This window comes from Prunus avium, chromosome 1 (genome assembly GCF_965620075.1).
Source record: "Prunus avium chromosome 1, drPruAviu1.hap1.1, whole genome shotgun sequence".
NCBI lineage: Eukaryota > Viridiplantae > Streptophyta > Magnoliopsida > Rosales > Rosaceae > Prunus > Prunus avium.
The window spans coordinates 15,659,263-15,711,897 of NC_142284.1; the positions used below are offsets into that span (position 1 = coordinate 15,659,263).

General features: G+C 37.7%; 5 protein-coding genes across 6 annotated transcripts; all 5 read left to right on the plus strand.

Moving 5' to 3' along the window:
• Nucleotides 1-4,397: 4,397 nt before the first annotated feature.
• On the plus strand, nt 4,398-11,853 carry LOC110749371 (Nucleic acid-binding proteins superfamily). The gene is made up of 10 exons (XM_021949469.2): nt 4,398-4,798; nt 6,920-7,079; nt 7,531-7,592; nt 8,978-9,137; nt 9,235-9,355; nt 9,511-9,592; nt 9,703-9,806; nt 11,230-11,308; nt 11,438-11,488; nt 11,585-11,853. Exons 1-10 carry the CDS (start codon nt 4,535-4,537, stop codon nt 11,666-11,668), a joined length of 1,167 nt encoding a protein of 388 aa, XP_021805161.2. The 5' UTR covers nt 4,398-4,534; the 3' UTR covers nt 11,669-11,853.
• Nucleotides 11,854-12,153: 300 nt separating this feature from the next.
• Nucleotides 12,154-12,900, plus strand: LOC148297410 (uncharacterized). The gene has a single exon (XM_088246916.1). It carries the CDS (start codon nt 12,154-12,156, stop codon nt 12,898-12,900), a length of 747 nt encoding a protein of 248 aa, XP_088103042.1.
• Nucleotides 12,901-15,595: 2,695 nt separating this feature from the next.
• LOC110749089 (uncharacterized) lies at nt 15,596-18,460 on the plus strand. Its single transcript, XM_088247090.1, has 3 exons — nt 15,596-17,858; nt 17,935-18,008; nt 18,082-18,460. The coding sequence occupies exons 1-3, from the start codon at nt 17,772-17,774 to the stop codon at nt 18,362-18,364; spliced, it is 444 nt and encodes a 147-aa protein (XP_088103216.1). The 5' UTR covers nt 15,596-17,771; the 3' UTR covers nt 18,365-18,460.
• Nucleotides 18,461-37,592: 19,132 nt separating this feature from the next.
• Nucleotides 37,593-42,119, plus strand: MEE12 (maternal effect embryo arrest 12). Of its 2 annotated transcripts, XM_021949510.2 has the most exons (5): nt 37,593-38,609; nt 38,926-39,482; nt 39,570-39,768; nt 39,941-40,074; nt 41,458-42,119. In XM_021949510.2, exons 1-5 carry the CDS (start codon nt 38,066-38,068, stop codon nt 42,094-42,096), a joined length of 2,073 nt encoding a protein of 690 aa, XP_021805202.2. In that variant the 5' UTR covers nt 37,593-38,065; the 3' UTR covers nt 42,097-42,119. The 2 variants fall into 2 exon arrangements, with proteins under 2 accessions (XP_021805202.2, XP_021805186.2); XM_021949494.2 differs by having other exon boundaries at nt 38,926-39,768.
• A 1,157-nt stretch (nt 42,120-43,276) lies between these two features.
• LOC110749283 (MACPF domain-containing protein At1g14780-like) lies at nt 43,277-50,032 on the plus strand. The gene is made up of 7 exons (XM_021949357.2): nt 43,277-43,867; nt 45,977-46,215; nt 46,864-47,062; nt 47,144-47,221; nt 47,311-47,494; nt 47,949-48,115; nt 49,182-50,032. The coding sequence occupies exons 1-7, from the start codon at nt 43,598-43,600 to the stop codon at nt 49,887-49,889; spliced, it is 1,845 nt and encodes a 614-aa protein (XP_021805049.2). The 5' UTR covers nt 43,277-43,597; the 3' UTR covers nt 49,890-50,032.
• The last annotated feature ends 2,603 nt before the right edge of the window (nt 50,033-52,635 follow it).

Here is a 52,635-nt window from a genome sequence, read left to right on the forward strand (position 1 = left end):
CAAAAATAGGGCTTTTCCGTATTTGGGCTTTAAATTAGTGAAATCTCCTTAGAAGCCCATACCTCAAAAAGCCTCAGCTTTACATTAAAATTAGGAAAGTAAGTAACTGTTACTAGTTGACCCACATGACTTTCTTAAGATGGGTTTTTGCCATTAAGAATGACATGACCGTGGTGTCTCTCTCAGAAAGAAAGTAGGCTGGCTAATAGATGCCAAAACCAAGAGGAACCGTTTTCCCAATGGTTTTCCAGCTGTGAAAGGATGACAAATCAAAGGAATATCCCTTGAAACCAGTGTTTTCATATGAGATATCCTTTCTCCTACTTATGGATCGACTCATGAGGACAATTTGGTAGCTAACTTTGGACAACACACAAGTGTTATCTTCCAGCCTTCACCGTCATCGTTAAAGATTCTCTGCCTATAAAGATAGTGGCTCAACATTAGCACTCGAGAACTCTTTCTCCAAAAATCAGATGCAACTTCTTGTAAAGACTTGAACAACCTTCAAGATTTTTCAAATAGCCAACTTGTTGCCCAGATAACCAGTTGACAACTCTTGCGATTATTTTTTATTGCTATATCATCTTCATCTTATAATTCTTGTTTAAGTAGTTAGTTTAGTTTCCTTCTAAATAACTGAAATTGTACAGATTGGATAATAGAAATCTCCAATCTTTTCAATATTGTAATTTCTTCTTTAAAAAACAGCTAAATGGAGAAATATTTGGCTTTTGTTTTAACTTATTATCATGTTAGAGATGGATAGAGAAATATTTAGCTTCTTGAACTTTATTATCTATGTAATTTACCTTAATCATACTTTACATTCCGGCCATTTATCTTCTTTTGTATCTTACTTTCCAATAATATACTTTCCCGCATTTTTATATTTGAATCTTTTGTTATAATTGTTTATTACTAGATAGGCTCAGAACAAGGGTTCTAGGCCCGAATAGGGCTTTATTAGCTTGACAACAAGGGTTTGTCCAGGCTTGAATCATACCATTGGACCCGAATTAACTAAACCCTAACCCAATCTGGGTTACTTGGGGTCCGAATTAGGTTTTTGAGCCCAATCAAGGGAGCATTGACCTCAACATTGGTTTTTTTGTTTGGCTAGGTACTATTCGCATTTGCCAAGCCATAGACGTACGATTGAAAGAATATTGAAGTCCTCTTGATTGACACATAGAAAAGAACTCATCCGAGCCGGTACCCCTCTTGGAGAACAATGGCTGGATTAGAGGTCTAGAACAAGCGCAAGTCCGTCAAACAAAACACTCTACATCACATATACCAGGTCTATTGGGCTAGTATCGTCCCCAACAGTGGCACACATACGCAACCTGCAATCGGGACAAAAAAAGCAAGCCATCAGGGCCCAACTCGTGCTCTCCTACTTTTCTCAACTTGATCCAACTTTCCATTTTGTTAGACATTGAACTAATCCTTTTGCAAGCCAGAGATCCAATCGGGGCATTGGTATTGACCCCACCTCTTCCTCTCTTCTGCTCATTTCCTAAAAAGAATCAACCCGGAAAATGAATGAAAAAAGGACCAACACTCATAATCTCAAAGAACCCACCAACATATCGACAACGAGCTCAGCTCTCTTTGCCTTTTCTCTATATGTCATTCTCAACGGCAGTGAAAAAAACTAAATCCCCCAACCCATCTCAATCAACCGTTAGCAAGCCTTCACAATGTGGAGAATGAGATTGAGATCCTTTCCAGAGTTCACTACACAGGATTATGAATCTAAACGGATTTTGTGCGAATTTGGTAATCGACGACCCACGGTGAGAAGAGAGAGAGAGAGAGAGAGAGAGAGAGAGAGAGAGAATTGAAATTGAAAAACCAACACTAGTTTCAAATTTGGGTAGGCTACTGTGGCTGGGTTCAATGTTTTGTGTGTGGAAGAGATGGGAGAGAGAAGAAGAGAGGGGGAAGAGAGGGGTAGAGGGAAATAAGTGGGTTGGGTTGGAAGGAGGGAGGGGTAGTTGTGGACAAAGACCAAAAGAATGGGGTTCTGTGGGTGATGGTCAGAAGAAATCGGGTTGCACGCAGTGGCGGATCCAGAATTCTTGGGGCAAGGAGTCTTAGTGTAAAAGTGTCGAATTTTTCTTACAAGAAAAATAACATTACAAAAATAAAAAGACAGCGGCAACTCAAGATGGTGGGGGTCGGTGCTGGTGGAAAGGTAGTGGCGGAGGTTGGGAAGTTGGGCTCCTAGGGTTGTGAGATATTAATTTGGGAATGAAAGTGTTTGGGGATGTGCTGTGGAGTCGGATGCATGAGAGGAGAGGAGATCTTTTTTTTTAAAATTGAAATAATGCCTCGCTCAAAATAACGTAGTTTTTAGGCTATGTCAATTTAAAAAGGAATGAGCCATATACCAAACGACGTTGTTTGGCCAGGTAGTGCTAGGCATCAAAATTGGAAAATCAATATCGAACCTAAATCGTGTCAATCTTGTACTATGTTGTTCGGTGCTGCATAATAAATAGTATGATACAATATAATACTGTTTTTATTTGACACCACATCAATTCTATATAGTATTAATTTTCTTTATTTTTTTATTATTGTTTTTGGAACAATGCCTGCTTTATTACACGTATAATGCAAGGTAGGATTCCTGTCCAAATATAAACTTGCAATAGAACTGAGATAGTCATGAAGTTAAAAGTTAACTGCCCAGCAAGTATTAGTTATCATTAAGTTATACTAGCCTCTCCGCAAGCGCTTCCGTGCCTGCAAGAGGTTTTTTTATATTTAAAATTAACATTTATTTTAGAATTAAAAAAGATAATGGGTAGTTGTGTTCCATAAAAATAGGCCATTATCTGATTTTCTTTTAATTTTAATTTTTTAAATATGAAAAAGTGTGAATTTACCATATTATCCTCATTTAATTAATAATTTCAATTCTTAATATTTGCATTAACCAAGGGCATTTTCTGGTATTTTGAATGTTTCACCATTCTCTGCCTTTTGCTTTATATATATAGATAAAGTTTCTCTTTTTCTTTCCTTTTGTTTAATATTTTTCCTTCTTTTTTTATTCTCTCTCTCTCTCTTCTTTCTTTCTTTATTATTTTCCTTCTTCTTTCTTTTTTGGTCCATTTTTATTTTCCTTCTTCTCCATCTTTTCCTCCTTCCTCTCCGGTTCTTTCTTCCCAGCCTCACCCAGTACTCCATCGCCATCTATCTTCACTCTTTTTTCTTTTCTTTTTTTCCATTTCTTTCTTCTTCTTCTCTCATTTTTTCTTCTCTTCTCTCCCTCCCCATCACTTTCTTCCTCTGCAAGAGGTCGCACCAGCAGCTCCAAGTGACCTCCAAGCCTATTTCCATGGCTTCCAAGAGGTCGTGCAACCCCACTAACCCCACTGTGGCTCCACCATTAGTTGCACGTGGGGGAGGAGGGGGGAAGGGTCTATGGGGTTGGGTTTTGGGTTCTGTGATGGGGTGGGAGGAAGGGAGATGGGTTTGTTTGATTTTTTATTTTTTTATTTTTGTTACTTTTTAAATGTAGTTTTTTATATTTTTATATTTTATTTTTAATTATTAGAATATTTAATTATATTTTTATCTATGTGGAAGTGGACTCCACTTGTCATGTCATCAAAGTTAGCAGACTTTTAAATAGAGTTGACGACATGGGTTAAAGTGAGTCACTAAATCTCAATAAAGAAATGAATGAAAATGGGCCATTTTGAATTTAGAGTGGCAAAATGAAATTTAACCAAAATTTGAAGAGGGCATTGGTGTAATTAAGCTTAATTTTATTATATTTTTTTATTGCTTATCATCATTTGTTATTATGTTTATCCCCTCTATTGATATGAATATTTTAATACTAAAAACTAAAATCCCTAAGCATTTGTAATCTCTCTCTCTCTGTTTCTCTCTCACTCTCTCTCGCTCTCTCTCAAAGTTTCTTGATCTGCAAAGCTAAAAAGGTGAAGTTATTCTCAAAAGGTTAAATTTATTTTTGATGTAGGTAAAATGCTATAGAACATTTATTTATTGCTTATAAAGGTTAATTATCAAACCAAACCAAATAGTAATAGATAGATTTGGTTCAATTTTGTTACTAATTTGAGGTCTATATCGTGGATCCGGATCCTCCTCTATGATTTTTTCTACTTGATTTTTGTTGTTCACATATCACCTCATTAAAATTTAATCTAATGGACTTAAATTGGACATGTCATTCTTAAAATAAAAACTCAATTTACTCCTAACTAAAAAAAAAGAAAAAAAAAAAAAGAAAACAAGAAAATGGTATTTGGCGTTTAGGCAGGAAAGGGTACAGAGATTTTATGTGGGCTACGAGAAGACACTTGGAACGTTCAAAGAGTCGAAAAGCTTTTCCCCACCAAAAAATGAAACGTTATCCAATCAATCATTCATACCTCATGCCTGGTTCGAAAAACCCAATCCAAATTGCAAAACCAACAATCCGAATCTCGCTTTTACCGTCACTAAATCACTGAGTTTGGTCTCCATTGTCGTCCAAAACAAAGAAATGCCACTATACAGTGCTACTCTGGCACTGGGTTCAGTCTCGCAGCTCTTTATTACCGGCGATGCCATTGCCTCCTCTAAGAACCATAATTCTTGTTCAGTATCTTGTCTCTTCAATCACATCAACTTCTCAAAGCTCTCTCACAAGTCTCTTTGCAAGAAACGATCGTCGGTTTTTGCTGCCAGCAGAGTGTCCAATACTGAAAATTCCGGCCTTCTGCATGACACGTCAAACCCTACAGACGAGGACCTTCAAGAGGCTCGGGTGTGTTCTGTTTTCCCTTTCTTATATTTTGGTTTTACTGGTAGTATCTGTTTTGGATTTGTATTCGGTGTCGCTTCTTTTTTTGCTGCACCTTTGGCCATGTTTTCATTTTGGGTTTTTGATTTTCCATAGCATGAATATATGTATTGGCTTTGAATTTGCAGAACCCCATTTGCCTCTTGGAAAGAAACCTATAAGAAATTATTTTTCTTTAAGAATCTGTTGCACCCATTTCTTGCTGATTTTATTAGAATATTTAATCATTTTAGTACAAGTAATGACATAAAAAATAATTCATTAATTTGAAAAAGAGACATATGATAATAAGGATGCTTGGAAGGAATAAGAGGTAAATCTGATGTTTTGTTTGACATCCTTACATTGGACCGAAAGTTGTAACTAGAGCATCCCTGTTTCGTTGGATGTTAGCAAACCCTTATCTTTTGGCTTTAAAATGGGAGCATCCAATGCATAATGAACTTAAGTACTTTAATAGGAAACGTACTGTATTCTAACCATTGGATGAACATAATGACAAAGGTTCGAAGTACAAGTGTTATGTTTCGTATTACCTTTTAGGTTTTCATCTGATGACGTAGAGCATGATATTTTCTTTTTTCATATTGAAGTACTTAACACTATTGCACCTAAATACTATCCTTTTCTTAAGAAAGGTTACTTAGTTTTAGCTTTAGAACTAATGCAGTTTCTAATTATTAAGGATATATCCTAATACATGAAGACCTTATTGTTGTTTGTTAAGTTTATTGGTTATCAAACATGTAAATTGAAAAAAGAAGATGATTCTATCATTTACTCTTCAAGCTTAATTACTAGTTATTTGAAAATGTACAATATAAATGATTATGTTTTATGTGTTAATATAATTGAAGACATTGCAAGTACCATAGACTTGATCTAGTAAGTGGTAATGCTCGCGTGAACGCATAGTGGTGACTATTCTCATCCACTTTTATTCGCTATCCTATCATACTTTTCTTAGTGAAGTGGGCGAACTATAGAACTTTGGGATGCAGTTATAATTGTTTAGAATCAAACAGAACATATTGAATTTGTGTGATAATAAGAGTCAGCTGAGATGGTAGTTGATACTTTTGGACACACAGAGGCATGCATTGGGTCAAATTTGAGGTATTTTCATAAAATTCTTCCCTATCATCTTGTAACTGACCTACAGTTCTAATAATCTACTACCCTTTTTGGCTCTTTGGAAGGTATTAGTGGTTGGTTTCCTACATGTTGGAAACATTGTACATGCTTTTACCAGAAGTTTTTGCTTTGTTCATATTTAAGATAGAAGAGAACGATAAAGAAAGAAATCTATCTCCCAAATATATACCAGTTCAAAAGTATATGTGCTTTTCTGGAAGAATTATGTAAAATTTAGGAGGAACACTTTTTCCAGACAGTTTGCATGGTTCTCGAGCAGAATGGTACTCCATCTCTGTAGGGTCGGGTGAGTAAATTAAGTAGTACAGGGGAAGGCAGAAAGACACATTGCACTGCATTGTGAATTTTGATACTAAAAACCTGGAACTAGTTTTACTCAGTATTTTTAGTGCCAAAGTGTTAAAGTTGCAGTATCTGGCCTAAAACCAAGGGGTCACTGGGATAGAGACCCAAGATTTTAGAACTTCCAATGTGACATGTCGCCTCACGTGTGGCCACTGGGCAGATTGTGTCTATCACATTAAGGGTATTTTTCTATGAGACCATGTTAAAGATTATCCAACTCAAATTGACAATGTGACACCTGAGATTTTACAAATAGGGATACAGGGCTTAGAATACACAATGTGGGACTTTATATTCTCAACACTAGGCATCATAGAACAACATGAAGCATTGATTCCTTAGATATTGTTCCACCATTGTTATTGTAAGTATGGCTAGTATATGAATTTGTTTGAATTACCAGAATTCTTAATGCTGTGTGGAAGTTTTCATACTAGAACTAAGCACAGAAGAAACTTCTGAAGCTAGCACATGATATAGAAAAAGTTTTCAACAGTTAGTTTGATTTCTCTTGTTATGTCTGTTTTTGGAGTTAAATTCTCCATACACTTTATGAGCTAATACTTAATTATTGCAAAGAAGTAGATATCTGCTGATTGGAAGGTAGCAAAGGCTTATAGTGACAGTGGATTAATCTTTGAGGGGATGATTGAAGGATATAATGGCGGAGGTTTGCTGGTTCGGTTTCATTCTCTAGTGGGTTTTCTTCCATTTCCACAGTTGAGCCCATCACATTTTTGCAAAGGTATTGATTTCCTTACTTTAGTTGCTCTTCATGTTCTGTTCTTGTTTTGAGACACGTCTTGATTAATTAATTTTTCTCGATATCTGTTGTTGATAATATATCCATCGAGACGCATGGTTTGAAATGTGGATGGGTTTGAGAATACTTTTTGCTTTCACTTTAGAGCAAGTTTGGCCATAGAAATTGTTAGGACGAGTAATGTTTCTCACTCAATGTAGTTGTTCTATGTGTCATAACATAGGAAGTCAACCTTTGTATATGTGTCCTTGACAGTGCCTTTCTTACTTTCAGTCGCTATTATTACGGGTACCATTCCTGCATCACTCATGCTAGTATGCTGATATCCATACATCTCTGTCCATCGAAATGAGTTTTGTGTTGCCAACTTTGTTTACTAAGAAGTGTACTTGCAATTTATATCCTGTTATATTTATGATTCCATTTCATGCAGAACGGGGAAAAAGCCTCCAAGACATTGCAAAAGGTTTACCTGGTTCACTTATATCTGTGAAGGTAATGAATTTAATTACAGAAATTTATTTATCATTAATTTGTTAAATAATCCCTTCACTCCAAATTGTTGGCTGCTTTTAGAAAAACCAACTTTTTAAAAGGGGGTCATTTGTTGTATTGTCTATTCTGTTTGATTTATTTCCTTTTCTTCTTCTAACTGATATTCTGTGTTTGAGGTTTTATTTATTTCCTTTTCACAAATAATCCCCTCAAAACTCCCTTCCATAGTCAAAAACACTTGAAGCAGCATTTTGAAGAAAGCCAAAAAAAAAAAAAAAAAAAACCCATGGACCCAACTGTTATTACACCTGACTATTATTGCACCCGGTATTAGTAGTTTATAGATGAGGGGTTTTTTTTTTGGATTCTTGAAGTGTTTCTCTCTAAATTGTCAAGGAGGCTACACTAATTAATTAATTTTTACAGTGGTTCAGTCACAACCATGCTGACAGTGGAGAGAAGGACAGGTGTGAGATCCATAGATTTAAGGTTTTTGACATTGCAAATTTGGTTGCAACGTCCTTCGAAAATGGAAAAGATAGAAAAGTGACAAGAAACAAGAAATATAATTTCCATGAAAATAGGCCCTTGAATTGCTTAATTGAAGATTTGAATGAAATAGAAAACTGGGTGAATGAGAGTGGTGACTAGGTTGAGGCACATATCATTTTACTTTACAACTAACATGCTGATTGGGCCATTATTGCTTTGATAGGTAAACCGAAAATGTTTGTCCAAAAATCATGTCATTTGGGTCAATCTATTTGTGACCTTATCGGCCAGGCCAAACAGAACGTGCCAACTTCATGTTTGGCTTACTCATTAAAAACTCTGCAGCATGTAATACCCCTAGGACCATCTGCTTGCAATATTGACCTTCTAGGTACTGTATAATATTTTGAAAGGAATTTGTATGCTGCACATAAACATTTTTTTTCTAAGTGCATAAAACATGGTGAAGAGATTAATGAAAAATATTAGAAGGCGGACTAGATAAAAGCCGTCGAGTCTTAGAAGAGGGAGATGAAACTGATACTATATGGATGCAAAACTGATGTTAGCATTGTTACTTACTGGCGTCAGCAGGTTCCACTTTTTTATGGTTAGAGAAATATTTGACATCTGTGTCGGATCTAGATACTCTAACACCAAGTTGAACACTGGGTTTTGTAGTTGGTTTTTTCCCTTTTTGAAAGACCAGAGGAGGAGGATATGAGATTTCATTTTTAAGTTTCATTCTATTTCATTGGCTGTAGATACAACTATATCGTTGTTACAAGTATTTGAGAGTGCATCTCAATATACAGATTTTCTATTTTCCTGGCTGGAATGCACTAAAGAGTTGTTTTTAATGTACAAACCATCTCAGTCTCTTGATATTTTAGGTAATCCAAGTAGATGAAGAGCACAAGAAACTGATATTCTCGGAAAAGGAAGCTGTCTGGTCGAAGTTTTCTGAGCAAATTAATGTTGGGGATATTTTTGAAGCTAGGGTGGGGTCATTGGAGGATTATGGTGCTTTTGTTCACCTACGATTTCCTGATGGTATTTTTCTTTCAGTTTTATAACCCACTCTACACTTTATTTTAAATAGGGAAGAAAAAAAAATGGAAATCCTAATTGGCATCAAACTCTGAAACAGGTCTTTATCATCTGACTGGACTAGTACATGTCTCAGAGGTTTCATGGGATTTAGTTCAGGATGTACGAGACATTTTAAATGAGGGTGATGATGTAAGGGTCAAAATTATTAATATCGATAGGTGAGTTCTATTGTATGATTGTACTTTTAGTTATTACTACACAAACACATGAAAAATTACCTTAAATAAAGCCATGTTTCTGAACTGTTGATCTGATATGGACAGTTGAGAATTAAGATGAATGTGATGAGTTTTCATATTAAAAATCCATGCAGAGTAAAGTCAAGAATTACACTTTCCATTAAGCAGTTGGAGGAAGATCCACTTCTAGAAACATTGGACAAAGTAATACCACAGGTTCGTAACATGCTAAACTCTCTGATATATCACTTGTAGTCATGTTCATAGTTCTCAACTGGTAATTTGAATTGCTTACTTATTTATTTGATGATTTTGACCATTCACAGGATGGCTCTGTAGGTCCTGATTCTTTGAGCACTGACAATAGCAGCAATATAGAACCTCTTCCAGGCCTTGAAGCGATATTTGAAGAGCTAGTACGGGAAGATGGGTAGGTTTTCACATTTCTTGGTTAATGAAGAACTATGTCTGAAAATTTTAATGACTTCAACTGAAAAACTAAAATCTGTATGAATATTTAGAATTTGGAAAATTTCCAAGATGGTCAAGTTTGGAGTGTGGGCCAATATGCTATAATAGTTGCTGCATGATATTTTATTTATTCTAGGAGACATTTAATCTGGTAGTTATATCTTTTAAACCTGGTTGCAATATCTAGACTTGTGTATATTGGGTTGTTTGTTATAGTATGTAAAATATATTTATACAGCTAGAGCATATGTCTTCTATTTAATGACACAAAAGAAACTTACTGCCTAGGAATTAGCTGAGATGACTTGGCAATAACATTTGTTTCCTGATGCTACCTTTCAATTCAAAATGAAGGAATGATTGTTTTATTTTTAAGTGGAAAATGTACCAGTAAAACTGTAAAATTCGTGTCAAGAAAACATTTATCTCATCAGCAAGTGCTGAAAATTTAAAACTTGAATTGGTTAAAACTCTTAAATATTTGTATTACTAACTGGTACTCTGCTGTTGCTCGCAGATAGATTAATGTTGTGTGCATGTTAACAATAATTAAGAAGTGTCAATAAAGAAATAAATGATTAAATACCAATCTCCATTCAAGATTCATGCATGCAATTCGGGTCAAAATCAACTCCTTTGGTGACAGCACTTGCGGTTATGGATGGAATTGAGGCCACAAGAATGACTATTTTGGCAACAAAGTAGTCCAGGCCCCTTTTGCTTCACATTAGATAAAAGTTAAATCATGAATCACATAATTGTCAAATATATTATTCAAAATTCGCCCTTTTAAACATGAAAATCTCTCTAGCATTTTTGTGTGACCATGTATGTTTTCATAGACTGATTGGTAAGCTGTTGCAGTTCAGACTATTAATCAGTTGGGAATAGTGTTAGTTTTTCACTTGATATACATTGTTGGCCCAACAACTTCCTGTGTGTTTCTCTGTCTCCATTTCTTCGGATCTCAACGTGTAGGATGGGGATGCATATGAGGGAGAGTGTAGCATGATATACATTATTTGCCCATTTCATAACTTATATTGTGATCCGTTCGTTGTATAACTAGTTGTAATATATGAGGTCATAATATTATTAGTTATAACAACAGTATTCCTAACATGGTCAATATTTACTTCCAGAATGGAAGAAGCATATCTAAATGAGGAAGGCCATGTGAGAGGTTACTAGGATTGTAAACAATGTACAATGTCCATGGGAGTCTGAATGGTTTTCTGCAGTCTCAGCTTATTCTTATCATTTGTTAATATTTTTTTAGGAGTGTATAAATATGATCTCTGGCTTCAAAGTCATAGGAAGTCTTTGGTTTTTAAGAAAACTGATGTCTGATGCTTGCTGCTTTGTATGATATCATGTTCCAGCATAGATGATGTAAGAATCAATCGCCAGGGGTTTGAGAAAAGAGTGGTTTCACAGGACCTGCAGCTTTGGCTTTCAAATGTGAGTGATTTTTTCTTTAATTTGGTCAAAGGCTTTCAGATGTGAGTTCCTGAAAGTACAGTGAATCAATCTAAGTGTAACTCCATTTTCTTAGTTTAAAATCTTCATATTTCTTTTCTTTTTAAACAGTCACCAGCCGTTAACCAGAAGTTTACTCTTCTTGCGCGAGCAGGAAGGCAGGTGCGTTCTCCTCTCTCTCTCTCTCTCAACACATGTAGAACATATACAAATGCTCATGCATATGTACAAACGTAGCTTATACGATCTGTGATTCAGGTGCAGGAAATACAACTGACAACAACACTTGATCAGGAAGGTATCAAAAAAGCACTACAGCGAGTATTGGAGCGCGTGCCATAGATGAATCATGTTACATTCCACAGTTACATTAAAGGAGTTTTTCTGTATAGACATTATTTTTGTCAAATTCCGATATCAGCTGTATAAAAAAAAATTATTAAAAAAGGTTAATAGGTCAACTAGATAACTTGTTAACACGTATTTTCTTCTTCTAGAAATGAATTGGTTTTCAGTTTTCAGTGCAATTGGAACTGAGTTTGTAGTTTAGGTTACCAAAGCAAATACACTACCAATTTACACTAGTAACAGGAAAAACTCGTGACTAAATAATGTTTATATTTTCTTTTGTTTCTTAATGAGACTAAATGATGGAAGCATCTGTGGAAGCTTAAAGTTCCACCAAAAATGCAACATTCCTCTGGCGTTTAGCCAACAATGCTCTCTTTGCCCATGAGGTGCTTTTTCGGCGGAAAATAGTCCAAGATACTACTTGCTTTTGTTGTATGGGTCAGATTGAAATTGTGATTCATGCTCTTCACGATTGCATGGTAAGTTCTTCTGTTTCGTGCTTGCTAGGTTGGGCTCTACATCTTGCTACATTACCCTGTCATGATGCTGCAATCTGGTTGTTGGCTGTATGGGATACCCTCCCTAACTCACAACACTCTTTGTTTACCATTACTCTTTGGTTTTTATCGAATGCCCGAAATGCAGCTTTGTTTGGTTCTCCTATCTTGCCCCATGAACAAATAGTTTTTAGTGCAAAGAACTATGATGCTAAGTATCAAAAGGTTTTAGTAATCCATCATAGGCGGTCTTCTTTGCCAATTTCTGATAAAAAGTGGCAATCTCCACCTCCTGGCCATTTTAAACTTAATGTTGATGGTGTGCTTAGCTTGAATTCTAGTTTACGTGGGGTTGGTGTAGTGGTCAGGAATTCTTACGGTCGTCTATGTGGGGCGGTAGCAATGCGTGCTCCTAGCTTGCTGTCAATCCTGGCTATTGAGTTGTATGCTCTCAAAATTAGTATTTCTTTTGAGTTGGATGCTTCTATTACGCCTCTCATTATTGAGTCTGACTCTTCAAATGCCATCCATCTGATCCTCCAGGAAGACCCCTGTTATGCGGCAGAAGGGGCTCTCGTCGAAGAGATTAGATGGGTCCTTGACTTGCTCCCCTCCTACTCGGCCCACTTTGTTCCCATTACAGCTAACAATGTGGCGGATCGTCTTGTGCGCTTCAGTCTTGGTCAAGAGGACTTAACTTTTTGGTTTTCTGACCCACCTCTTTAGTTACAGGATTGTCTAATTGAGGACTCTCCTGATTGTACTGATGTTTGATTCTCTTGTAGTCTTGGCGTGTGTGGTACTCTTTCCTCTTCTGGGGTTTTGTTCCATTGGATTAACGAGACCACTCAATACATGCTTTATCTCTGTAATGTTCTGATTATCTAATGAAATCCAACATCTTCTCAGAAAATGAGACTAATAATGATGTGTTTCCTATTATTACATTATAGAAAGAGGAAAAAAGCCTGGAAGGCGAGAGTTTTTCTGCTGGCATGAAGGCCGTCCAAGGAACCGGCAACAGCCAGTAGCTAGTCACAGTTGGTGTAAGCTATTATATAGACCGAAATGAAATGGAACCACAACATAAAAGAATCAAAATAAAAGGAAATGAGAATGGGGATGGATCAAAATGTAGTTAAATGTTTGAGGCAAACCAATTTCGATTCAAAATAATTGATCAAAAGGTCTTTTGTTAATAAAAAAGCCAAATGGACTCCAACATGCCTCAATTTTTTAGTGAGGTAAGTTTATCTTCGTGAATACGTGGAACCAACTTTTTACTAAAATAAGCAAGAAAGGCCCTTTGTATTATTGTTATTTGGCTGGATAGAAATTTGTTAACACTAGCCCTCATCAAGATGGACCATTTTAAGTATGATAGCTCTAGTGATGATTCAATTTGTTACTCATGTGCTACCTCTGAAAGTGAACAAATTGAATCATCACTGAGCTATCATATTTAAATTGATGGTTATACCCCATCTATGTATGTTTCAAGCTCTACCCATCATCAAGATCATGAGCATGCTGCATGAAATCTATGAACTTTATGGCTCATGATCATTCGGCCCCTGTAAATCTAGAGCCATCATCTCCCCGAAGATCTGCATCCTATTTTGACTGAAAGTTGTGTTTGAAGATGGCAAGAGAAGCTAGTGGTGACTTCATTTTCAAGTAGATATTTTCGTAAGGAAAAGCTCCTTGAAACTATAATTTTCCATCTAACCAAACAAGCTACAAAGTGTTGGAAAATGGCTCACATTTAGTATGCAAGTGAAGGAGTGAGCGACCGGTCGCAAGGTTTGGGCGACCGGTCGTTTTTACACAGATTCGAAGTCTGGAGCAAATGCATGGGGCGACCGGTCGCTAGTTCTTTGCGACCGGTCGCAGGAAACATGAGCGACCGGTCGCGTGCCATTTGCGACCGGTCGTAAAGAAGCAGAATCGAAACTGAAGCCTCAGTCCAAAAGCGACCGGTCGCCAGTTCCTGGCGACCGGTCGTCCCAGTTGTGCTGTGACGATTTCTTACGTGTTTTCAACTGTGTTTTCGGTGGCTATCGCTTTCCACACGATTGCAGGTGTTTAATGGGTCACTTCTGAGGTAAAAGAAGGTGGACTACCTGCTGTATAGTTGGGAGAGCACTCATTGCCAATTGGTTGTCTTGGTTTGGAGAATCCATTCTCCATTTTCTGGTTTTGTTGGAAGGTGGCTGAAGTGGGATTTGTTTACTTGCATGATCTGATCTTTAGTCTAAGTGGGAGACTAAAGGAAGGAACGTGGAAGACAAGATGGTGCCTTATCTTGTGTCCATTGGTTTGTGTAGGTAATGGAGATAAAGCAAGACATTATAAGATGAGAAAGCAAGTTGAAGTTAGGTGTGGTTAATCTCAAGGTGGTCAAGTAGCTGGGTGCTATTGTGTTCAAAAGAGGTTAACTCACCAAGGGAGAACGTGAGGGAGAGCAATCAGTTCAAGTTAGGAGCTGAGTTGGGGTCTTGAGAGTCTAGACACCAAGGAGGGAAACACCAAGGGTTGTGAGAGTGTTCACAAGTGCATCAAAGTGTTGAGCAAGGGGTGTGAGAGGAAAGAGAACTTGGGGAGAGAATAGAGTTCTAAAGGGGTTTTTCTGTGTAAAACCAAAGTTGTAACTTATTCTTTCATGAAGTGAATTTCTCAAGGGGATCACCAAGAGGATGTAGGCAATTGCTGAACCTCTATAAATTCTTGTGTCACTTTGTGCTTGGTTGTTGTCTCAAGTGTGTGTGTGTGATTCATCCATCATTGTGTGTGTCACAAAGTCCATCAACAACAAGATCATTAGGGGAGTGAGTGAAATTGTTTTTTGTCCTTTTTTCACAACACAAAGAAACCCTAACGAGTACCTTAATGGGCGAGGAGCTGCTTCATCTCTCTCTCTCTCTCTCTCTGAGCCTTACCAACGGAGGACACAACACAACCTAAAGAACCTGAAAGAAGCGAGCTAAAAAACCGATCAGGAACGCAAATGAAATTACACAGTTAAAGAAAGAGAAAAGAAGAAGAATTGAGGAAGAACCTCTGTAGAGCCCGTAGTCAATTCAGTTGGCTATAAGCCACCTGGAAGTATAATTGGCGGGAAACTATTGTTATAACTTATAACTTATAACTATATCTGGCAAAATATTTCACAATCTTACTAATACGAAAAATTCGGTATTTTTCCACCATTTCATAAAAAAACAAATTTGGTATTTGGATCTAGCCGACTCATAAGATGCTTGGGGCGTATGTGCGATGAGACGAGTTGAGTCGAATATCATGTGTTCTAGCTTGCATTGTTTAAAATTTGTAGAGTGATTTGAATTGTTCTTTTACTAGCTGAGCTTGATATGAGCTCAAATTGTATCGAGCTAATTTACATCAAAGAGATTGATTTTCTTAAAGTACTTATGTTTTGATTTTCTTAAAGTACTTTTAAACATAAGGTTCAAAAAATAAGAATACAAACATGATATATCGATATATAAAACTTCAAAAAGTAAAAATACAAACATGATATATAAAACTTCAAAAAGAAGAAAGCAAACACATATGCTTTGAGTTTTTTTCTTTTTTTTGGATATAGTTTCTTTGAAATTATTGTTCAATGCACAATTTCAAACAAACTTCTTATTATTATCGATATGTTCACAAGCCTACCAACAAAACACATATTTGTTTCTTAAACAAACCAAGCTCGATTTGTCTTGTTTCTATTATTAGGGTTTAGGATTTGTCTTGACCCAAATCTGATTCAAATTCAATACGAACTCGAGCTTTCTCAAGCCAGCTTACACCCATGTATGTTCATATTAACTTTTTTTTTGTTACATTGGAAGGAAAGAAATCCCTTGGGGTTTCTAACATGGGTGTCAAGCAGGGGTAAGGGGGAAATTGTCACTGTGGTACCTGCTTAAGAAACTCATCAGTGACTTGTTAAGAAGTAAATATATTATGCTTATTTTTTTTTTTATACATTTGATTATTTAATTTGGACAATTTAGAATAGATGTTTCTTATGTATAATGTTTAGACAATAAACTTGTTGTAACATGTGAATTTTTAAAATGATTTTTTTATTATAAAATTACAGGTGAACATTTCGTGTCATGTTTGTCTTTGCAATTCTTCACATGCTAGGTTAACGGGTGAGCAGTGGCGGATCCACCATGGGGTCAATGGGGTCAGACGACCCCATGGCAGATCTGGATTTAGTGGAAGGGATTGGTTTTTGCCCTTGGCAGCCATGGAAATGACCCCATGGAGAAGAAAAAGCTTCGGTGGGCAGCTGGGGTTCATTTGTTTTTTTTGTAAAAACTGCTTGGCAAAACGACGTCGTTTTGGCCAAGGCAATTTTTTTTAAATGACTTAGACAAAACGACGTCGTTTTGGGCTAGGACTTAAGAAAAATAAATAAATAAATAAAGGGGGCTGCAGCTTCTTAACAGAACATACCCTAAAATAGACCTCCAAAATCCCATTTCTCCTCAACAACAACCCTAACCCCAATCTCCCCAAGACCTCCACCACCATCTCAATATTTTTTTCATCTTAAAAAATTATTGGGTAGTTTACACTATGACTCCATGAGTGGCAATTCCTGCATCCGCCACTGCGGGTGAGCTAATTTTCACTCTATGAAACAAATCTGCAAAATGCAACATGTTGCCAAATATAGTTATAGAATGATGATGTAATATGAGCTAAAAGTTTTTCTGTTTTTTTCATGGAATGTCAAGTAACTGAATAAGGCTCTCACTGTTGACTAAAAAATTAAGAAAGCATATGAATTCCTAAAAAATTAATGTCTTTTTTTAATTCATAAAACTATAAATGCAATCTCTAAAAAAGTCTTGGCCTTTGTGACTAACGACCTTTAGGCCTTGGATATGGTCAAGAAGAGTTGAGATCTTCTATTCTATACAAAATTTCTCTTTCTCCTCTATGTCCCTTATGTATTTGAATGACACGTGTCCCAATTTATTATTAAAGAAACACTATATTTTTTAGTTCATGTTGTTGTATTAATTAAAAAACATATCTAGCTGAACGTTCCCCTCCCCATCCATCGTTACTCCCTCCCCCATCGTCCCCCCCTTACTAATGGCAAGGGTAAAAACGGAACTACAAAACATGGTGTTTCTTTAATAATAAATTGGGACATGTGTCACTCAAATACGTAGGGGATAGAGAGGAGACAAAGAAATTGGGTACAAAAGATCTCAACTCGGTCAAGATACGGCTTGAACACGGTAAACCCAAAGTGGGACCAATTAGTAATTATTTTAAAAAAAACTGGAGTCCAAACGTAATTGTTGAAACGTTTGTGGACATATTTGAATTGCATAAAATATTGGGGTTAAAATTGTAAAAAACAATATTTCTAAACCTAGAAATCTAAATTCAGCCGCAAGCACCATCTCCTTCACAGCTGCAGCAAATTCGGTTTTCCTCTTCTCTTCTCTCTCTCCCTCCCTCCCCACACAATCTTTTGCTTCTCGTCTAAATTTCCTGTTGTTGTTAATTTTCTCTGTTTTCTTAGTTTTGTAACAGTGGATTAATAAAGATTTGCTACTATGTCGGCAATGGGTTCTCACACCAACAAGACGTCGCAGAAAAAGGATCGTCCCCAAATAATTAAATTGAATAAAGCTTTGGAATTGGTATGATAATTTAATCCTCCACTACAATGTTTCTGCCTTGTTTGTGCTTCAAAATTGAAAATTTAGAAATATGCAGGCTAAAAAATGGGTTAACGACATGACTGAACCAGCAGAAGATGAGCATTTTGAAATACAGAGTCGACCTGCTAGGCAAGTTTATTTATTTATTTATGTATTTATTTTGGGGTGAAGGGAGTATAATTATCTTTATTGGCTTTCTCAGGCTTGGACTAGGTGCTAAAGTTCCCCGGCCATCCAAATTTGTACCTTCAGATGATCCCCTTGAAAGGAAATTACACTACAAATTGGATGCTGGAAGAAGAGCTGCTGCCAAAATTGCCGAGGAGTCCACCGCCGCATCGGCTGCTAGCGATGACGACGACGATGAAGATTTAGACAGCAGAACCAAAGCATTTGAGAAGAAAAGACCAGCGGCTCCGGTGACCCCATCGTTGGGGGGAAAGAAGAGGAAGAAAGTTAACCATAACACCCTTGTCAGAAGTTGATTTTAGAGATTTGGTTCTGTTGTTCTGGTAACTTAGTACAATTTCTTTATCTGTAATTATAGATGTTCAGTCAAGAAATCAAAGCTTGTGGAAAAACCTAGCATGAACTTCTTTTAATTTCTTTGTAATTACAACCAGTCAGTTACAAGACTCAAAGCTCACAAGGCAAAACTGTTGAGAATGAATGAAATCAAGAACACCCTCAACTAACACAACACTCCAACCCTCTAAAAGAATCTACATTTATAAGAAGATGAACAACTCTACATTACAGCCTCAGTGCTTGACATGGACAATGACAAAGAAATGGTACCTATCAGTTTTGAGTTCTTGCAAAGCGTATTTGCAAATACGCTTTGCAAGAACTGTTGCCCAGGATACCGAGGGAGCCATAGTTTTTCGATGTGGCAGATTCTATGCTATCTACATGATTTCAGTTGACAAAGTTGCAAAGCCAATTCATCTTGGATCCAGGATACTCCGGGACAGCTAAAGAAGATCTCCTCTCAATTGGTGAAATGTTGCTTCTCATCCTCTGAATCTGTATGCACATATATGACTTGCTTTCCAACTGCCTCAACCAGAAGGTGGGTTGGTTTTCGGCATGGACAAGTTCAAAATGCAATCTTTTTCATTTGACTCGGCCATAACTAAAGCATTTTCACTTTTGGGACTTCCATCTACATAGCTTAATATGGTATCTTCCATTCCATCAATTCTTGGAGAATGGCTTAACCCATGTCAGCACCAATGGTCTCAATATCAAATCGAAGGTCCATCCACGTTCCAGTTCTTGACATGTCTTTTGTGACAATCTGGTCCAAAGTACGAGGGAATGGAAGCGGAAGGAGATGCCAATAAACTCATGTCCACACCTCATGTATAGCAGTTTTCAGGTCTGGTACTGGCCTGTAGTGGTTGTATTGACACCTCTACTGCAAATCAGTCAATGAGTTAACATTAATGAAGAAGTGCTAAGAAAAAAACAGGGATTCCAAGTCAATTTGTATATATAATGAACCATACCTCGTCGAGAAATGGTTTTTGAAAGGCTGATGTCATCATCTATAAATAGTGGCTCAAGAACTGAAACAGGGCTTGGCCGCTCTGCTATATTAATAGCACTTTCTAAATCTTCAAAATGTTTGGCGTTGGACCCATGCTCCTTGCTTTCTCTTTCCTAGCCGATCCCAACAACAGTTGGGGTGTGCTTGGCTTTTGAGCTTTTGCCAATCCAATGAGCCCCATGCTTCTTGCTTTCTCTTTCCTATCCGATCCCAACAAAAGTTGGGGTGCACTTGGTTTTTGAGCTTTTGCCAATCCGGTGGGACCCATGCTCCTTGCTTTCATCCAATGGCCCATGCTCCTTGCTTTCTCTTTCCTAGCCGATCCCAACAACAGTTGGGGTGCGCTTGGTTTTTGAGCTTTTGCCAATCCAATGGCCCATGCTCCTTGCTTTCTCTTTCCTAGCCGATCCCAACAACAATTGGGGTGCGCTTGGTTTTTGAGCTTTTGCCAATCCGGTGGGTCACATATCTCTTGGTTGTCCTTCCAGACCCGTGCGCCTTCGGTCTCTCAACCGATCCAAGGTGTTCACACCGCCTTTTTTTTTTTTTTTTTGCTTCAGCTATCCATACAGGCCCCAATACCCCTTAGCTGTCCTTCCGGACCCATGCGCCTTCGGTCTCTCAACCGATCCAAGGTGTTCACGTCGTCTTTTTATTTTATTTTTTTTTTCCTTCAGCTATCCATATAGGCCCCAATACTCCTTAGCTGTCCTTCCGGACCCGTGCGCCTTCGGTCTCTCAACCGATCCAAGGTGTGTTAGAGAACAATAAGGTACCGGACAAACAGTAAGCAATACTTGATTGAATAAATTTCACTCAATGTAGACAACAATACAAAATCGTCTAGTAAATAATTACACAACTTGTAGAACAATTACAAAACTTACAATACAAGAATCAAAGGGGTAACAGAAATCAGGAAACTGACTTGATCGGAGATTGAGGCTAGCGTATCGCTATGTCCTATAGCAAAATTTCGCCCCTACTCGTTGCTGTAGTTCGTTGAGCGCCTGCCACCAGGATTCAACAATCTATAACCAAGAACCTAGCACTCGGTTTCTTGGTTCTGGCGAATGTACTCGATGGATTTTCTCTCAGAACGATTTTTCAGAATTTGAAGGAGGGGAGGAAGAATCTTCTATATCTTTTACTTTGGCGTTGGCATCTGATTTATAGGAGTGTAGACGCCTCTTCTGATAAGACGTAACAGTTTAGTAGAAGTTGTGTTGATCAGACACAACTTCTTACTAAACGACGTCACTTTTGCCAAAAACGTAAAATAAAAACTGGGCTAAAAGGAGACACTTTCGGATCAAATGAGACCCCAAGGCCCAAGGCCAATCTTTGACTTTATATATATAATATATATATATATATAGCCCAAGCCCATCACATATACTTTTGATATGTTTTCTTGTGCATAACCTTATAAACCCAACTTCTACTTCTCTTCCCTTCGATGTGGGATTCTTTCCACTCTTATTTCTATACAAACTCCATCAATACCCCACATTTGTATAGCAAATAGAGTTAGAACAGTGTTAGAGAAAAACTTAGGTTTAATATGCATCAGGGGAGGTGTCTTTTGGACTTGAACCTTCCTTAGTGAATACTCATCGGATTTACCAGTGAATCAGTGTGTATAGGAGACATTGAACTGTCCACTATATTCGGTAAACCGAGACAATGAGTAGCACACATATTGAACCTTGACACCTTTCAATTCATACGGTTGTGTTCATTTTGGTCTTGAACTATCCCGGATTCGTGGAAGCTTTAGAGAAATTAGCCATATCATTCTCACAAATGCGACCCCACATTACTTCCATATAGGTGACACTTATGAATATGGATAACCTGCGGTATTCCTTTATCTTTTGATAGTGTCATTAAGAATGATTAAACATTCACCCTTAACATCACAGGTAACATACTTTCCTTATCATAGGAATAAGCGTTTTTGTATGCTCTATTCTTTGAGTTTCACCCAACTAGTTTTCCTTATTGAACCTAGGCTTGGAATCCCAAGTCGCTAGGTTAGGTTTCTGCCAAGTTACTCCTCATTGTGTTGGCTTTAAGCCCATTCCCCTCGATAAATATAACACTTTATCTTTTGCTAAGCCCTTCGTAAATTGATCTGCAAGATTCTCCTTTGATTTCACATAATCAATGGAAATAATGCCAGTCGAGAGCATATGTTTTATAGTGTTATGTCTACGTCTTATGTGCCTTGACTTGCCATTGTACATAAAGTTTTTAGCTCTACCTATAGCTGCCATGCAGTCACAGTGCACACATATGGCTGTTACAGGTTGTGGCCATAGTGGAATATCTTCTAGGAAGTTCTTAAGCCATTCCGCTTCTTCGGCGGTCTTGTCTAAGGCTATGAATTCCGATTCCATAGTTGAACGTGCTGCGCACGTTTGCTTTTGTGATTTCCATGATACTGCAGCCCCTCCAAGTGTAAAAACATAACCACTTGTGGCCTTTTCCGTATCGTTTGAAATCCAATTGGCATCGCTATATCCTTCCAAAACTGGAGGGTATCTTGTATAATGTAATCCATGGTTCACTGTATGTTTTAAGTATCTTAATACTCTAACCAATGCTTCCCAATGAGCCTTTGACGGATTACTTGTATATCTTGCCAATCTATTCACAGAATAAGCAATATCCGGTCTGGTACAATTCGTAATGTATTGTAGTGACCCAATGACACGTGAGTATTCTAATTGAGACACACTATCTCCATTATTCTTCTTTAAGTCACAGTCAGGATAAAAAGGAGAATTAGCCGGATTGCTATTAAAGTGTCCAAACTTTTTTAACATTGTTTCCACATAGTGTGATTGGCTAAGTGCATAGCCATCACTACTTCTTTGAATTCGAATTCCTAAGATGACATCGGCTTTTCCCATGTCTTTCATATCAAGGGTTGAATTCAATATTTTCTTTGTGGAATTTATGACATCTAAGTTTGGTCCCATGATGAGCATATCATCAACATACAAGCATACAATGACACAAGAGCCATTGTCAAACTTTTTGAAATAAACACATTTATCACATTCGTTGATTTGAAATCCATGTGATAACATTGTGTAATCGAACTTTTCATGCCACTGCTTAGGTGCTTGTTTAAGTCCATAAAGGGACTTTACAAGTTTACACACCTTCTTCTCTTGTCCTTTTGCCACAAACCCTTCGGGTTGTTCCATATAAATTTCTTCATCTAACTCACCATTTAGAAATGCGGTTTTTACATCCATTTGATGTATTTCCAAATTGTATATAGCCGCAAGAGCAATTAACATCCTTATAGATGTAATTCTAGTGACAGGTGAGTATGTATCAAAGAAATCCAGCCCTTGTTTTTGACGATAACCTTTCGCTACTAGGCGAGCTTTGTACTTATCAATTGTACCGTCAGGTTTCAATTTCTTCTTGAAAATCCATTTGTAACCAATCGGTTTGCTCCCAGGTGGTAAGTCCACTAGTTCCCACGTATGGTTTTGTAAAATGGATTCAACTTCACTATTTATTGCTTCTTTCCAATACATAGATTCGGATGAAGTAATAGCCTCTTTATATGTTTGTGGCTCGGCTTCGGTAAGGAAGGTTAAGAAATCAGGTCCAAAATCTTTTGTAACCTTGAGTCTCTTTCCTCTCCTAGGTTGTATTTCTTTTTCTTGGACGGTTGGTGTAGCTTCACTTGGTTCCAAGTTCTTGTCTTGAACACCAGATGATGAAGCATCATCACTGTCTCTTACATGACTATCATCATGTGCCTTTCTCTTATTTCCATTGTGTCTATCCTTGTAAGGGAATATATGCTCGAACCATTCAGCATCATTAGACTCAATGATGGTATTCACTTGGATATCCGAAATTCCAGATTTGATAACTAGAAATCGGTATGCTGCACTATTATTGGCATATCCAATAAACACGCAATCAATAGTTTTCGGTCCAAGTTTAACTCTCTTTGGTAAAGGTACTTGAACCTTTGCTAGGCAACCCCACACTTTTAGGATTTTGTAGGCTGGTTGTCTCTTGTTCCATTTCTCAAATGGAGACTGATCACTCTTCTTTGGTGGAATTCTATTCAAGATAGTGTTGGCAGTAAGTAAGGCTTCACCCCACATGTTAGGCGGTAAACCGGAACTGTTAAGCATGGAATTCATCATGTTCTTTAACGTTCTATTCTTACGCTCAGCCACTCCATTTTGTTGAGGAGTGTAAGGTGCTGTCGTTTGATGTATAATTCCATGAGAAGCACAAAATTCTGCGAAGGCGTTTGACTCATATTCGCCTCCTCTATCAGAACGCAGAACTTTAATCTTCTTGTCTAACTGGTTTTCCACTTCGACTTTATATGTCTTAAACATATTCAAAGCTTCATTTTTGCTATGTAACAAATATACATAACAATATTTACTGCTGTCATCTATGAAAGTTATATAATAATTCTTTCCACCACGACTTGGATTTGATTTGAAATCACCCAAGTCTGTATGAATTAATCCCAACAATTCCTTTGATCTTTCAATCACAGAATTATAAGTCTTGCTAGCAAACTTTGATTCAACACACGTTTCACATTTATGTGCATTATCCAATGTACAACTAGGCAGCAAACCAAGATTAACCATTCTATGCAGAGATTTAAAGTTAACATGTCCTAATCTAGCATGCCATAAAGTAGAAGACTCAAGCAAGTAAACGGAAGCAGTCATATTATTAATAGCATCAACATAAAGTACATTGAGTTTAAAGAGCCCTTCAGCCAAGTAGCCCTTTCCTACGAATGTTCCCCCCTTAGTGAGAACAAATTTATCAGATTCAAATAGAAGTTTAAAGCCTTTCTTGTTAAGCATAGGACCAGAAACAAGGTTCTTAGTAATAGATGGAACATGCAGCACGTCCATAAGAGCAAGGTCTTTTCCAGAAGTGAATTTCAGCACCACTTTCCCTTTTCCAGCAACGTTGGCAGCAGATGCATTCCCCATGAAAAGCTTCTCATCTCCATTGGTCGGAGTGTAGGTGGTGAACATATTTCTGCTTCCGCAGATGTGCCTTGTTGCACCGGTATCCATCCACCAATCATTGCTATCAGTCGCCATATTTGCTTCATAAACAACACCAATGAAATCTTCTGCAACATTGGCTTGGTTGTTGTTGTTTGGAGTAGGGTTTGCCTTCTTGTGGCGGCAGTCTTGTGCCTTGTGTCCAAATTTTCCACACACCCAGCAAGCGCCCTTAATAGCCTTGAAATTCTTCCCTTTTGGAGCATGAACATTCGAACCTTTGCCTTTGGCTTTGTTCCCCTTGTTCTTCTGGGATTTTGGTTTAGGCTTGGACGTCTCTCCACCCTCAACAATGTTGGCCTTGGCATCGAATTCGGAAGCATTCAGTCCCTCACTCTTGCGGTGATCTTCCTGTACCCTCAGTTTAAGAACGAGATCCTCCATTGACATATCATTCTTCTTGTGCTTGAGATGTATCTTGAAATCATTCCAAGATGGAGGCAGCTTCTCTATCACAGATCCGACAGAGAATTCGGAGGGCAAGGCCATTCCTTCTGCAGCAAGTTCATGAATGATAATATGCAGTTCTTCAACTTGATTGACAACAGTTTTCGACTCCACCATTTGGTACTTCAGAAATTTCCCAATGATGAACTTCTTTGAACCAGCATCTTCGATCTTATACTTCTTCTCCAGCGATTCCCAGAGATCCTTTGCAGTTTTATAAGATCTATACACATCATAGAGCGTATCATCAAGGCTATTAAGAATGTAATTCCTACATAAAAACTCACTGTGTTTCCATGCGGATATAGCATTTAGTTTTTCTGCAGGAATGTCATCACCCTCAGCCACAGGGCATTCTTCCTTGATGACATGAGCAAGGTTCAGAGTTGTTAGATAGAACAACATCTTCTGTTGCCATCTCTTGAAGTCCAGACCCTTGAACTTGTCAGGCTTCTCAACGTGAGGCTTCACAGTATTCCCAGATTGTTCCATAAAAAAAAAAATTCTGCTATAGATGTTAGAGAACAATAAGGTACCGGACAAACAGTAAGCAATACTTGATTGAATAAATTTCACTCAATGTAGACAACAATACAAAATCGTCTAGTAAATAATTACACAACTTGTAGAACAATTACAAAACTTACAATACAAGAATCAAAGGGGTAACAGAAATCAGGAAACTGACTTGATCGGAGATTGAGGCTAGCGTATCGCTATGTCCTATAGCAGAATTTCGCCCCTACTCGTTGCTGTAGTTCGTTGAGCGCCTGCCACCAGGATTCAACAATCTATAACCAAGAACCTAGCACTCGGTTTCTTGGTTCTGGCGAATGTACTCGATGGATTTTCTCTCAGAACGATTTTTCAGAATTTGAAGGAGGGGAGGAAGAATCTTCTATATCTTTTACTTTGGCGTTGGCATCTGATTTATAGGAGTGTAGACGCCTCTTCTGATAAGACGTAACAGTTTAGTAGAAGTTGTGTTGATCAGACACAACTTCTTACCAAACGACGTCACTTTTGCCAAAAACGTAAAATAAAAACTGGGCTAAAAGGAGACACTTTCGGATCAAATGAGACCCCAAGGCCCAAGGCCAATCTTTGACTTTATATATATAATATATATATATATATATAGCCCAAGCCCATCACATATACTTTTGATATGTTTTCTTGTGCATAACCTTATAAACCCAACTTCTACTTCTCTTCCCTTCGATGTGGGATTCTTTCCACTCTTATTTCTATACAAACTCCATCAAGGTGTTCACGCCGCTTTTTTTTTTTTTTTTTTCCCATACAGGCCCCAATACCCCTTAGCTGTCCTTCCCAACCCATGTGTCGTCGGTCTCTCAACCGATCCAAGGTGTTCACGCCCTTTTTTTTTTTTTTTTTTTTTTTTTCTGGCGCTTCAGCTGTCCGTGCTCTAGTCTTTGTGTGAAGGGGTGAACAGGCTTAGCTCCGTAGGTTTATTTAGTACCTTGCACTACTTATTGCCTACATTTGCTGCTCTTCTTTGTCTTTTGTCGAAGTGCATGCAGCTTTCTACTAGGGGAGTGCATGCGTTGGGTAGAAATAATTTCGAGTGGTCATATCAGACCAGGCTTTGTTGTCAGAGCCTAAGGTAAATATCTGAGTCGGCCACATCCAACCTTATCTTTGCTTTTGACAAACTTTATCCCGTGACTTCCGTGAATTATTTTCCCAATCTTCGCCCCCGCTATAAAAGTTCGGTTGATGGGGGTACATTCGTTTGCAAAACCATTTGATATTGTTCCTCATATATAAAAGCTCCAGGCGCGAAAGGAGAGGAAAATGTTCTGTGCGTTTGAGAACTCCGCCGAAGGGTTCTTGCTCTTGCCACCACCCAGTAAGTACTATTTTCATCTTTGCTATTTTTCATGTCGAGCCACGAGATTTGGCCCAAGTCCAGTGGTGTTCCACCGAACTATGAGATACTTAAGGCTCACACCAAAGGATGTGTTCCCGACAACGTAGGGATCGGTCCTCTTCCTCTGGGGTCGAATATGTACACTGGTGCCGGCATCCCTCGAGGTTCCTTAATTCTCTCGCCGGCCCACTTAGAGCATGTTAGGTTTCCGCACCATCCCCTCTTTCATATGCTCCTGTTCTTCTTGGGCCTTCACCACATGCAGCTAAACTCGAATTCTTACCTTCTCATATCTGGATTTCTAGCCGTCGGTTTGAAGTGGGGTGTGTCCCTTAGTTTTACGGATTTCATTTACCTCTACGACTTGGCTTGTGTTAGAGGGGAAAGTCACTATTTCTTTTTTACGTCCGGGTCTGGTAAAAAGGTATTTACTTGTAAACCCACTTCCGCCAAGTACTAGAAAACCAACCTCTCTTAATCACTGGGGAGTGGGCGGTGCCTGAGATGTCTAACATGCCTATCCCGTCGGCGTTTGGCCCAAAACCTGGTATACATATTTACGTCTTTGAAATATAGCATGTTGTGTTTTTGCAGATCTAACTAACCTCTTCTTTTGGCAGTACTTCTGTCGGACAAAAGAAATCTCATTCCTGAGGACCGGATCGCTTGGTTGGAGGAGAACTTGACTGGTCAGGGGTAGGATATCGCACGCTTCGTCGATCCTGCGACTCTCGTTCGTCTCTCCATTGCTCGCCGTACGGCGACTTACCTTCCGTTCACTTTGGCTGATTCAAACCTGCGCGAAATAGACTTGTTCAAGGACATTTGTTCCATCGACATTGAGCTTTGTTGTACCAAGGATTCAACGTTTCTTATCCAGGCCAGCTTTCAAGAAAGGGAGGCTAAGTTAGCTTAGCACAGCAGCTCCGATGACTGCGCATCCGGCTCTGAGTTTGACCAGTCAGATATGTCAGTACCACGCTCATTGTCGGTCCCAGGTCGTAGGGAAAGGAGACCGGGAAAAGAGCCCGAGCCCTCTGGATAAGAGACGCTGAAAAGCTGGCCTGGATAAGAGATGCGGAATCCTCGGTACAACAAAGCTCAATGTCGACGGAACAAATGTCCTTGGACAAGTCTATTTCGCGCAGGTTTGAATCAGCCAAAGTGAACGGAAGGTAAGTCGCCGTACGGCAAGCAGTGGAGAGACGAACGAGAGTCGCAGGATCGACGAAGCGTGCGATATCCTACCCCTGACCAGTCAAGTTCTCCTCCAACCAAGCGATCCGGTCCTCAGGAATGAGATTTCTTTTGTCCGAAGGAAGTACTGCCAAAAGAAGAGGTTAGTTAGATCTGCAAAAACACAACACGCTATATTTCAAAGACGTAAATATGTATACCAGGTTTTGGGCCAAACGCCGACGGGATAGGCATGTTAGACATCTCAGGCACCGCCCACTCCCCAATGATTAAGAGAGATCGGTTTTTCCAGTACTTGGCGGAAGTGGGCTTACAAGTAAATACCTTTTTACCAGACCCGGACGTAAAAAAGAAATAGTGACTTTCCCCTCTAACACAAGCCAAGTCGTAGATGTAAATGAAATCCGTAAAGCTAAGGGACACACCCCACTTCAAACCGACAGCTAGAAATCCAGATATGAGAAGGTAAGAATTCGGGTTTAGCTGCATGGGGTGAAGGCCCAAGAAGAACAGGAGCATATGAAAGAGGGCATGGAGCGGAAACCTAACATGCTCTAAGTGGGCCGGCGAGAGAATTAAGGAACCCCGAGGGATGTCGGCACCAGTGTACATATTCGACCCCAGAGGAAGAGGACCGATCCCTACGTTGTCGGGAACACATCCTTTGGTGCGAGCCTTAAGTATCTCATAGTTCGGTGGAACACCACCGGACTTGGTTCAAATCTCGTGGCTTGACATGAAAAATAGCAAAGATGAAAATAGTACTTACTGGGTGGTGGCAAGAGCAAGAACCCTGCGGCGGAGTTCTCAAACGCATAGAACACTTTCCTCTCCTTTCGCGCATGGAGCTTTTATATATGAGGAACAAGAGCAAATGGTTTTGCAAACGAACCGAACTTTTATAGCGGGGGCGAAGATTGGGAAAATAATTCACGGAAGTCACGGGATAAAGTTTGTCAAAAGCAAAGATAAGGTTGGATGTGGCCGGCTCAGATATTTACCTTAGGCTCTGACAACAAAGCCTGGTCTGATATGACCACTCGAAATTATTTCTACCCAACGCATGCACTCCCCTAGTAGAAAGCTGCATGCACTTCGACAAAAGACAAAGAAGAGCAGCAAATGTAGGCAATAAGTAGTGCAAGGTACTAAATAAACCTACGAAGCTAAGCCTGTTCATCCCTTCACGCAAAGACTAGAGCACGGACAGCTGAAGCGCCAGAAAAAAAAAAAAAAAAAAAGGGTTTGAACATCTTGGATCGGTTGAGAGACCGATGGTGCATGGGTCCGGAAGGACAGCTAAGGGGTATTGGGGTCTGTATGGATAGCTAAAGCAACAACAACAAAAAAAAAAAAAAAAAAAAAAAAGCGACGTGAACACCTTGGATCGGTTGAGAGACCGAAGGCGCACGAGTCCGGAAGGACAGCTAAAGGATATTGGGGGGTATTGGGGCCTGTATGGATAGCTGAAGCAAAAAAAAAAAAAAAAAAAAAAAAAAGGCGGTGTGAACACCTTGGATCGGTTGAGAGACCGAAGGCGCACGGGTCCGGAAGGACAACCAAGAGATATGTGACCCACTGGATTAGCAAAAGCTCAAAAACCAAGCGCACCCCAACTGTTGTTGGGATCGGCTAGGAAAGAGAAAGCAAGGAGCATGGGCCATTGGATGAAAGCAAGGAGGATGGGTCCCACCGGATTGGCAAAAGCTCAAAAACCAAGTGCACCCAAACTATTGTTGGGATCGGATAGGAATGGGAAAGCAAGAAGCATGGGGCTCATTGGATTGGCAAAAGCTCAAAAACCAAGCAAGCGTGCAGACTTCAGTCAAGAACCTGTGGATGTATTTCTTCTTGAAAGAAATCCTGCTCCAACAGCGATTGAAGAGCTGGAAAGGGATGCTAATGAAGAAGATTGCACTGGGTTCTCTTCATTTTCTTTTTCAATCTCTAATCACCTACAGAAATTTTGTAAACGCTAAATAAATATCAAAGAATTTAAAAACAAGCGCAGGGACTTGTCAATATGTTTGTCATTGAATATTGAACAGCTGAAAGAATCAATACCTTCCGGATTCATCTCATCGACCATGGTAGGATTGGTTTCTTCTACTTCATTAACATGAACCAGATTATCTGAGATACTTGGTATTGAGTTTGGAGGCTGTACTTTATAATCATGTTGCTATCAGAAACAGATGGCAGACTCTCTAAGTTGGGTGCTACTTGACCGAGAGGGCTTACATTTTTCTCTTGCTTAAGAGACCATGTATTCTCATTGGCCTTCCAAACTTTGTCATAGGCAGATAATCTCATCTGTGCAGTAACAAAGCCATGCTCCATGTCCCTTCCAGAACTACCACAAGGAGAAATGTTGTACTCAGGAAGAGAGAGAATCCTTCCCAAAGATGCTTTTTGGCTTCAATGTAGATGTTAGATACCCTTTGATCCGGAATACCATGATTTTCATGCTCCAAATGTATTTTAGATTCTTTCACTTTGCCAATCTTGATACCACTGGGAGGTTTAGCAATTCTTTCGATGTAGAAGTGCTCTTTACCAGGAGAACTTCCAACCTTTTCATTACCAACTCCTCTGTCACTATCTTCCAAACTCTGACGTTCATAGGGCAATCCGTTCAAAATTCCAGTAGTAGATGCCCCATGCTGTTGCTTTCCCATAGCATTCTTCAATTTCCTTTTTATTTTAGAGAGAAAAAAGTGGGAACCAACTCTTTCAATTGTCCCTTTATTCCTTGCAATGTAATGGGATTCTGGGGATGGACTATTTTCAATTTCAAAGTTTCGTAAGCCTGGAGGCCCAGGCTTCAGAATGACAATTCTCTTTGAAGCTTCAGACTTCTCATTTGCCTTCATTGGGTTTTTTTCCTGAGGCTTGATCTTTCTCCTGAAAAGTAACGATGTTTACAGATCACAAGCTTATCAGATTGCTTTAAATCACCAAGCTTCTGTTCTAACAACTTAGACTCTGCAAAGGACTTAGATTCTTCATCTTTCTCTATCTGAGCATCCTGCAAGTTTTGGACATATTTTGGCAACAGTGAGTTTGTATCTCGCAAAAGTTTCAGAAACAATTCCTCATCTGAACTTATGACCTCAAGTGCAACCATTAGTTCTCTGTAGTGGTGGATTTTCTGATCTTCTGTGAGATGTTTCCCATCAGTAAACTTCTGATTCATGAATTCCTTGATTGCCAAACATAACTCTTCAGAGTCAGAGTGCTTGTAGTTTGATTTTGCAGGAGCTTCACCATTCACATCATGATTCACACAATTAATATATTTATGATGGATTTGGAAACTCACCTCTTCCCTTATCACATCTATGCCAAAATTACTTTTAGTTTTCTGCTCTGGATTCTGATTGCAAGAGCATCCAGAATCCAAGTTTTCAGAAGCATTCAAATTATGGGTGTCCATATCACGGCTTTTCTTGCGCGTCTTCTTTGTTTTTTTGTGGTCCTTTATGATCTGGCTTGAATCAAATTGTTTAGTTTCTACTTCATCATTGCTCACTGGACATTTCTTCTTCCATGAGTTTCTTCACACTAAGCTTACAAGCATCGACTGTTACTATTGCTCTTAGGACAACTAATAAAATTTGTGTCCTGATAATTCGCAGCACCCAATTTTTTCCAGTTCATATATTTTAGATATATACATTCTAATTTTCATACGACGTAGAAAAAGCAACAGAAGTTAACCAAATCAATATGATCTGCAATACTTTTTCTAAAACGCAATAGAATTCCCAATATTTAAACTCCAAAGCTCAACCACTCAGATAGCTCCAATCAGTTTAATGCCCATAAATAAATAAATAGAAGGCCAAACGCCAAACCTGAGTACTAACACAACCAAATCTGCTATTCAACCTACAAATTTCATAGCGCCCTAAAATCTAGCTATATTCCCAACGGCACTAAATAAAATTCGCACACCAAATCATCGAATTTAACATCAAAGCACCATAAATTGAACAGGAAACAAGGCTAGGGTTTTGAACAAAATACCAATTTTCAGACAGGAGAGCTATTGCGTGATAGGATGCTAAGGGTGTTTTTGTCTTTTGCATTAGCAATTAACTGACTATATTAGGAGTTTAGTTAGTATTGTAATGATGTTGAATTGTATTGTGTTTTGAGTAATAAAAATAGTATATTCTTTCTGTGCATTTAGGTCAAGGTTGAACGGGGTCTAACATTGGTATCAGCCAGTGGACCTACGCTTCCCTTCTCGTGTACGTTTTCTCGAGCAGCCATGGACACCGATACGTTAACTCCGGCTATGGAGGCCTCATTTGATCAAATTGATGCACTTCTGGCTCAAATCTTGAACCATTTTCAGGAGACCATCGATGCTTTAGATCACAAGTTTTCTTGGGATCTCAAGCCCCATTTGCTGTCCCCAGCGGTTCTTGCTTCATGTGACTCTTTGTTGCCAAACACCGACGATGCTGACTTTTCCGATGGTCCCAAGTTCCAAACTTTTCCAATGGCCATCGTTGGGTCAAAGAATGTTGTCTCAGTGTTCCAGAGTACCAACCCGTCTCAAGTCCATGCCTTTTCATCTCTGGTAAGTGAATAAGTTGAAGATTCCCTAGTCAGGGCAGTGGGTCTTGCTAGGACTCCACAGTCTGCTATTGGCGTGAGTTGTTTTTCGGCTGTGCATAAGACACAATTTTGGGAGGGCTTTGAACCCATTACTGCACACACTCTGGTATCCTCCTATCAGAGTTCTTCCAAGATCGCAAAAATCAAGATTCCTGCTCCATATTGGGTCCAAGAGTCGGGCGCCAGCCCTGCACTCCCATTGTTTGTTGAAATGCCTACCTCGGCTGGGATATGCAATGGTTGTCCTGGCGTTCTTGATTTTGAGTTGGATTACTTGATGGGCATTCGTGACAAAGGGGGAGGTTTCATTTGGTGTATTTGGAGGCAAGAACTGAGGAGGGTAAGGTACATGCTTACTCTCATTTCTTCTTTTTCTTATATGAATGCATCTACATCTGCCCAGGAGTGGAGATTGCTTTGTTTTCATGGTGGCTATGCCGATGATTTTGAGTTTGGCTATCATATGGGTATTCGTGACAAAGGTGGAGGCTTGCAAGGGTGGATTTGGTGGCAAGAAGTGTGGAGGTTCAGTTGCCCAAGGAGTAGGGGATCTTGCTATTTGGTTGATGATGGTATTCATAGGTGGCAACAGTTGGGGTCCAATTCGTTCTTTTCCTTTCTCCAGTAGCAATTTTTTGTCTTTACAAGCTCACTTGGAAAAGGCTGACCTTTTTGTTTGTGGTCATGTTGGGTCCTTCAGTAGCAATCAAGTAATGGTGGCCACGTTGGTGCACATCTCTCCTAAGAAGGAAATAATTGAGTGGGTTCAAATTCTGGATTTGCAAGTGCTGACAAACATGTTAATTTGGAAGTTCTTTTCACAAGATTAGTTGGAAGTTATCTTTCAAGCTCTTGTTAGGCCCATTAACTTGGCTGAAGTTTCTAGGCCTCATCAGGTTGCATCAATGTTTCATTTCTCATCTCCTGACCAGCCATGTTCCAGCAATTGCTAATACATATGATTTTCAAATTTCCATCCTTGAGGACAAGGATTATTTTTGTGGGGAGGGTAATGATAGGATGCTAAGGGTGTTTTAGTCTTTTGCATTAGCAATTAACTGACTATATTAGGAGTTTAATTAGTATTGTAATGATGTTGAATTGTATTGTGTTTTGAATAATAAAAATAGTATATTCTTTCTGTGCATTTGGGTCAAGGTTGAATGGGGTCTAACATTGCGAAGCTTTGAATTGGGTTTTTAGTTGCAAGTGAGGCTTAGGTTTTCTATGGAAATGGTGTCAAAAAGACGAAGACTTTTGGACAGAATGGCAAAGGACCACTGGTGTAAATTAATTAGACAAGGGTTAATATCACAAAACGTCTCTTAGATTTATGAAACTATCATATTGCATCCTTATTGTTTTTTGTGTCATTCGTGGTCTTCAAGGTTAATATGTGTGCTCACAAATGGTCCATGCCATTAGGTTTCATCAAAAACTCCATTAGTTTGCTGACATGACATGTATATATATATATATATACACACCAGAAGTGGCTCAAATCCTAGAAAGGATTCTTAGGATGAAATGCGGAAGGTAGTACGTGGAAGATATTTTAAACAAATGGTTTATGTAATTAAGTTTTATGCGATTAAACTATGCGATTAAACAAATGGTTTAGGTGACAAAAATACCCCAAAGCCCTAGTGTAGCCACACTCCCCCCCCCCCCTTTGTGTGTCATTTTTTTGCTATCTTAGTCTAACACATTAATCCTATAATGTGTCACATATGTGCCTAAGTCCATATGGTCAAATCCCTTTTGAATTTCCAAGTCATATGGGACCTTTAATTAAAGTTTCAAAACTTTAATTGAATAATTAAAGTAATCTAATCAATTTAATTACTCTAGTGACTTAACTAATTTAGTCCTGGTCATCCTTAGTCAACCGTGTCAAGTGTCGGGTCAACTATTTGACCTTTGACTTTTGACTTCGACCTTTGACTTTCACATTGACTTTGACCAAGCCACAAAATCATTTATTCTCTTCTTAATTTCCCAATCGATTCCTTTTCGGTGGCCCAAATCTCGTAGGTTCTAATTAACGAGGCAGTGGATATGAATGATTTACTCTGAATCAAGTGTGAATCGTATCCCTCCATACAATTCTCCGTATTGGCGAAGGCTAATTATAATTAGTCCTTACAGGGCTTCCACAAGCCATGAGTGACACCTAGCAGTATGTCATGGCTACCCAAGCTATAAAGAATTCATTTAGAGAACCTAGTCAGTTTGTGATTACAATGCAAGTCGATCCTTCTCTAATTTAATACTCTATGTCATATTCTCGGAATATGGTAAACTCATGTCAAAATCCCTAATATGACATCTCTAGATTACATGATTCAATTTGATGAAATTGCAAACATTCTTGTTTCAATTTCCATCCGATACTTTGGGCAAAGATTCATGAATCATATCTTTAGAGTATTATCTCTTCTTACTAAGAGTAGAGATTCCTTGTTGTACATTCACCTGTCTTGGCGTATATGCTGAGATCCTGAGGAACACCTTTAAGTCACATTATTTTGATACGACCGTATAGTGCTTTCAAAGAGAAACTACATATTCACAAGACAACTGTGATGTCTCAGGTCTAAGGATTAATTTGCATTATCACAACTTAAAATTCTTTGTTTGACACTTGTGAGTAAGACTTCCATACAAGAATTCTAGAGTTGATTGCGTTTAGTGGACTCCATCTTCTATAGAGCACCTACGCATCTATCTCAGTGTCTCTACACGAATGACTTGAGACTAGTCATCCTCTCAATTGAGCAGACATAATTTGTACCAGTCTTTGCGGGACACCATTGTCCAATTGGTGATCCTATGACCAGGAACATTTTAGGATACGATATTCATATGTATGGAAAGGTCTCGTGCGTCTAACTTCTTTAAACCACTTTTCATTTATATCTTAATCCATGGACTTGTTACTTTGTGTACGTTATGTATCTAAAGCAACGTTCTTGCCCTTTGATTATTATATATCATTTTCTTAGAATTATCCGTTTTATATTGGCTTTTAGGGCATATATCTAACAATAGACACCTCATGCTTTGAAAATAAAAGTGATATGCAAACTAGTGGAAAATTCCAACTACACCATACAATTAATGCATTAGACGAAAGATGAATATGCATGCCTCAAATGAATAACACTTCCAACTTCTTTCAAAAAAGTAGAGACCCACTTTATATTTTACTTACCCAACCAAAATTTATCAAAGCACCCATTAGAAAAATAAAGAAAATAACAAAGCAATTATTAAAAAATATATATATATATATATATATATATATATATATATATATATATATAAGTATCATATGAATGTATAATTTAATACTTATCAAAGTAATAAAATATTAAAATTTAAGAATAAGGATTCTCACAAAAAGTGTTGGCCCTTGTGGCTCACGACATTTAGGCATGAATTATGAATGCAATATATCACTTTTATCTATATAAAAAAAAAAAGGGTATTGTTTTTTTAAAATTCATGAAACTATAAAGATTCAAATGAAATAATTATCTTTGAATTTTACAATGTAAGATTGAAAATTAATTGTGTAAATAATATCAATTGTGGTACACTACAAAAAGCTCATTAAAAGAACCAAATTTTCTTGGGAATAGACTAATGAACCAATTCGAAAGATAAACCAATGTACATTACGTTACCTATTTGAAAGAAATCAATTTAGAACATGATATAAATAAAATGATTAAATATAAAATCCCTGCAAATGAATACCTAAACTTACAGAAACTCTCCAAAGAAACTGTAGCTCCCTCTCTCTCAAAAAACATTCTAGAGCCGTTTTCACTTTGAGGGGGGAGGAAGTCATTGTTCTCCCTCCCCTCTCTCCTCTTCTCTTCCTCCCTTCTCCTCTTCTCCCATTTTCAGAGACATAATGTTTTCCTTATTTGTCTTCGTTTTGTTATGATTTTCCTCCAACCATGACATGCGGTTGCGTCTCGGCATCATATCTCCACCTGCATTTTGGCATCAGATTTCCACCTCGTTTCGGCGTCGGATCTCCACCACCATCCTTTTTGCAATTTCTTTATGTTTGGAATAAGTCGTAGAGATTCTTTGGGTTCTCTGTGTAGTTTTCACCTCTTCTTTTGTGAGAGCTTTTCACCTTTCCTTTGTGTGAGATTTTTTATTTGTATTGTTATGACTTTGTTTTTTCAAGCTTTATCGCTTTTTTATTACTTTGGGTTTACAATCTTAGTTGGGATGCCTATGGCAGAGTTTATTCGATCATGTGTTATCATTAGTGGAGACACACCCAATTGTCTTAATTTTGATGTTAGATCGCTTCATTATTGTAATGACCCTTTGTAGTTAGTTTGTATTGGCCTTTTGTGTATAGTGACTTTTTTGATTGAATTATGAATAGCAATTCGAGAATTTTATAAATAAATAAAAAACTTAAAGAAACCCTGTAACATTATGTTACACAAACCGCTAGTAGGTTTGTTAAATGTTGACACGTCAAACATGTCCCCAATTTTTTTTTTTACTGATGCAGAGTCCACATAGATAATAAAAAATTGGGGACATGTTTGACCCAAAAAACAAATTAATAAAAAATAATCTTCCTTATAAGTTATCTATCTATATATATAAAGCAAAAGACATAGAATGGTGAAACATTCAAAATTCCAGAAACTGAAATTATTAATTAAATGAGGCTAATATGGTAAATTCATATTTTTTTTCATATTAAAAAAAATTAAAATTAAAAACAAAATGAGATAATTAATCATACTTTTATAGAACATAACTACCCTTTATCTTTTCTTAATTCTTAAAAAAAAAAAAAAAAAAAATAAATCAATTGGCACATGCGCAAGGGGCTAGTAAGTTAGTAACAATAAAATGAAAAAAGTTATTTTTTTTAAACAACCCTAAACCCCACACCACCGCCACCTCCTTCGTCTCGCTCCGTCTGTCTCTCTTTCCTACACAACCGGTCGGACTGCAGCCAGCCATAGCCGTCGAACTCACGAGCCATCGCACTGCAACCAACCGTCACTCTTAAACCATCGAAATCGGAGTTTTTTCGCCGGTTCAGATTCGGTTGGGTGTCTAGAGTAGTTGGGAGAGAGAGACGTAGAGAGGGTTTCGGTCGGTGCCTCTTAAAGTTCATTCCCTCATTTGGGTTCTATCGAATTTTGTAGCTGTTCGTTCTTGTACTCTCTCTTTCTGAATTTCACACACACGCCTTCATGGAAGGGAAAAACCAAAAAACAAAATAAAATTGAAAGCTTAGAGCATTGATGAGAAGTTGGAAGCTTACCTAAGAAGAAAGACAAGGACAAACTTGGTTGAGAAGATTTGAGAGCTCAATTTAAGGCTGTTGATGTCGAATTCGTGGATTTGTGAAACTTGTGGCAACGAGGAGCTGGTAGACGGCAATAATGGCTTCTTCTACTGCAGCCAGTGCAACTCACAAGCGCAGGGCTTCAAGGACACCGGAGTGGCCGATGAGGACTTTTACGACGAGACTGGCGATGCACAGGGAGGCCTCTACTCTGCCCGTAACACCCGCCGCGTCAACATCTCCGCCGTCAAACCCGAGGCCCTTTCCCAACCCCTGGATAATAACCCTTTGAGTCAAACCAACATGGAAAATGACAATGCTGATGCTGTGGGACCCACGGAACCCGAGGATTTTGGATTCGATACGGTGGAGGGCTATTACAGTGAGGTTAGGCTTAGGTATGTGAAAGGAGTGCAGCGGATGATTGAGCTCCAATGTGAGGCTTTGGTTAGGGAGTTTAAGGTGAACCCTTTGATTTGTGGGTTGTCTGGGTCGATTTGGCTACGCTTATTGGCTTGGACTCGTGTTTTTCAGGATGATTGGGGTGACCGGACTTTCGATGACGCTGAGATACGCCAACAAGGTTTGTTTGCTGCCACCCAGTTTCATCGTTACCGAATTCAACCTATGTATAGTATAGTTCATCTGAATTCAATTTTCTTATTGTGGAGCTTGGTTCTTCAAGGAATGTAAGTACCAAAATAAAAATAAATAAATAAATAAAACAAATGTTGCATTGTAGCTTGATTCTTATGCGCAAGTATGATTTCTATAATCAATTAATGTTAATTTTGAAACTGACTGTCTGTGGTCTGCATTAGCTTTTTGTTTAAATTCTTGATCTCTTGTATTGTTGTTTGATTTATGTTGTCTTTAATCATTGAGTTTCTTTGTTTCAGGGGAACCACCTGAAGATTTTAAGCCACGCTCTAAATACAGAGATGAACCTCACACGAGGTTTGGTCAGCGAGCAGTAATGGTATGGTTTAGGTCCTTGAGAAACACTATACCATTATCTTATACTTTAGCTATTTCCTTTCTGGTTTGTCATCTTTCCAGGGAAGCAGTCCTACCGACAGACATAGTAAAATGGTCAGTTGAAGGAAAGCTCCCATATTTTTCTGCTTTTCTTGAAATTGAAAAAGACTTGGGAAGGCCTTCACGTGCCTGCCCAATAAGTTCAAGCTTAATGTTTAGACCTTCTGAATCTGTGCCAGTGCAAAAGTTGGAAGCACTGGCAGCATCCATTGCTGAGTCCATAGGCTTGCACTTACCTCCAGTGAATTTTTTTGCTATAGCTTCTCGCTATCTGAAAAAGTTATCTCTTCCAGTCGGAAAGGTTCTCCCTCACGCATGTCGCATATATGAGTGGTCAATGCCTCCAGATTTATGGTTATCAACAAATGAGTTGAGGCTTCCTACTCGTGTGTTTGTTATGTCAATACTGATTGTAGCAGTAAGAATTCTTTATAATATTCATGGTTTTGGAGAATGGGAAAAAAGTTTGTCCAGAATTCATACTTTGTCTTCCACATCTAATCAGATGGGAGATCTGGATCCCACATCCAATTCCAAAATGCGGTCTGGTACTGCAGAGGATTTAGGTTCGCCATCCCACAATTTGGATGATACGGATACAGAGCTTGTTAGAAATTTGTCAAATGCTCAGAACTCTGAATTGGATGCTGCAGAACTTCTATCCAGCCTTGAAGCAAAGCATAATGAAATTGCTGATACTTATGGTAAATTTGAAATATATTGGAGTAGTTCTTTGTTGAAAATGATGATGCAATTTAAAAAAAATTATTTCTTCATATTAATAAATCACATAGGCTAGATACTTTACTTCTCCCTCAACCCTTCCCTTCAATTTGTTAATTATGAAGTTTTAAATTCCTGCCTTATTGTTGACAGAATATTGCAAGGACTTACCAACGTATCTTCAGTTCTGCAAGGATGTAGTCTTTGCTGGATCAAAATCATCATTCAAGGATCACAAGGAAGAAGAGCTAATTGAATTGTTATGGAACTTTTATCAGAGTAGAAAGGTAATGTGTAGCTTGAATGCATAGTCTTCTCAGACATATGTTTTGTTGCAAAAGTTTTCTTGTAGTCAGCTAAATAGTACTTTGTGCTAGCCCTTAGTTAGATTTGATTGAAAAGAGGCTTCACTGATATGTCTCCCATACAAGCATAGTAAAACAGAACAAGAAGTCTGTATTCAGCATGATTGATATGCCTGGTTCCTGAATGTTATGAAATTTTCTTTGTTTGCATCACCTATCTGAAGTATATAAGTTCCTTGTACCAAACAACTGGGGAGAGTGGTCACTTATGTTTACTGATCTAGAACACAAAACAAGAGTGGCAAGGGTAGACTATGGGTATTATTGATTTTTAACTGGGGAGAGTGGTCACTTATGTTTACTGATTTAGAACAGAAAACAAGAATGGCGAGGGTAGGCTATGGGTATTATTGATTTTTAACTGGGAAGAGTGGTCGCTTATGTTTACTGATTTAGAACAGAAAATATAATGGCGAGGGTAGGCTATAGGTATTATTGATTTGTTTTTTTCTTGAAAAGAAATACAAATTTTATTGAAGTTAGAACAGATACAAAAGTGTGGACAAGATGTACACCAAAGTTTACTATGGGTATTAGAACTAATATATCCAACTTCTTGTGGATTTGGATGATCTTTGACGTTTTTCATAAGCATGGGAAACCTTATAATTTGATTTTCACTATCCTGGATAAACCTCCTTTCATGAATGTTTAAATTAGTGATGGTGTTGCATGGTCCTCTGACTCTTACTAGGCATATGTATATATTTATAATTTAATGTTTAACGGTGTATGATGTATATGTGAATAATAGCAGCACCAAGTGTACTCTAGGTAGAATTAATTTACCAGGGCTTGTTGTAGATTTGAACAATCTTTGTTATTTATATGTGTTAGAAATATATAGTTATAATATTCACTCTCTTGGCCAAACCAATCCTTGCTTTCATGAATGTTCAAATTTTATAATTTTGATGACATGCAACAGTGACTGAGTCCTGTGACTGTTTTTTTTATTAGAAGAAGAAACATAAATTTATATAAAAAAAGGTCAAATGTACAACTACAGCAGCAAAGAAGAACTCTTAACGTGCCTAAACTACACACATTAAAATTAAAAGATCAGACTTCCAACTTAATCACAATACATCAATTTATTGCAGCTTTCCCGAACTCTACAGCTTTCCAGTCATGTGACTTTTACTGTGTGTTTTGTGAATATGGAGCTTAGATAGATTCGCATGTTCCCTTTTAGTTCAATAATGTTGGTTCAATGGTTTTTTGTCTTGATGCTCGTGTTCATTTTCAGAAGCTTTTAGTTTGACATGTGAATACCACTTCATAATGCATTTTGTTGGTTTTCAGGATTCTGAAACAGCAGTCGAACAAGGATTGCTTTGTGGTGAAACTGTTAACCAGAAAAGATTGAGGGACAATGAAGAGTGCACTAATGATATATCTGAAGAAAAAAAGTTTAGTAATAAATGCCCTGTTTCTAGCCCTTACTCTGGTGATGAAACTCCCCTCGCGGACGACCAACAAAGGAGCAAAAATGGCGATAATTCTTGTAGTAGCTCACAGAATAGTCAGAACTCAGAAGTTAATGACGCAGAAACTCTCAAAGAGGAAGCCATTACTCGAATGAAATTAGACATGGAGGAGAAGAGATTCTTTTATATTCCACCGAGGGTCAACCTCAAAAGATTTGATTACCTTCACTATGTAAGGAAGAAGGATGAAGGTGCCTACACTTATGCTGCACATGCTGATTATTACATCTTGCTTCGTGCTTGCGCTAGAGTTGCAGAAGTAGAAATTCGGTGTATGCACATTGCGGTGTTGAGCTTCGAGAGGAGGCTGGCTTGGATGGAAAAGAGAATCAACCACTGCTTGCACTTGACCCCACCTATTGTCTCATGCGAGTATTGTGCTGATATGGTCCCAGAAAATACTAATGCAGAAAATGATATTGAATCAATTGGTTTTCCAGATTTGAATTTATGATTTTTATTTTTATTTTTTATATTTGAATATTACTCTTCTTTTTCCAAGGTACTATAGAGCATAGATGAGAATTCACAATTGTCATGTCTTAATGGAAAGAAAGAAAAATAATAATTGGGGCAAGGTCCACTTCATTGTAGCCAGGCAGTTCTTGATTCTAGCCGTAGCCATAATTAAAACGGCAGTGAAAGCATAGACAGTTGGGAATGTGACTCTCTCCAGGAAGTCCTGTTTTCATACTTACGTTTTAATTATCTTTTTACTTTGAACTTTAAAAAGATAAAATTAAATTCCATTAGACTTTTAAATAAGCCAAATGAGAATCTGACCCCCAAAAAAAAAAAAAAAAAAAGCCAAATGAAAAATTCATTAATTTCCATCGTTTTGAAATTCCTTACTTTAAAAAGAAAAAAGAGAAAAGCAAAATGAAAAATTCATCTGTGGACAGATGTTCAAAATTCCTAAATACCTAATGAAATATTTGTGTAAACTTCCATCTCCAAACTGCTTATATTAAAAAAAGTAAAAAGATGACTGTAACACCCCTACTAAAATCATAAATTTCTCTCATAATATCGATTGATAACAACATGTGACGCAATCGAAATGAAATGAAAAATTGGACCATTGACTCGAGGCCTATAAAATGAAGAAATGGAAACAGCGCGCCAATAAGCGGTCGGCCAAATGTTGTAGCAGTCCAACTTACAAAGACAGAATAACCACCAGCACCAGAACGTGCAATGATGAAATACATACGTACAAACAAAGCAAGAGAGGCGGTAAGAATTTGGTAATCAACGTTTGACTTGCCAAGCCACAGCCTGCCATCTTTTGTCGAAAGTCAATATTCAACTGTGAACAACACCGCTTGCCCTTTTTTTTTTTTTTTTTTTTTTTTTTTCTTTTTATTATTTTTTCTTCTCTCCTGTTACATCATAAGACATTTTTCATTGGAATTACGAATTCTATGCACCCAAACAAGGAAAAAAAAAGAAAAAAGAAGAAGAAGAGAGAAAGTGATTTTCAATAAAGCACATTTGAGAAAGCAACAACCCAAGAAATTATTGGAGTTTTTTTTATCCTTATTTTGACGTTACAAGGGGAATCTTCAACGTTCAAACCATTTTCCAGTTTTTTCCTATCTAGCAATTATTACAATATTTTGTTTAATTAGCGTATAAACTTAAAGACTGTATATAAATAAAGTATACGCAAGCAGCATACTTGGTTGACTTTTTTACAAGTGTGATTAAATTGTTGTACTATGACAAGTACTCCGATTGAATGATTTGTTGGTGCTTTTTTAGAAGATGTCCAATTCAAATCAAAGACGTTTGACTAGTCTTTGAAAGCTTATCATTCCACCTCTTCTAGATTAATCAGGGGCATTTTTGGGTTGAAATCAGCAGATGGGTTGATGTTAATTCTTGTGATTGTTTAGGGAGAAGAAAGAGAGAGAAGAGAGAGAAGAGAGAGAGAGAGAGAGAGAGAGAGAGGGATGAAAATGGAGGCTAACCAGAAGCCCATAGAGGTGAGGGCCTTGGAGGCTTTGGGGCAAGGCTTTGATTTGAGCAGTGATTTCAGGTTGAAGTTTTCCAAAGGGTTGAATGGAAGTGATGGGAGGTTGGTGGTGCTAAACGAGGCTAATAAGAGAGACATTGTGATTCCTAGTGGTGGAGGAGTAACAATTCATGGAGTTCCTGAGGATATTCGATGCGATAAAGGGGATAGAATCCGGTTCAAATCCGATGTTCTTGAGTTCAATCAGGTGAAAGCTTCAATCTTTCTTTATTTGGTTTTCGAATTTTGCTGCTTTGTGTTTGATTGTGGTGACCAAGTTGTCAATTTAGTGGCAAAATCATAAAAGTGTGTTCCATACTGTTTTGTCTGTTTAAATTTGGGTGCCCAGAAAGCTTTAGGTTGATTTCATTAATTTATCAAAGCTAATTAAGTTGATTAGAATTGCTGTCGTAGAATCAACTGTCTGGTGGAAGCTATTTGAGCATGCTAGTTTACTGTGACTAATACTTTCTAAGAAGACCAGTAGGGATCAAAACACGGTCAAAGGGGGCTGGTTTTCTGGTACAACTACAAGGAAACCAGGAAAGTGAGAAGAAATCTTCTTCCTTAATTACAACTGCAACCTATTGGGGAATTGGGGGAAAGAGTGCACCAAGTAGGGGAGGTGAAAAGGCAAGAAATAGGGAAGTAAGATCCCCTTTATAAAAGTAAATCCTAATATTAAAAAAGGCTAATCTTAACTGTATGAATAATGCAAGTAAAAATAAAAATTTACAAACAAATTAGAAACTGAAGGAGCCAGCTAGTTTACGCTTGAGTTTACTAGAATCTCTTATTGCTGTATAAAAAGTCATGGATCAAATCTTGTAATTATTGTGAAGTTCGTTATCTGAGTATTGCAGTTCTTTTTTAATTTTTTTTGCCAAACTGAGTATTGCTGTTCTCTATTACTCAAATATCAAAACCAAACCTCACGAACACACTTATAGGATCATAGGAGGGACTTGTGAAAAGGTCACTTGTGCTAGACTTTGGAGTGCTGCAGTAGGCAAACCAAGTAGTATTGCTAAAGCAGAGTATGTAATGGTAAAAATTAGACAGTGATGCATCAGGGTAATAAGAAAGCAAGATGCAGCAGATGGTGTTTAAGAAGGCAACAGAATATGATGCTATGGGGAACACTTTTATTAGTAAAATAGATGATGGAGGTGATGAAAGTTAGCATGTTTGATTTGCAATCCTGATCTTTCCCTTCTTTAAATTCAAGTAAAAGGAGAAAGTTAAATGTACCTAAAATGTATTGGGAAAGAGGGTTTTGGAAGAATATTGTAAAAAAGCAAGTAGGGCAAAAATAGGTTGCATGGAAGTCTGGACCAGTAACAATGCTTTATAATTTTCGAGTTATTTTGGAGGTTACCTGAGGGCCAATGGATGTGGAAAATATTGAGGGTTTAGTTTTCCAATTGGGAAGAAAAGGTCTGGTTTGGGTTACTGAAAAGTAATTGACTTTATACCAAGGTGGAACAGCATGAACAGTGCATATGAAATGTAATAGAAACATTGTTTTTGGGGAAATAAGAATAAGGACAAGAAGAATGGAGGAGGAAGAATCCTAGGCATATTTTCCTTCCATGAACCAAAACTCTCTCTTCATGAATTAAAAGTGACCAATTTATATGATTACACAGGTATTGTTATAGTGTTTCACCTTTTTTGTATAGGGTTAAGACTGCAACCTCTAATCGGACTAAGGAATTAACCGAAAGGCTAGTATAATTGCCCAACAACTTCATTAGCCCCCAAAACCAATTTGCAATGGGTGGAGAGGTCAAAGACGTTATATATTGTAAAGCTTAACTTAGAATTCCTGATGTGGGGATTCTATACTTCCAACAGTATCTATACATCAAGTTGATATGAATGGAATACTATTATTAAAATAAAAGAATGGAATACTTTGTTGTACTATGGTCAAAATTATTTTAGAAGTTAGATTGACAACAAAAAGGGAAATTCTGCAATACAAGCTTCTAATCCCCAGTTCCCTTTCTGTTTTTTGGAAAGTTCTGCAATTCAATTTTGCATTGTGTTGTATACATGATTTTGCCATTTCAAACACCATAATAGGTTGCTCATAGGTATGAATGCATATATGATTTATTGGTTGATGTGTACTGCTTCTCTCTTGTTTGTCCTTTCCTTCTGTTTCTCTCGTTTCTCTCTTGTTTGGTGGGATTTTAATAAACTATATTTAAAGGGTCAATTATGTGTAAATAATTGATACTTCTACATGAAAAAGATCATATATTTAAGCCTTACTTATCCTGTTGTTGTTTTGGTTAAAATGTTTTTGCAGATGTCTGAGCTACTTAATCAGAAATCTTCTGTACAAGGGAAAATTCCTTCAGGCTATCTTAATGCCATTTTCGATTTAACTGGAGACTGGCTTCATGATGCTGCGGAAGCAAAGTATCTTGCTTTTGATGGTTTCTTCATTTCATTATACTATTTGCACCTAACAGCATCTCCATTAAGTTTGCATAGCAAAGTACAGAAATCTGTTCCATCCCGTTGGGATCCAGCCTCATTGTCTAGGTACTTTTTGTGAAGTTGAGATCTAAAGTAATCTCTTTACTCCTTTGCACAATAGGAAATGTTTTCATATGAGGAAAATGCATAACCATGGAAAACATTTCATAAGAATCTATTGTGAAAGAAAGAAATCTATATTGTTTGAATTCGATTTTAACAAGAATAGAAGTATATTATGTGAAGCTCTCCGCCTGATAGTTGAAGCTTTTCAATTAGATGTCCATTTTTTCACTCATTTATCATGGTATCAGAATCTGGTTGCAATTGGTCCTTCACATTGCAAGTCTCACCTGAAGTCCAACCTTTGTTGGCTCGTAGAGCATTTGGGAAATGCAGAAGACTATGCTTCTTCACCAACCTTTTGCCTGACTTATAAAGAACTTTTTGGATGAAAACTATTTCACCATTTCACCATTTGAACATTTGAACATTTTAATAATTGATTATAGTCATTGAAAATAATAGAATAGCCCATGCATTTAAGTTCTTGTTTCTTATCTAAATATACACACACAAACACACACACACACCACACACACCACACACACACACACACACACATTTATATTCACACAAAAAAAAAACCTTCGTTAATCATCCTTGGGTTTATGAGAATTATCACCAATTAAGCTGATAAGCTTTATAATGCAGGTTCATCCATTCATACGGGACACACATAATAGTAGGCATGGCTGTTGGAGGTCAAGATTTAGTTTGTGTCAGACAGAAATCTTCCTCACCAGTTCCTCCATCTGATGTTAGAAGACATCTGGAGGATCTTGGTGATTTTCTATTTTCAGATGGAAGCCCTACTTTACTGCGGGGAAAAACAAGAGATGGCAAACATAAAGTATAGTGCTTAATCTTGTAATTTGATATTTTGTACTTTTTTCTACATGAATATAATTGATGAAGGCAACCATTTCTGTAGGTTCCAGATGTATTCAACCGTATTTTGCAGTCGAACACCATGCAGTTAACCACTAATTCACAAACATCAAGCAAGGATGTAAGCAAATAGATCGAGCACTTTAATATGACGGACACCATTCTGGGCTGTGATTAATTTTTTTTTTCTTCTTTTTTTACTTGGAACAGGGTCTTACTATCGTTTGCTCAAAAAGAGGAGGGGATGTATTCTTGAATAGTCACTCCAATTGGCTCCAGACGGTGCTTGCTGAACCAGAAGCTATCCGCTTTAAGTTTGTACCTATTACTTCTCTTCTTACTGGGATTCCAGGCAGTGGCTTTCTTAGTCATGCAATCAACTTGTATCTACGTTGTAAGTTCTCCACTGCCCAACCAATGGTTAAGTTTTGCAGTTAGGGTTCAGATTCATTGCACAGCTTTCTGCTAGTACATACTTACCACCCAAAAGTCTTTCTTCTTGAATTAACTGTCAGTTAAAAGGTAATTTGTTGGGATTTTGGAAAACGAAGTTGAGATTGAGATAATTATAGTGAATTCTGACAAGAGAAAAAAAGGATTCAACCTTACCCCTTGCTCCCGATATTGGGCATTTTAAATGGTCACAATAAGACTGACTTTTGCTGGAACTAGAAGGTTCATGTGACTGTTAGGAAAATGATAATCGTGGCCTCTTACAGATCGCATTACCTTTTCTTACATTAAATGGCTATATTCTTTAAGCATGTACCCAACAATGAATGACAAATTTTCCTTGAGCTTGTTTACATCAATATGGGCATTTCATTGATCCATAATCCTCCTCTCAGACAAGCCGGCTCCAGAGGATTTACAACATTTCTTGGAGTTCCAAGTTCCTAGGCAATGGGCACCTATGTTTTGTGAGCTGCCTCTTTCACATCGACAGAAAAAGGCTTCGTGTCCTTCCCTGCAATTCAATTTAATGGGCCCTAAGATTAATGTTAGCTGTACACAGGTGCGTAGATTTCTCTCTCTCTCTCTCTCTCTCTCTCCACATGCACAGACACAGGAATTTGGAAATTGATAGATTGTGAAACTTTGATTAATAAACTTAAAGCAGAAGAAACTCTAAATGATTCAACTGAACTTTGTTACTAATAGAATAGGGAATCTTGGCATGCCGTTCGAGCATATATCTAGTAATTACAATTGTCAATGAAATAATCTGACTACAATTGTCAATGAAATGATCTGACTCAATAGTCTTTGAAGAAAAAAGCCAACTCTGGATTAAAAAAATAATTACTAAATGAAACCATGGGCGGTTATTATTGGACCAGAAAGGTTTATTGGTTAGTTTGGAATCAATCTCTAATCTATAGTTGTGACGTCAGTGTGTCAAATTATTAATAGCATACCAATTTTTAGTCCCATTACCAAAGATGATCTAAGGATGGCTGCATGATCACCAAATCTTATCCATCTTTGATAGATTCTGTTTTGTATAAGCGAGGGTTCTCGTAGGTATGCATTCATAATTTCCTCATGCATGGTTTACTATTATTTCATACAAAGAATATTGTCATGCATTTTCTCCAAATACTGGATTGTCAAGGCTGGCATATACTGGCTATGTGCAAACATGCAATATCAGTTGGAGTGGGAACGGAAAGTTATTATAGATGCTGAATGGTGCCTCTTAAAATGGACATCCATATTCGATATAATTGCAATGTCTGTTCAAAATCCTCAATCTGTTATTTTGGATCTCTTTGTACCTACAGTTGCACGCCAGTCTGACATCTTAAAATTCCGATGGGATCTTCAGGGCTTTCTTTAGCAGATTTGGTTTTGGCCCACAAAAAGGCACTCTTTCACAGACATGCACTAAAATACAGATTAAATTAACCTGCATGAAGTACTATCATTATTTTATTTATCAACTTCTGGGGGGAAATCATCATTTACGTCACTGCATTGGCTCTATTTACCTATAAAAGCTTAGCAGTATACAGTTCAATATTTTATTATGGTATACTTGCTCAATTGGTTATGGTGGGTCTAATTTTCTGTCTATTCAGGTTTCAACTGGTCAAAAGCCAGTTGTTGGCCTACGCCTGTACTTAGAAGGGAAAAGACGAAATCGGTTAGCCCTACATGTACAACATCTCTCAAGCCTTCCAAATACTATGGATGTTTCTGTGGCTAACACCAGCACAACAAGGCCGTGCTGGTGGCGAGGTTCTGATGACTGTGAGTTGAGTGAACAATTCTTAGAGCCAATTAAATGGAAGAGATACTCAAAAATCTGTTCATCCGTAGTTAAGCATGACCCCAACTGGTTGAAGGGAGATTCAAATGGTGTGTATATTGTAACTGGTGCACAGCTCATTAGCAAAGGGAAATGGCCCAAGACGGTACTTCACCTTCGTCTGCATTTTACCTACCTACCCAATTGTGGAATCCGGAAGACTGAGTGGGCTGCTGCGCCAGAGGCTTCACACAAATCAAGTTTCCTTACGAATCTGAGTACAACGTTTACATTCACTCAGCGAACAGTAACTGATCAGCAAAAGCAGGCGCCAGCTGCACTTAATTCAGGTGTGTATCCAGAAGGACCACCAATGCTAGATGGCTCAGCAAAGCTGCTTAAATTTGTAGAAACAGCTGAGGTTGTTCGTGGCCCGCATGATGCTCCTGGACATTGGTTAGTAACAGCTGCTAAACTAGTAAAAGAGGGAGGTAAAATTGGTTTGAATGTAAAGTTCGCGTTGTTAGACTATTGGTGAATTGCAGTTTGCTTTTGTACAATTAGAATGGAGAAAGTAGTAGGTCAAAATTTCGTTGATTTTTTTATTTCATTTCCACTTTGTTGTAATTAATAAATATTGTAAGAATGTATGTAATAGGAAGGAGGGGTTACAGAGTAAAATTATATATAAGGTTTTACAAAATAGATTACAAACCAACAAAAGTCTGGCTTGGCTTTACTTGTGCTTTTTGCAACCACCTTAGAAATTCTAAAGTAAACTCTCTCTGTTGTGAGAGTTAATTTGCACAATAGGCTTGGCTTCATGCCTACTCCAGATCAGGGAGATATGAAACACAAGATTACTAATAATTGGACTAAATTTAGGCGAGTAAATTTTTCCTTTATCTTAAAATTTTTGGATCAAACACAACCAAAACTTGGATATTGTCGTCAGGAGGATGTAGCCAAACTATTCATAAGAGGTTGATGACTAAAATAGAGATAGTCCCCTATTCTTCCTCCTAGTTACGCAACATATCCATATGATGTCTTGAATGCACATGAAATATAGGCATTTTGTTAGCCTAATTCTCCCTATCAATCAAGCCATCACCAACTTATATTCCAACTTTTTAAATTTTTTTTTATACAAGCGATATTGAGGAAGGGGGAATAAAACTTAGGACCTCGGGTGCAGAAGTAAATGCTCTTAATCACTCAGACTAGAATACCCTTGCATATTCCAACTTTTTAAATTCCGAACTGATGTGACGTACTCTCTTTTGGGAGAAGCATACTCGGTCTCATCTATTAAATTGATTCCTCATGGAGGATTAGCAAAACTAAATTTTGCTAATCTTTCAATAATTATGGATACCCTTCTGCAGGCTTCTTATCCAGAACCAGAACAACACAAGAATTTGGCCACAATGTGCCAGTTCAAAGAAGCTTCGGTTGTTTAAGTGTTTTGGAGGTTCTTCCTAAAGTTGTCATAAGCTCTTAGGAGGGTTTGATCTGGGCCTATCAGCACAATTTGCAAACTCTGGTTCTCTCTAAGGTTTTTTCATCAAATTTTATTGATTTAATGATTTAACAACAGCCAACGCGATCTAACCTAGTGAAACATCTCCATCAAAATGAATGATTTAGCAGCATATTGAACTCTAAGAACTCTTGAAAATTTGGTGGTTAGTCCATGATATTTAATTCCTGCATATCATCGATTTTCTCATGTTCAGTTAGCACGTACTTATCAAGAGGTCAATTATGCCGTTGATGGTGATAACTTGGTATTTTGGGACATGACATTTAATTCTTTCTATCATTTGGCAACATTGCTTTCCCTCAGTAGTTAATCATACATATTATTGATTGATCATGCACCTAATTTTGGCTTTTCTTAGGTCCCACTTATAATTTTTATTGTTGATATAAAAGAATTTCACTAGAGTGGCGATTTTCTTGAAAAATAAAATATACTTCATTCCTTCTCTCCTTCCTTTGTAAATAGTAACTTTACATTCATGGCAATGACAATATGATATGTGTGTATTAGTTTTATTTTGTGTTTTAGATGAATTAACTTTGCACATGTGTCAAATTATAATTTGCAAGAAGGAGGAGTATCTCTTTTCAGGGAAAGAGACAAGCAGTATCCGATTTTCCGATTTTGTTTTTTGGGCAATGTTTATATATAAATCCTACAAATATTTAACATTTGTGATATTAAGTTTTTGTTTCACCACACGGCATGGAATGGAAATGAGAGGTTTATTCCAGGTGAGAGGAGGGCATGGAAATTATATAATGATAGTGTCATGTCATGTAATCATCAAAAAGCCTTGAAGGGCTGCGTGAAATAATTCGGTTACTTGCAAAGTGCATTGCTAACCATGATTGCTTGTCTGGTCAGCCGTCACCAAGAATAATGCTATATAGCACAAAAGTAGTCATGCATGCATATTATGCATAGATGCATATGCATGCTTGAGGCAGCAACCATGCCGAAATCATAGTCGTCTTGTTTTCATTGAAGACATGTATTGGTGTACATTTTGTCACATTTTTGATGATGTCGTGGGTTCCATACGGTTTATATTATATTTTAGATTATTTTGTCTAATATAAATTTTTTTAGACCATTTAATCATGAAGAGCTCATTGTCTTGAATGACAATTCGTGCAAAGACGTTATATCATGTCTCTCATATGCATTGTTTACCGATAAAACTAAAAATTATTTAACACAGCTAACGGGGTCTAGTCTAATGAAAAAGGACCTTGAATTTGACACAAGATTGAATTAAAAGTATTGTCCATCTTAACCGTTGGAAACTTATCTCTGTTACACTTGTTCTAACACATGAAGAAATTGAACTCTATATTACACAAATCATTAGATGCATATATCTCCTAGCGGAAAGTTTCTCTATACATAGTGCATTATTTCGGACTAATGCATCTTCTACAATGGAGCTAATGTCGAGATTTTTTACCTCAAACATTTTGTTGGATATATATGTGGTTCTCGAATTTCAAGACAAAAATTTATCTATAATCTTAGTACGTTTTGAAGAACCAATTCTTTGCTACAACTGATGCTAAATGCAGGTCATATGTACATTGCTTTGGTTTTAAGTTGACCTTGCTCATGCTACCAAACAACTCATGCTCTTAACTAACATTATCATTGTTGAAGGGGTTTCTGAACAACTAAATGAAGCCCTCAAAACAGTGGGAGATATTGAAATCAATGTTTTATTAATGGTTATAACTGAGGGTGA

Coding starts and splice junctions, on each gene's coding strand:
- LOC110749371 (XM_021949469.2), top strand. CDS start 4,535: ATGCCACTATACAGTGCTACTCTGGCACTGGGTTCAGTCTCGCAGCTC. Junction 9,356..9,510: donor AAAATTATTAATATCGATAG/GTGAGTTCTATT, acceptor AAATCCATGCAG/AGTAAAGTCAAGAATTACAC. Junction 9,807..11,229: donor GAGCTAGTACGGGAAGATGG/GTAGGTTTTCAC, acceptor ATCATGTTCCAG/CATAGATGATGTAAGAATCA.
- LOC148297410 (XM_088246916.1), top strand. CDS start 12,154: ATGGTAAGTTCTTCTGTTTCGTGCTTGCTAGGTTGGGCTCTACATCTT.
- LOC110749089 (XM_088247090.1), top strand. CDS start 17,772: ATGTCGGCAATGGGTTCTCACACCAACAAGACGTCGCAGAAAAAGGAT. Junction 17,859..17,934: donor TGAATAAAGCTTTGGAATTG/GTATGATAATTT, acceptor AGAAATATGCAG/GCTAAAAAATGGGTTAACGA. Junction 18,009..18,081: donor ATACAGAGTCGACCTGCTAG/GCAAGTTTATTT, acceptor TGGCTTTCTCAG/GCTTGGACTAGGTGCTAAAG.
- MEE12 (XM_021949494.2), top strand. CDS start 38,066: ATGTCGAATTCGTGGATTTGTGAAACTTGTGGCAACGAGGAGCTGGTA. Junction 39,769..39,940: donor TGAAATTGCTGATACTTATG/GTAAATTTGAAA, acceptor TATTGTTGACAG/AATATTGCAAGGACTTACCA. Junction 40,075..41,457: donor ACTTTTATCAGAGTAGAAAG/GTAATGTGTAGC, acceptor GTTGGTTTTCAG/GATTCTGAAACAGCAGTCGA.
- LOC110749283 (XM_021949357.2), top strand. CDS start 43,598: ATGAAAATGGAGGCTAACCAGAAGCCCATAGAGGTGAGGGCCTTGGAG. Junction 46,216..46,863: donor GATCCAGCCTCATTGTCTAG/GTACTTTTTGTG, acceptor TTTATAATGCAG/GTTCATCCATTCATACGGGA. Junction 47,063..47,143: donor CAAGAGATGGCAAACATAAA/GTATAGTGCTTA, acceptor CCATTTCTGTAG/GTTCCAGATGTATTCAACCG.